This window comes from Zalophus californianus, chromosome 2 (genome assembly GCF_009762305.2).
Source record: "Zalophus californianus isolate mZalCal1 chromosome 2, mZalCal1.pri.v2, whole genome shotgun sequence".
NCBI classification, from domain to species: domain Eukaryota; kingdom Metazoa; phylum Chordata; class Mammalia; order Carnivora; family Otariidae; genus Zalophus; species Zalophus californianus.
Genome location: NC_045596.1, coordinates 183,712,785 through 183,784,873, shown reverse-complemented (window position 1 = coordinate 183,784,873; position 72,089 = coordinate 183,712,785). Strand labels below are relative to the sequence as shown.

At 35.9% G+C, this 72,089-nt stretch overlaps 1 protein-coding gene across 1 annotated transcript; it reads left to right on the top strand.

Annotated features, from left to right (window-relative positions):
- Positions 1 to 22,790: 22,790 nt before the first annotated feature.
- LOC113925380 (choline/ethanolamine kinase-like) lies at positions 22,791 to 23,988 on the top strand. The gene is given in 2 exon segments (XM_035726366.1): positions 22,791 to 22,946; positions 22,948 to 23,988. Coding segments are annotated over 2 exon segments (1,197 nt in total).
- The last annotated feature ends 48,101 nt before the right edge of the window (positions 23,989 to 72,089 follow it).

Below are 72,089 nucleotides of genomic sequence, written 5' to 3'. Positions count from 1 at the left end.
ACCAAAGAGGCAAAGGATCTGTACTCAGAAAACTATAAAATACTCAGGAAAGAAATTGAAGAAGACACAAAGAAATGGAAAAACTTTCCATGCTCATGGATTGGGAGAATCAACATTGTGAAGATGTCAATGCTACCTAGAGCAATCTACACATTCAATGCAATCCCCATCAAAATACCATCCACTTTTTTCAAAGAAATGGAACAAATAATCCTAAAATTTGTATGGAACCAGAAGAGACCCCGAATAGCCAGAGGAATACTGAAAAAGAAAAGCAAAGCTGGCGGCATCACAATTCCGGACTTCCAGCTCTATTACAAAGCTGTCATCATCAAGACAGTATGGTACTGGCACAAAAACAGACACATCGATCAATGGAACAGAATTGAGAGCCCAGAAATGGACCCTCAACTCTATGGTCAACTTATTTTTGACAAAGCAGGAAAGAATGTCCAATGGCAAAAAGACAGTCTCTTCAACAAATGGTGTTGGGAAAATTGGACAGCCACATGCAGAAGAATGAAACTGGACCATTTCCTTACACCACACACAAAAATAGACTCCAAATGGTTGAAAGACCTAAACGTGAGACAGGAGTCCATCCAAATCCTAAAGGAGAACACAGGTAGCAACCTTTTCGACCTTAGCCGCAGCAACTTCTTCCTAGAAACATCGCCAAAGGCACGGGAAGCCAGGGCAAAAATGAACTATTGGGATTTCATCAAGATAAAAAGCTTCTGCACAGCAAAAGAAACAGTCCACAAAACCAAAAGACAACCGACAGAATGGGAGAAGATATTTGCAAATGACATATCAGATAAAGGGCTAGTATCCAAAATCTATAAAGAACTTATCAAACTCAACACCCAAAGAACAAATAATCCAATCAAGAAATGGGCAGAAGACATGAACAGACATTTCTCCAAAGAAGACATCCAAATGGCCAACAGGCACATGAAAAAGTGTTCAACATCGCTTGGCATCAGGGAAATCCAAATCAAAACCTCAATGAGATACCACCTCACACCCGTCAGAATGGCTAAAATTAACAAGTCAGGGAACGACAGATGTTGGCGGGGATGTGGAGAAAGGGGAACCCTCCTACACTGTTGGTGGGAATGCAAGCTGGTGCAACCCCTCTGGAAAACAGTATGGAGGTTCCTCAAACAGTTGAAATTAGAGCTACCGTTCGATCCAGCAATTGCACTACTGGGTATTTACCACAAAGATACAAATGTAGGGACCCGAAGGGGTACGTGTACCCCAATGTTTATAGCAACAATGTCCACCATAGCCAAACTGTGGAAAGAGCCAAGATGCCCATCGACAGATGAATGGATAAAGAAGATGTGGTATATATACACAATGGAATATTATGCAGCCATCAAAAGGAATGAGATCTTGCCATTTGCAACGACGTGGATGGAACTGGAGGGTGTTATGCTGAGTGAAATAAGTCAATCAGAGAAAGACATGTATCACATGACCTCACTGATATGAGGAATTCTTAATCTCAGGAAAGAAACTGAGTGTTACTGGAGTGGTTGGGGGTGGGAGGGATGGGGTGGCTGGGTGATAGACATTGGGGAGGGTATGTGCTACGGTGAGCGCTGTGAATTGTGCAAGACTGTTGAATCACAGATCTGTACTTCTGAAACAAATAATGCAACATATTTTAAGAAAAAAGAAAAAGAAGAAGATAACAGGAGAGGAAGAAAAGGGGAGTATGTCAGAGGGGGAGACGAACCATGAGAGATGATGGACTCTGAAAAACAAACTGAGGGTTCTAGAGGGGAGGGGGGTAGGGGGATGGGTTAGCCTGGTGATGGGCATTGAGGAGGGCACGTTCTGCATGGAGCACTGGGTGTTATGAACAAACAATGAATCATGGAACACTGCACCAAAAACTAATGATGTAATATATGGTGATTAACATAACAATAAAAAAATTTAAAAAATAAAAAAAAATAAAAAAAAAAAAGACAGTTTTTCCAAACTACTTAACAATGTACTGAGTCAAACAAAGTTAATTTTTTTTTTCCTTTTGGCTGTACTCTGAGCCTTTAAAGAAGCTACATGCATTGTGACTCTCTAAGAGCATATGATAGTGCATGGCATTTTGCACGCATATGTGACTTTATGACCCTTTTCTGAGGAGCATCTTCAGAAATAGTATTCCACAGAAAATATGCCGATCTGTCCCAACTACCTAAAGAAGAACGCAAGGCCAAAAAAAGTAAGATGGCCAGAGAGAAGACTCGGCAGCCAGGATGTTTTGGGTTCAAAATCTCGTTCTACTTCCTTTTAGCTGGGTAACCCTGAACAAGGACATGAACTGGTCTTGCCTCACTGTCCTCATGTAAAATGGGGATACCACTCTTACTGATCTCTTATGATGGTTGTGAGGAATACATGGCTTAATAAAGGTGTAGCAAATACAGAGAAGTTGTTCACTTGTCATCAGTCCTAACCACATTCCAGAGGGCCTTCTTGGACTGCAAGACAACACCTTTTGGGACTTGCGTTTAAAACTGAGCCATATAGGCAAAGAGGTGGATTGCAGATCACACATTTTGGGGATGTAAATTTTGTCAGAGACAGTATAATGGTAGAACTGGCAACAAAAACAGCAGCTTCTCAATTCAGCAGGTAGTTTCCCAGAGCAGAAGGAGAAGCAGATCCTGTGGAGACACCAATCTGTGGCAAGTTTGGGAAGTTCCCCAAAACAAAGTCTAATGCCTGTATTTTCCGTCCTCCTAAGGATTCTGCAATCCACTTAATACCTATAATAAATCTCTTTCTTAAACTTTCCATAGTGCAGTGGATTCTCAAAAACAAAAACAAAAAAAACCAGCTCTGAATGAAAAAAAAGCAAAAAACACGTTCTCACAATATTATATGGAATGGAGGACACAAAGCACTCACTTTATCTCTTATGATTATTTGGTAGACTCCCATGCAGCAATATCTTCTATCTTACTAGGATGCCCTAATTTCTACCTTAGTATGCCAAAGGAATGAAGTTGCCCCTCTAAGTGGAAAATTGTTATAAGAAAGGGCAGGTATTAAAGAGAAATGGAATTATGTGCATGATCTGGATGTCCCTTTATTAAAGGAGCTGCATATTCTTTGTATTTGTTGTATGTTAACTTTGGCCAAGTATTTTCAAAGAGAGGGAGACAGAACAGATGGAGAATGACAGAGACGAAATATGGACTTAGCACTCATAGAAGGAATAGAAGTTATTTCAATAATATTTCTTTGTGAATTTCTATAACAGAACCCAAAATGTGAATCTTTCTTGTTACTTAGTCATATAAAAAATAACTTCAAAGAAGAAAATCTATTTATATCATCTGGAAGCAGTAAGGAAACATATTTATGGAAATCCAATTGCTCTTGACCAAAAGATCTTCAACTTGTACCGCATAGCAGCAGACCTAAGCTTTCATTAAAAAGTAGCTCTCGTTAAGATTCCTCTTTTCTTCAATATTGGGTTTTTAAGCTGAAAGACTATAGGATTTATTTATTTTTTACTTAAAGAGTAGACGACTGTTTCAGTGATTTATAGAAGAGTCAATAAATGCCTCTCTTCTCTTTCCTCCCTCTTCCTCCTGCTCCCCATTAAACCACAGGTTATTTTTCTAACCTTCCAAACAGAGATCATCACAAGCTTCATATGATCACGTTACATTACCAATTATTACAAGTAAATTAATAGGTAAACATGAACAAAACAAAAAAGACGTTAGATGTTATAGTTTGTAGGACAATGGACTTGAATGAAGGCCAAAAAATGACAGATACACACAGATGTCTGCTTTTTAGTCACTTTGGGTCTTCTGAAGAAAGGTTGTGAATAATGAAAGCATCGTAGATCCTGCCATGAAAACTCATCTATTGTGTCACCGTTTTAATATAACTTTAATATAATTTTATTAAAGCTGGTATTTCCAACTGACCACAGAAGGGACAACACCAGCTATCAAGTTACCCTGGACAGACTCTGGGAGCTTTTGTGTTATGTCCCACTTCTTTACCTCCTACCATTCAGTCATTCCCACTGTCTTGTAAGTTCTACCTTCCAGTTCCATAAACATATCTCCATAACTGAAACATCTCCAGTTATAACTTAATCATCTCCTGTCCAAGACTCTTTCAGACTCTTTTCCTCTCCTTTACTCAATTTTCTACCTTGCCATCAAAAAGATTGTGATTTTTAATCTTTGTAATACTGTGACAACCAGAGTAGACACGTAGGACCTTTTCATTTTTCTGTTATATTTTGTTGAATGATTATAAATAGCCAGGCATTGTGCTAAATAAATCCCCTAACACATATTATTCCATGTCATTGTCACAGTAATTCTGAGTAAGATATCCTTATTCACCACACATGTAGTAAATGCCAGACCCAGAATCCCAAAGAAATCCTGTGCTGTTTGAACTCAAGTGGATTTATAGTAAATATGTGATGAAGATCAAATGTCATTACTATAAGCTCACCGGTGCCCTAACAACTCCTAATTAATGAACTGACGAGAAGGGAAGGCATTTGCCAAGTAATAGTCAACACAGAAGTTGACTTTTCATCTAAAATATCCGTAAAGAATCACAGGAATAATTCTGTAGATGATTAAGTAGTTTAAAAAAAATGGAAAGGAAGAAAAAAAAAAAGATATACTAAACACTGGGCGAAGGCAATAATTTAAAAAGCCAGGCAAAAGGCGAAAGATTTATGTGATCTGAAGAGAAACCAGTGTAGGGCATTGCAAAAAAAAAAATCAATGTGAGAACACAAACCATAAAACATCATTGTCATTTTCCCCTACATTCTCAACAAAGTAGGCCATCATAATAGTCCCCTTGAATTTTAAATTTACCACATCATTTTGCACAAATCCATCATAGTCAGAGTCTGTTGGAATCCAAGCAAAAAAAGAAGGGGGTCATCCATGATTACACGTGCTTTGAGAGAAGCTGCTGTGTCAGGCTCACGAACTTCTTCCCATGATCCTTACACTAGTATTTGCCAGTGGTCTTACTGGGGACATCAGTTCCAGGTTATATTTGTGAGTATTTAAAGGATTAAAAAAGGATTCCGTGTTGAAGTAAGTCTAGGAAATTATCAGGACAACTTCTCATACGTTTGTACTATTATGCCATGGAATTTAGGAGAGTGAGGGGATTCGTACTACCTCAGCCCTTGGGGGGCCCAAGTAAGGCATTGTGAGGCTAGAGACAGATATGACCAGTTTCAGTTACATATCACAGAAATCTGAACAAACTATATTATTTTCCATGAGTGCCAAAAATGGAAAAGGCTGGAAGCATTGTTTTTCTTGTTGTTGTTGCATGAAGCAGACAGCATATCTTGATAAAGTGATCCAAAAAAAAAAAAAAAAACCTCATTGTTGATGATAGTACTAACCTGTATATAATGGGTGAAAACATGCTTTTTCAAAGGACATTGGAACTGTATTAAAAGGAATGATTTCCAGGTGGTCATAAGCAGCCAGATTGGCACTAATCTGAGGTAAAGGAAAATAGGACTTTGAGTTGTCAGTAGTAGTGGTTTTGTTTTGTTTTGATTTGATTAAGTTCATTTATTTTGCTTAATTTTCCAGTTTTTTTAAAGATTTTATTTATTTGACATGAGAGAGAGAGAGAGACAGTGAGAGAGGGACCACAAGCAGGGGGGAGTGGGAGAGGGAGAAGCAGGCTTCCCGCTGAGCACGGAGACCGATGGGGGGGCTCGATCCCAGGACCCGGGGATCATGACCTGAGCTGAAGGCAGACGTTTAACGACCAAGCCACCCAGGCGCCCCTATTTTCCAAAGTTTTAATCAGCATTATAGATTATAATGTGAGAAACATATATGAATTTTCTATGTGATCAGAAACAATAGGTACTTGACTACTGGGCATTTATACACAATTTAAAGAACAAGTTCTACAAAGCATGTTGTGTTAAATTTGTTTTCTAATGCAATTTGCTTAAAAGTCTTGTTTTTACACACTTCAAATGCATCTAAATAAAATAATAGATATGTAGAAACACAACAGTTTTAACAGTCTACTGTAAATTATCAGGACCGAAGTTGGTAATTATCACAACTTCACATTTGTATGAGTTCAGGTTTTTTGTTTTTTTAAGATTTATTCATTTGAGAGACTGTGTGCACACAAGCAGGGGGAGGAGCAGAGGGAGAGAGAGATTCCTTAAGCAGATTCACAGCTGAGCACAGAACCCAAAGCAGGGCTCCATCCCAGGATCCTGAGATCATGACCTGAGCCAAAAATCAAGAGTCAGCCATTTAACCAACTGAGCCACCCAGGCACCCCTGAGTTCAGTTTTTTTCTCTGGTGAGAAATGGGAGTTCAAATGGGAAGAGAGGGAAACTGTGGGTTTGCTCTAATCACAGTCACCCCTTAGCAAATGGAATAGTTTAAATTTTTGAAGTACCTGAAAGATGGCCAGAACAGATTCACCTGAATCACCCTTGGGTTTGAAACATACTAAAAACATGCTAAAACACACTAAAAAGTAAAGAACAGATGCTCCTAAGTTGAAAACTTATTTGAGGAGGTCCACTCACCAGTTCCCACTGCATCAGGTCTTCTTTTAAATAATCTCCAAACAGGAACAAAAATTAAAAAAAAAACAAGAAACAAACAAAGAAACCCACCAAACAGTCTTGGGAAAATCTTCCTGCTATAAAACTTTCAATACTATCCCAATACTTTCTTAAACTTAAAATCAGGACTTCTCTTTATGACCTATAATACCCTCTGTGATCAGCACCCTGTTGTATCTCTAGCCTCAAGCTCTTGCCCTATTCCCAGAATATATAGCAAGTTGTTTCCACCTTAGGCTTCTTCACCTGTTATTAGAATTTAGAATGCTCTTCACCTGCTGTTTGCAAATCTTGCCTCTCTTCATCAGGTCCCAACCTCAATTACTCTTCTTTTGAGGGTCTTGACCAAGAATGAGAACTACTATTCCCCTTCCTTCAGGCCCTTCATATCCTCTATTAAAGTACCTGCTTTGTTTCCTTCATAGAAGTCAGAATTTGCAGTTTGTGTAACTTGTTTTATTTGTCTCTCACAGTAGGTGATGCATTTTATAAAGGCAGACACTTTATTTGCTATATTCATGACTGTGTATTCCACACCTAGCTATTTGCCTTTCATTGAACCAGTGTCCATACTTATTTGTTAAATGAATGAATGACTTTTGGGTCTCTTCTCCCTTCTTATGTATGTTCCAAAGGAGAGAAAGTCTTTTTGAGTTCCTGGACCCAATTCTAATGTTTATGTTGGGCGTGGGGGGAGTCCTCACACACCCCCAAGCACTTCTTGGGCACCAGCATGGTGTCCAAGAATTCAACTCAATTCTGGAACTATCTACCAGAAATAGCATCAGGTTCCACAGGTTAAGGGTTCAGTCCTTCAAGTCTGTGCGTCCCCTCCAACTCTAGTCACAAGCCCAGCTTGTCAACTGTGCTTCGGACCACCTGGCTATAAATCAGAGCTTCCCACAATCCCTTCCTTTGGTTCAATTAACTTGCTAGAGTGGCTTACAGAATCAGGAAACTTTTACCTACTCAACTGCCAGATTATTATAAAAGGATATAAGTCCGGAACAGCCAGGTGGAAGAGAGGCATGGGGCATGGCATGGGGAAATGGTGTGGAGCCACCATGCTTTCTCAGGCGTGCCACTCTCCCAGCACCTCCATGTATTCACCAACCTGGAAGCTCTCTGAACCCTGTTCTTTTGGATTCTTATGGAGGCTTCATCAGATAAGCATGTCTGATTAACGCGGTAGCCATTGGCAATTAATTCAATGTCCAGCCCCCTCTACCGTCTCCAGAGGTTGAAAATTTCAACCCACTAATCACATGGTTGGTTCTCCTGACAACCAGGCCTCAACCTCAGGCGAGGTTGGGGTATTCCAAGTCACCTCATTATCATAACAGAACACCTTCATCACTCTCATCACTGAGGAAATCCCAAGAGCTCTGTGCCAGAAATGGGGACAAAGACTAAATACATATTTCTTATTATAAATAAAAATATCACAGAGGGCTTCTTATTTTACTGCCATTTCTGATATTCCCCAGAGCAATGAAAAGTCCTGATGAATGCCTGTTCTGATTGCATTTTTGACTCAAATGAAGGCTAGGTGCTAAACTCCTGAGGGAATTGGGCCATGTGTTTCTCTCCATGCTGTTAGGTAGTAATAATGGCAGAAGATGCTTTGGTGCTGTCAACCTTAAAAATAATGTAGCCAGTTATTTTACTAGTCAAATGAGTTAATTGAGGAATTGCAATTTGGGAAAACACTCAGGTGAACCACAGGCAAGTCTGCAGAGATACAGGGAAGGTCAGCTTTTATTAGGTTTTAGGAAGAAATTGAGTTGCTCTGAACAAAATTTCACTGTAGAGTGAGAATTCAAGGTTGTGGGAGTTTCTCATTGGCTGCAAGACATGGTTAGTGCGTTGTTGCTGGGACGGAGGGCTTTTTTCCCTTCTTTTTCTTAAAAGCAGGAGACAAAATTCCTTTGTGGAAAATGTCCTCCCCGGTCAAAATCTTTCTTCCTGCTAATTATGCAAACTGCAAGGAGTGGTGTGAGCACGAGAGCCCCCCCCCCCCAGGGCTTCCTGACTCCATTTTAAAGGAGGTTTCCTTTCCTCCTTTTCACAGGCGCTTTCTTGATTTCACTCTTAGAAGTCATTTCCAATGAGGAGTCCTCCAGAAAATGATCAATTTAGTTTGCATTCAGGTCATATAAAGGGCATGTTACAGCTACTTTAAAGTATCTTATAGGAAAATATATAATAAATAAGCAGTTCCTTTCTTATCTTCCCTCTTGGAGAGATGTTGACTTTTATGCATATGACAGTATGTTCTCGCTGTTTTCCAAACAGCCTAACACCATTCAATTAAGAAACCTTCCCAGCTGGCATAGCCAGTACTTGAATTTTTCTAAAAGTTTTTTCAGGATGTTTCTTTAGCCCTAGGGTCTCGAGTTTTCGCAATGTTGCAATTTAAGTGTGAGTTTCCTTTCATAGCCTCAAGGTTAGTAAAAGAAATAGAATGCACTTTTTTTTTATTACGATTTTCCAAAAAGAGTGTGTAGGAAAAAAGCAAAGACTGTGTTTTGAAATTACTCAATAATCGCTTAAAAATGCTTATATTTAAGCCTATGTTTTGGAAGGCATTTATAAAAGAAATTCAACAACTTTGGTTATAAGTATTCATTTCAATTAATGAATTGTTTTTAAAATACAGAATATCATTTCAGCTTCCATCAGAACATGTTTTGCATATATCTGATGCTGGGGAGCTCTCTTCCTATCTAGGAATAAAATATAAATGACATAAATAATGTAAGAATGTTGAAACATGGAGTAACTAGAAACTTTACTGCTCATTAATAATAAATTACTCACCTTGATTTTATGAATATTTTAACAATTTTCTAAAATATTTTATAAAACTGAAAGGTTTGGTTCGTCTGGTGATCGTAGTAACACTAGTGCAGAGGTGAAGGTTTGCTGAGAGTGCACTGTATAGCTTGCCAGGGCTATGCTAACACAGTACCACAAACTAGGTGGCTTAAACCCAGAAAGTTGTCTCACAGTTCTGGAGGCTGGAAGTCTAAGTTCAAGGTAGATACACTGTTCCCTTCTGAGGGCTGTGAGAGAGAATTTGTTTCATGCCCCTTGTGTACCTTCTAGTGGTTTGCTGGCAATCTTTGGCATTCCTTGACTTGCAGAAGCATCTCTTAGATCTTCACATGCCTTCATCTTTGCATGCCATTCTCCCTGTGTGCATGTCTTTATGCACACATTTCCCCATTTATAAGGAGAGCAGTCATATTGGACTAGAGCCCACCCTGATGACCTCGACTTAACTATTACATCTGCAGTGATGCTACTGTAAAATAAAGTCACATTTTGAGGTACTGGGGATTAGAACTTCCACTTGAGAAATTTTGTGGGGATTCAATTCGACCTATAACATTTACTATAGTTTAAGCACTTGCCTTTCATTACTTCATTTAATCCCCATGCCAGCCCCATAGAAGTGCAACTGTTTCCACTTTAGGGTAAAAAGAGGCTTCAGTAAGTTAAGTAAATTTTCCAGAATCACACAAGTGGCAAATGCTAGATCCAAGGGTTAAAACCAGACTTAACGAACTCCAAGTTCCATGTCTTTAAAATAACATTTTGAGAGCACCTGGGTGGCTCAGTCATTAAGCATCTGCCTTCGGCTCGGGTCGTGATCTCAGGGTCCTGGGATTGAGCCCCGCATCGGGGAAGCTTGCTTCTCCCTCTCCCACTCCCCTTGCTTGTGTTTCCTCTCTTGCTGTGTCTCTCTCTGTCAGATAAATAGAATCTTAAAAAAAAATAACATTTTGAAACTTCTAAACAAAATAATTCTTTCAAACAAGTTTCATTAATGACATATGTCCAAAAGTGGCAATAGTTATTCTCAAAAAGTTTTATTTAAAATGATGGTTTATGGCACTGTTTATGGTGACAGTTTCACAGGTGTATACTATCTTTGAACTCATCAAGATGTATACATCAAACATGTACAGCTTTTTGTATGTCAATCATACCTCCATAGAAACAAGTAGTGCAATAGGAAACAATAAAAAGTTGGGCAGCAAGAAAAAGAGAAAGAAATGACAGGGGTAAAGAAATGGCATGTAGCTATTTAGAAAGAAATATTGCTACTTATTCCTCAGAATTTTCTTTTTGTTTTTGTTTTTCTGATGGCTTCTGTGCTGCATAAGGATAAATAGTGAATAAAACTTTGTTTTCCTAAGTCATAACTCAAAAGACATTTAGGAAACAAAGATACAGGCTTACAACTCTATTTTGTAAAGCCTAATCTCTAATCCAGGTAGCTCTTCTGTGATTTCATATTTGAAATTTTGGACTAGATAATATATTCCTTTGAAATCAAATTTCTGATATGGAGGGGCTCCTGGGTGGTGCAGTCAGTTAAATGGCTGACTCTTGATTTCGGCTCAGCTCATGATTTCAGGGTCATGATCTCAGGGTTGTGAGATTGAGCCCCAAGTTGGGCTCTGTGCTGAGCAAGGAGCCTGCTTGAGGTCCTCTCTCCCCCTCTCCCTCGTCCCCTCCCCCCACCCTGCATGTAGGTGCTCTCTCTCTCAAAAATTTTTTTTCTGATATGGAAAAATATCTAACATATATCACTATAAAGCCTTTCAAGCCATTAACTTCTCTTATAAATATGTAGCATTCATACCTTGCAAATATGTATAATTTGATAAGATCATATTATGTATGTATACATATATAAATTTGATTTGGGGGGGATGTTGCTAGCAACATTTTGATTCCTATTACACTTACTGTCCCTATACTTTTTATCTTTTGGTTCTCAAAAATCCAAATTGGTAGCCCAATTCTAGAATGTTCCCTCAAGCTCATGCTGTGACTATTAAGCCAACATACTTCCCTGGCCTCATGTTAACATTTACTGAAAACAAACAAAATTAACTACTTACTCCAAGAACTACTTGTGCTTGAGAGATAAATTGAACTAACCAAAATAGCTTGCTTATCAAGACTAATGGCTACTCTTCAAGACTCACTTCAAGATCTTCCCCTTACTGTGCCCAGCAGTCTAAAGTTTTATATCATAATTTATGCCCAATTCCAATGAGTTTCAAATGTTCGAAGAATCACCTTAAAGGTCACATATCCCAGACCTTAAAACATTGTAAGTATCTTCTGCTGACTTTCCCTTTCTGAGACTGCTAAGACTATATCAAAGTGATGTTCTATGTTACTGCACTAAGTTGAATGAAGTTAACATTTTTGTAACAAAATTTTCTGGAACTCCTCTATAGAGTTGAAAGTCAGCAACTGAGAATAGAGCATCTGAAAATATGCATTTTTTTTTTTGAGAGAGGGCAAGTTGTGGGGGAGGGGGAAGGGGTAGAAGAGGGAGAGAATCCCAAGCAGACTCCATGCTGAGCGTGGATCCTGGCCTGGGGCTTGATCTCACAATCCTGAGATCATGACCAAAGCCAAAACCAATAGCTGGACGCCCAACTGACTGAGCCACCCAGGTGCCCTGATATGTGAACCTCTGTTGGTAATAATGATGGTAGTGGTAGTAATACTAGCCATAGCAGAAGCAGCTGCAGAAGTAGAAATCATATTGGCAACAGCAAGTACTTTGCATGCTCCCCTGTCAAATTGGGGTGACAAGACTATACAAATCAAACAATTTTTCAGAAAGAAATGAAAATTGCTGATTTGATATATGTTTTCAGATTATCAAAATGTAATGCATCCAATAATTCAAAATTCACATTAATTCTTCTGGACTCTTTGGAGACTGTTACCATTAAATTAAGTGTAAAAATGTATATGCATTCTTAAGGTACATAGAGCTTTTTAATTTTCTTTGTTCTAGAAATCTTAGAGAAAAAACTTGTGAAATAAGTAAAGTTATGCCCATTTAAAAAACACAAAACCCACAACTCAGAGGAATTAAAGTTCATTTAGGTACTATATGAATTAAATCCTTCAGATTTAAAAGCTCATGTTCATTATCTAATGCCACACTGTCCCTTCTGTTCTTAGTAAAGCAGTAAGTGACTACCTGGAATGGCACATTATTTAATACACTACATGTAGCACTTTTTATAAAATAAATAACATATTATCACCTTTGTACATTTCATTATATCTTAAAATGAGTGTAGTATTTTCAACATATTTTTATGAGCATTTGTTTCATGATTTCATTAGTACATTTGTTCCCTCAATCTCTTTGTGGCTAGAGATTATGTACCATTTTTATATCACTTTCATTGAATGATGTCTAGAAGTTAGAGACTCAATAAGGAAACATATGTATTAGTTGAATGAACGAAAAAATGAATGAATGAGCAGAAGTTCTAAAAAAATTGAGTGTTCAATTATGTAGTCCATTTATTTAAAAAAAACTCAGAATATTTTATAAATATAATAATTTCTTAATTTTTTTTTCTTACTGGGTTTTTCTTACAGTTAGGTCTTATACTTCACTGCCCATTATCATGCAGTGATCTTTTGTTATGAACCTTTTAGTTAAAAAGAAACTAGACCTGGGCGCCTGGGTGGCTCAGTTGGTTGGGCGACTGCCTTTGGCTCAAGTCATGATCCTGGAGTCCCGGGATCGAGTCCCACATCGGGCTCCCTGCTCAGCAGGGAGTCTGCTTCTCCCTCTGACCCTCTTCCCTCTTGTGCTCTCCATCTCTCATTCTCTCTCTCTCAAATAAATAAATAAAATCTTTAAAAAAAAAAAGAAATTAGACCTCAGGGCACTTGGGTGGCTCAGTCAGTTGAGCATCAGACTCTTTGATTTCTCTCAGGGTTGTGGGATTGAGTCCTTCGCCCAGCATGGAGTCTGCTTGGGATAAGAAAGAAAGAAAGAGAGAAAGAAAGAGAAAGAAAAAAAAAAGAAAGAAAGAAAAGAAAAGAAAAGAAAAGAAAAGAAAAAAAAGAAACCTAGGCCTAAGCAGAGAACCAGAAATACAAATATATTGCTCAATACAATAGAAGAGATACACCAAAATTCCCAATTTTGTTTTCTGCTGAAGCCTTCAGGGCAGAGTACAGTTACTCCAGTTAATCTATAAACTTACCATAATAAAACATTCATGATAGTTCTATAATTATTATGTCTGTGAAGCAAATATACCAATTCTTGCACATGAACAATGTAAATATTTTAGAGTAATGAATGAGAAATGTCATGTGCCTGTTGGAAAGTAGCCAGACACTAGAAGCAACATTTTGCAATTGTTTTAATAACCCAAAGTGGCTAAGTTTCTGTTCTACAATTTGCCTGCTATTGCAGGTCCCTTTGGAGTTTTTTTGAGTCTAACCCCAAGTAAATCAGTCTCATTATTGAACTACTGCAACTCCTCATTCCTTTCTGCTTTCTTCCCTGCCTGAGGGCACTGGGCTGGGCGGCCAGTTGCTTTGGAGGTCCTGTAAAACCCTTCTTTGCTTACTGGACCATGATTGTACACACTAGTGTTTCCGTACCTCTTGAGTTCAATATGAAATCAGAAACTTTCTTCACCATTTACTAATACTTATAAACTTTTGACTTGCAAACCCAGCTTATTGAATCCTTAAGCAAATGGGTGGTCTTGCTCTTGTGCGCTCTTAAAAACAGTGCCAGAATTTTTACTGAAAGCTGGCTTCTGGAACTAAATTACTTGCTTAAGAAAGTGTTTTAAGTTCTTCGGGTCATCACTGAGAATTAGTGCATTAATGGCGACAAGCGAAAGACTTAAAGCAACTGACAAAATGCTTAAGTGGCAACTTAGTATCCTAAAAGAAAGCATAAATCTCTGTCTCTTTGAATCTCTTCACTCTCAAAATATTTTATACCTCTCTTGTTGCTCACAATAACCCCATAAGACTCAGGAGGTAGATTATTATTTCATAGACAGGGATGCTGAAGCCCTTGTCCTAGTTGTAGTCTTACAGACAGTGAATCTTGGTTTATTCTCTTAAGAATATTATTATGATTATAAAATTATTGCATGGTCATTAAAAAATACTAGAAAAATAGTGAAAAAAAGCATAGAATAAAATTCTCCTTAACTAGCTCAAGAGCTACATAGCAAACCTCTTCATGCTTGTATGTGTTACACATTTAATGATAAACCTGCAGCTGTATATTTTATTCACTTAATAATGTACCTTGAGCAGTTTCTGAAATTCGAACTCATTTTTGAAAACTTGGTGTCTAGTAGATACAACATACCCTTACTTAATTCAAGTGAATGACTTTTAACAAAATAACTGGCTACAGCAGTATCTTTGGAAAGGACTCTTTGCACATTAACTATGACTATTTCTTTCTAATACAGTCTAGAAAGTAGAAATAGTGGGTTAAAAGGTGTGTACATGTAATATCAAGAGTCTTGATTTTAACTGCCAGATTACCCTTATAAAGATTGAAAAAAAAGATTACACTCCCATTACCAATGTATGAAAATGCCTGTCACTATGCATGTTGCTAACTCTGAATGTGTTTGTCATTTTAAATCTTTGCCAATTTGATAAGTAAATAACAGTAAACTGTTTAAATTTGTACATCTTTGATGGTCTTTGAGAGTGAACATTTCTTTTTAAGCATTTATTGGCCCCTTATGATTATTCTTTGTGTATTGTTTGTTCATATCCTTTGGCATTTTTCTTTAGAGTGTTTGTATATTTCTATGCGCTTATCAAAATCCTGTATTTTTTTCCAATTAAGTGTGTACTTTTAAGATATTTCAGTTGTGATTTTCTTATCTATGTTCACAAATTCATCAGTATTTATTTTTATGTTTCTTTCTTTTGGAAACCTTTTCTAATTCCAAGATCAAATACATGTTCACTTAGACATTTTTGTCAGCACTTTCATTGTTTTACTTTTACTTTTAACTTTCAAAACCATCTGGAATTATATTGGCTAAAAGAAAGATATTTGTCTAGAACTATATATTTGTTGATTCATGTAAAATGCCACATGTATACTAAATGGACTACACATGCTTGAGTCTGTCTCTAAATTTTCTTCTCTGTTCCCAGTATCTTATGTTAATTCTTACACCATGAACATACTTTTATAACTAGCATAATTTTAAGATATCATAAGGATATTTGTCTTCATTCTTAAATTTACTCAACATTTTATGTTTTTCTATTCCACTGTTGTTCCATGTGAATTTAGAATCATCTTACAATATTAAAAATAACTCACTGGAATTTCAATGGTATTAAACATATTCATTGTTTGGGGGGAATTAACAGCTATTATGTTTTGAATTTTTAAATCTAGGATGGCAAATTAATCTCTCATTATTCAAATCTTATTTTTTTAGTCCCATAGAATTTTTTTTATGTATTGTAATTCTTTCATATTCCTTATTAGCATGATGGTTAAATATAAGTTAAGTTCATTGAATCTCTGGGTTTTAAATATTTATATTTAAATTAAAATTATATATTTAAAATTTTTGAATTTATATCTCAAGACTCAATTTTTCTGCTCAATTGTTGATTCGTATTCATTAGTTTATCAGATGTTATTACTCAAATATCAAATATTAATTTAAATTTAAACCAAGACAAAAACCTGATTTTTTTTCTGCACAAGTAATGTCAACTCTTTGGGAGGTCTTCTTTACCTAGATAAATACTTTTCCAAGCCTACATGACTCACTTCTATAAATTGTTAGTCTATTATTCTGCTTTTTCTTGTGAGTAATATTAATTACCTAAAATTAGATTGTATATCTATACATGTATTAATGATCTCCTTTAAACACACTGCAGAGTATATATTACTTGAGAGTCAGAACTTTGTCCTACATACCTATAGTTCTAGTAACAGTGTTTCAAAAAGTTACTACTATATAACTATTTTTAAAAGAGAAAGAAAAAGGAAATATACTGTACATTTATTTGTCCTTTTTTTTAAAGATTTTATTTATTTATTTGAGAGAGAGAATGAGAGATAGAGAGCACGAGAGGGAAGAGGGTCAGAGGGAGAAGCACACCCCCCTGAGCAGGGAGCTCGATGTGGGACTCGATCCCAGGACTCCAGGATCATGACCTGAGCCAAAGGCAGTCGCCTAACCAACTGAGCCACCCAGGTGCCCATCTGCATGGTATCTCTTCTCATTACATTTAACAAATATCTGCTTGTATCAAGAAAAATTATTCCTTTCTATTTATTTTTTTAATATTAACCTTTTTTCACTTTCTTCTGAGCTATAAATAGTTTTCTAATAGTCTTTTTGTTTTTCCAACTATGCCACAATAACATGGGCCAATACTTACAATTTCAAATTTTAACCTTTTTTTTTTAATCTGGGTAGAATATCAGAATTGTCTTAAATTATAATGATAATAGTGGAAATCCTGATCTTGTTCCAGACTTTAGAAAAGATGCATTTTAGTCCACTACTAGATTTTATGTTTGATTTTTTTGATATAGTTTTCCTCATTTTAAGAAAATGCTTTTGCTAACTCATTTACGAAGACTTTTAATCAGAATAAATACTGTTTTTCTCCTTAAACAACATCTTTTTTAGCACCTATCTACAGAATTGTAGTTTCTCTCATTTGACCTACTCTTGAGATTATTATATTAATAGATACCTTAATTTGGAAGCATCCAGAAAGATATGAAATGAATCCTGCTTCATCATACAAATCATGGATGCTTTCTTGTCAGTGCTTCATGATGAGAATTGCACAAGTTTTATACAACAAATTAAGAATCTTTCCTTCTTTTTCAAGTTTAAAATAATTAATAAAATAGGAATTTTGTTTTTCAATCATATAAAGTTCATTATCTCTAAATGAATTCTCAGCTTAGAAAATTTTCAATTAATACATTGATGTATCTTTTAGCTCATTTCCTTGCCATTGATTTATTCAGGTGTTCTAAATATTCTTCAATTATTTTTAATAATTTATTTTGCCCATGAATTTATTTCCATTCTATTAAATTTTTCAAATGCTTTTGTTTTGTGTAGTTTTCTTTCAAAATTTAAAGTAGTAGTGCTTTATGTTTATCTTTTTATTTTTTTTTTCAATGTTGGATGGTTGTGCTTTTCTTTATTTCCTGGATTAGGTGGGTTTTATTTTATTATGACTTTTTCCGTAAGCAATCGGCTCTCTAACGTACCAATGCCTCTATTTTTTTCTTTATGTATGTATGTATGCATGCATGCATGCACACACGTGTTTTTGGATATGGTATACAGCAAGGCTGTAAGGAACACTGGAGTGAGGCTGTTTGAAATGTAGCATCGTCACTTGTTAACTTTGTGATCTTATGAAGTTGTCTAATCTTTCTATACCACAATTCCCTCATATGCAACATAAGATAATTACATTGCTTATTTTATAAGCCTATTATGAGAAGTACATGAGATAAGACATGCAAAGCAATTGGAATATATCTGCCACACAATAAATGGTCAACAGATTCACAATCTTATTTACCTTCCTTCTGTTTTTTCAGAAGTTATTTTTCTGACTTTTAAATTTGATCACTTATTTCAATTTATCTCTATTTCTTAATTTAGATCACTTTATTATTACTTCTTTAAGGTCATCACCTCTGATCCTCAGCCCCTTACTCTCAGATAGAATTAAACACACATTTCCTTGAATCCCCCAGGAATAGGGTATAAACTATACCCTCGTCATACTTATGTTGCGCAAGTATGTGCAAGAGTGTATTCTCTTATTATTTGTTTATTTAGTTAGTCAGTTATTTAGTTATTTATTTTAAAGTGGCCTCCACACTGGGGCTTGAACTCCTGACCCTGAGATCAAGACCTGATCTGAGATCAAGAGTCAGACACTTAACCAACTGGTATATTCTCTTAAAAAAAAAAAAAATTCTCTTCAACCTTTTAATAACTAGTAATAAACTACTTTTAAGTGATTGCTCTCTTATTTAATTTTACAAACTTAGAAGGAAACTAAATCACTCATATGTAGAGGTAAGGACCTTGAATACGACATTGGTTAAAGGACCAGTGATTTGCCTTACTTACTGGGGTAAGAAAATAATACATCAGAGTGATATAAATATGGGCAAAGAAACAAATTTACTGTTTAATTAAACCAAATTAAGGTTATCATAAGTTGAAATATGGTGTAGTCCCCTAGTAAGTAAATAGATGTCTTTTGTTCTTTTAGAAGTTTTAATTTCAAAATATATTTAAAAAAATACTGTTATATTCTCGCATGTCTTTTACCCATGTCAGAACAAATGGCTATAAATTAGAGAACTATTTTATAATAGCCCCTCAATGTCTCTCAAATATTCCCAGCCCAGACTGATCCTTTATATTTGGCCAAAAATTTACACTGTATTAAATCTTGTCATTTTTTCCTCTAAATAGTAAATTGAGCTCTCAATATTTGCTAATGTCTGTTTGGACAGCTGGCTGTTTATAATTTTTTTTATTAATAGGAACATTATCCTGAAGGTCAATAACTACATTTTGATTTAGTTAAGGCTATAATACAGAAGCTAAATAATAGATCAACCTTTTATTTATATGATTTTTGGCCCAAGTGCCCCTGAAATGTAAGTTGATGAAAACAGCTGTACCACAGTAAATAAATACTGTGGTTACAGATTAAACTATTTATGGATCATTGTTGCTAACTCGAGAGTTATGATGAAGTATTGGCTCCTTACTATGGCAGCAGATATTAACTGAAATATGTATTGTCCAGCTCCTAAAAATACTTGTAATTTATCTATTTTTAAGAATAGATAAATTATAAAATTATAAAACCCATCTAGCTAAAGATATTTTTTTCTATAGAAATACAGAACTACTCATTTGCATCCTAAAACATTAAGTTTAACTAATAAAATTCTCACATATCTCATGGAGCTTTTGGAAAGCTTTTACATAACAAAATAACCTACATTATAAGATGCTTATTAGAACAGAAACATGGATGATTTATGTTTGTAACAGATTACATGAAATATTCCATATCACGTAACAATAAAATTATGAATCAGGAGATGTCTGGAAAGTTAATTTGGTTCATCTTGTCTTAATTAGATTTATCTATTTTCTAATAAAGGGCAAAATTGGTTCATGGGTATCTTCCTAGAACAGTAAGTGAACTCTCTCTGATAAGGTTCAGAATCCAAATATCTACCAAATATCCTATTCTTATGTGCAGGACAATAGATAATATGCTATTTCTGGTATATCTTTTTCCATATATCAGAACAATACGAATCTCAAGTACCTGGAATATATCTTGGATCTTTTAATTCTCAAGGCAGACTACTCACCAAGATTCTCTTTTGGGAAACTTCCTTTCTAAGCGCCTTTTGCAATCTCATGCTCAACTTTCTTTGTGTCCCACTAAATGTTCAAGTAACATATTATAGATTTTTTTGAATATGTAAAAATTTAAAGTAAAAAACAAAATGAACTATATTCCCATCACCAAGATAATTTTCTGTACTGGACAAGGTTGCAAACCACAGAATTCGCTTTTATTATTTCAAGCCTAACGGTAATTTATTAAAGATTTTTAGATAGCTCCCAGAGTCAGTGAGAGGACTTGAGAAATAGATTGAAGGCACTGTGGGGCTCCTAGCTCGGTTGGTTAAGCAACCCATTCTTCACTTTGGCTCAGGTCATGATCTCAGGGTTGTGAGATCGAGCCCCCTGTCAGCTCTGTGCTGGGCATGGAGTCTGCTTACGATTCTCTCTCTCCCTCTCCTTCTGCCCCTCCACACCCTGCATGCATGCTCTCTCCCTCTTTCTCTCTAAAAAAACAAAACAAACAACCTTAATTGAAGGCACTGCTTCCAGCAAAAGTATTTAGAACTAGTCTGCAGAACTATCCTTATGTAGAAACCATAGTGCAAACATCACAGGACAGTAAGAACAGAAATGCTTCCTGCCAACAACCACCAGCACAGCATCAACACGATCTCTGTGGCAGGGACTTTGTCTGGTAACCACAGTTTCTCATTTCCCTGACCTTCCAGAGCCACGTAGCTCTGAGGTCACTTATAAAAGCAAAGTGGAAGCTCTATGCGGAGCCTGGCTCATTATTCTGCTCTTTCTAATTAGGACACAGAAACCCAGCTCATTCTTTCTAAAGATTGAATCTGTCAAATGAATGTATCATAATTTAATTGGACCTCCTTACTGCTCCTAACTTTGAATTTTCTTTTTGGTATTGAAAACTCTTGAAATAAACATTGCTGAACATACATTTTAGCATTTAGATCTGTTTAGTGTGACTTCCCAGCAGTGTAATTGGTAATCAGCGGGAATGTGTATATTAAATTTTGAGAGATGTTCCTAAATGCTTTCCAGTTGTACCAATTAACCTACAGACAAAGTTTATGATTATGGATGTTTCTTCATACTTGCAAACACTGGTGCTAATATGGTATACAAAAACACTATTTAGTGGGGTTCCTGGGTGGCTCAGTTGGTTAAGCATCCAATTTTTAGTTTTGGCTCAGGTCATGATCTCAGGGTTGTGAGATCAAGCCCTGCATCAGGCTTTTCACTCCGCAGGGAGATTCTCTTCCTTTTCCCTCTCCTGCTGGCACTTTGTCTCTAAAATAAACAAATCTTTAAAAAAATACTATTTACTTTATCTCAGAACTGCTTATCTCTGATTTTTCTATCTAATTTTTACAATTTTGATATATATTGCTTCAAATAAAGGAAATTAACCATAAATTTGTCACATATTTTTCAGTTGTTTCAGTTAAAGGAATTATCTGTAAGTTACTTAGCGTAAAAAATGAGGTAGAATTCCAGTTACATTTTTTTCTCCCAAATGAATAGTCAGTTATTCTAGTCTCATTTGCTAGTCACCGAATAATTTATGATCCCTAATCAATCTAAAATGACACATTTAAAATGCATTTTTCTGAATGCTATTTTAACTATCTGTATATTTATTATTTTCTAGTATCAAACTTTTAATTGTTTTATAATAAACTTTATTTGGTCATCACTATCCATTTTCTGTTATTGATCTTGGTCCTATTCCTCTATACTAACTGTGATTATCTCAAACCATTCCTCTATTTTCCTTTCTAAACATGGATTTTCTTCTTTCTTACGTATTTACTATTTATGCAACGATGCTATTTTTATTCCTCAATTCCTAGCACTAGGAATTTCATACCCTCCCCCCCGTTTTTTGTTTTCATGTTGTTGTATCTTTTTATTCTCAACTTATGTCCTCCTGTATTTCATCAAAACAAACAAACAAAAAAAACACTTGAGGGAAGATTTTTTTCCTCCTCCTCTCTTGGTTTTGTATTTTTCCAGAGTGAATTTTGCACCTTGATTTGCCCATAGTCTTCCCTTACTATTTTTCATTCATTGTATTATCTTTGGCTACCTGAAAATTCAAATTATTTGTTTCTCTTTTCCATGTTTAATGGGGAGAGCTCTTTTGTTTTGAATGAACATACTACAAGTTTCTTTTTTTTATATCCATCTTTTCTCTTTCATTTGAGAGTTGCATTTTTTCCTTACGTTAAGATATATGTATATTTTGTTTTCTCTTCTCTTGTGATCTTTTTTCTTCTCTTTCCTTTTCTTTCTTGCTTGCTTGCTAGATGATTTCAGTGTCCTAGTTGAAGAGCTCAGCTGGGATTGTGGAAGGCTGAGTTGACCACTTCTCGTTCTGTTCATTGTGTGACTGATGGGCACGGAGGGCATGGTGAACAGTCTATGGGAGTTAGGAAACACACAGTCTATTCTGGGCAAATTAAGTTCTTGGAAACTTTTGCCTTTTTCTTTCTTTTTTCATGCCTTTAAACATTTTTCATGGGGTCGAACTCTTTATTTTCTGGACTGTTGGCTTTTTTTCTTATTAATAAAACCCCTAATTTGGCACAATTTAATTACATCTTAGGGAAGGAGATATTTTGATTTAACTTTACTTTAGATTTTCAACCAATACATCATCTTTGTTACCTTTATTTTTGAAAAATAGCACAAAAGAGGATTAACAACATGCAAAAATAGTTTAGCATTCACAACTAATTGGTCTGATGAGAGGGGGATAGTGAGGCTGTGCTACATGACACAGAGAAACTTCACCACCACATTCTGCTTTAAAATACATGCTCTTGGGAAGGAGCCGAGTCCGCCCGAAGGGGCCTGAGCGCGGCTGGACGTGGGGCTTGGCCCAGCCAGCGCCATGGCTGCCGAGGGGACAGCTGTGGCCGGAGGCGGGGCTCTTGGCGACCGGCTGGCCAAGGAAGGCTTGCAGCAGTCTCAGGGCCCGGACGCGGCCCCGAGCCGGCGTCGCGGCTTGTCGCGGTCGCGTGAGGCTGAGCGCCGAGCCTACCAGTGCCGCCCGGGAGTACTTGCGCGGGGCCTGGCACCGAGTGCGGCCCGAGGAGCTGAGGGTTGACCCTGCGAGCAGAGGCCTCAGTGACCTGCTGTTCCGCTGCTCGCTGCCGGACCACCTGCCCAACGTTGGCAAGGAGCCCCGGGAGGTGCTGCTGCGGCTGTACGGGGCCATTCTGCAGGGCGTGGATTCCTTGGTCCTCGAAAGTGTGATGTTCGCCATCCTGGCAGAGCGGTCGCTGGGGCCCCAGCTCTATGGAGTCTTTCCAGAGGGCCGGCTGGAACAGTACATCCCAAGCCGGCCACTGAAAACCTGTGAGCTTCGAGAGCCGGTGCTGTCAGCAGAAATTGCCACGAAGATGGCCTGGTTCCATGGCATGGAGATGCCATTCACTAAGGAGCCCCACTGGCTGTTTGGGACCATAGAACGGTACCTAAAGCAGATCCAGGACCTGCCCCCCACTGGCCTCCCCCAGATGAACCTGCTGGAAACGTACAGCCTGAAGGATGAGATGGGCAACCTCAGGAAATTGCTAGACTCTACCCCATCACCAGTGGTCTTCTGTCACGACGACGTCCAGGAAGGGACCATCTTGTTGCTCTCAGAGCCAGAAGTCACCGACAGACTCATGCTGGTCGACTTCGAGGACAGTAGTTACAACTACAGGGGCTTTGACATTGGGAACCATTTCTGTGAGTGGGTTTATGATTATCCTCAGGAGGAGTGGCCTTTCTACAAAGCGCAGGCTGCAGACTACCCCACCCGGGGGCAGCAGCTCCATTTTATTCGACATTACCTGGCAGAGGTCAGGAAAGGTGAGACCATCTCCCAAGAGGAGCAGAGGAAACTGGAAGATTTGCTGGTAGAGGCTAATCGATATGCTCTGGCATCCCATTTCTTTTGGGGTCTCTGGTCTATCCTCCAGGCGTCTATGTCCACCATAGAATTTGGTTACTTGGAGTATGCCCAGTCGCGGTTCCAGTTTTACTTCCCGCAGAAAGGACAGCTGAGCAGCTTCCTTCCACCTCTCATCTTGACTCTCTAGTCCCCAACTCCTCAGATTGCTCCCGGAGCCTCCAGGGCAGGACCTTGGAGGGAGGGGCAAAGAGCAGGAGGCTCTGGGGACTGGGCTGAGCCCTGGAATGAACCTGGGGTTGAGGATGCTGACCTCGCCCCACAGCAGGGAGATGGTAGGAGAGAGCCCCTGGGCTGTGTACCTGAAGACAGTAAACAAGCTTTCTTCTTTACACCCTGAAAAAACAAACAAACAACAACAACAACAAAAAAAAACATGCTCTTTCAGCAGCTTCTTCAGACCATGACAAATACGTTCTTGAAGTAGTATTGTTTTTACAATGGCACAAAAAATGATTATTGCTTCTTTTTAATTAAACAGTTAAATAACAGCAATTGAGGATATATTGGCAACAAGTATGTAAGTCAAAGGATTAGAATTTTTCATTTATGATGAGTACATTCCAGTGGATAAGATAAGTACCAAAAGGTCTGGGCAGATAATTTGGGGAAGAAAGAAAAAGCAAGAGCCTACAAATAATGAAGAGTGATGTTGGGTAGGTTCAAATGTATTAATAATAAAGAAGAAAGGTATGATATCCACTTATTAAGCTAGCAAGATACCAAACTTGTAATAAAAATGAAAAAATATGGGGCGCCTGGGTGGCTTAGTCGGTTAAGCGTCTGCCTTCGGCTCAGGTCCTGATCCCGGGGTCCTGGGATCGAGCCCGGCGTGGTGCTCCTTGCTCAGCGGGGAGCCTGCTTCATCCTTTTCTTCTGTCCCTACCCCCAGTTATGTTCTCTCTCTCTCAAATAAATAAAAAAAAATCCCTTAAAAATGAAAAAAAAATGAAATGAAATAAACAAACTGTAAACCTAACAAGTTAAAGCAGAAATAGACATTTCCTGCCACTGCCAATGAGAATGGGGAATTGTACAATTAGGGAGGAATCTAATGGTAAAATCAGTCACTTCCACCTGCTGGACACTAAAGATGGAGGAGTAAAGAACACAAACACTGTCCCTGATGTCATGGAGGCTTCTACTGGGAAGATAACAAGGTAATTCTTAAAACAGAGGAAATATAGTGCATGATAGAGGGATATAATCCAGTCTTTAAAAATGTTCATATATTTTTCACATTCAAATTAAACTTTAGGAATTTGTCTCAATATAAACCTGAAAACAAAACATAATGTTTTATGCACTAAGGACTTCCACTGAACAATTAACAAAGTGAAAAATTATGAACCAAAACATTCAATATTTGGAATAACTGCAAACTAAATTTTAGCATAAATATACAAAAGGATAAGATATAACCACTAAAAATAATGTATATGAAAAAGCAGTAAAATCAGGGTAACCTGCATGTTGTAATACTAATTTTTAAAAAAAGTGAAAATTTCAAATAAAATGTTATCTTTATCATTTAAAATACACATAAACTGAACAAAATAACTGAGTAAATATAAAGAATGGCCAAAGAGCAAGATAATATATCTTCATTTTTATGTATTTGCCAGGTACAACACTCTTTTTTATAATAAAATTAGAATAAAATTCTCTGAGAAACAGACTGAGGGTTCTAGAGGGGAGGGGGTGGGGGGATGGGTTAGCCTGGTGATGGGTATTAAAGAGGGCACGTTCTGCATGGAGCACTGGGTGTTATACGCAAACAATGAACCATGGAACACTACATCAAAAACAAACGATGTAATGCATGGTGATTAACATAATAAAAAAATTCAAGACATAAACACAGGCAACTTATAGGCAATTTATTTTTATTGCATCTATATCATTTGGTTTTTTTTTTTTAAAAAAAAGGTACGTATAAAAGGATGCATAATTTAAAAGATACAAATTGATTTATAGTAGAAATAATACTCCCTGGTCCATAGTCTTCCAGCCACTTAGTTTCCCTTTGCATTGGGAGGGAACACTCTACCTCCTCATCAGCTACTTATGTGTCTTAAAATGTATGTGTATAATATGTACTCCTTGGTTAAGTCTTTGAACCTGTAGATTTCAGAAATAATAGGATACAGCGCAGTGAGTAGACATGGAATCAAGCACTCAGTTGTGTTAGTTCTGCCACCAGAGCCTTCATCAGATTTTTAAGATTCCTTCTGGTTCCAGGTTTCTTCAGTATAAATGAGGAAAACAGGCTCTTACCTGCTGGTCTCAGAATATAGATAGATCTAATGAAATATGGACAGTGGTTCAGAGCAGGCTCTCTGGAACCACATACTTGGATTTGCTACATCCCACACATTTCCAAATACTGTGTAGTTATTTAGGGTTATGTTGTTTAATTTCCACACGTTTAGCAATTTTATTTTAGATGTCATTCTGAAAAAATTCTAGGTTGATCTCTTTCCTTAAACATGTTGTTCCATCATCGTCTGGCTTGCATGATGTATGACAAGGCAGTTACTGCTGTTTTTATCTTTCTTCCTCTGAACCAAATGTCTCGTTTTATTCCTGGTTGATCTTGAGATTTTTGCCTGGAGACCTGAATTTTCAGCAACTTTTGTGATAGTCTGATGCTATTTTGCTTGTGTTTGTTTTGTTAGGCTTCCGTGTAGCTTCTTGGATCTGTGGGTTTCTTTCTTTTATCAAATCTGTAAATGTTTGTATATTCTTCAAATATTATTATTTTTTTTCTGGTTTGTACATTTTTTTCTATATTATTTCTCAAGTAGTTTATTTTTCTAACTCCATTTCTCTTTTTTCTTCTGGAATTCAATTATCATATATTAGTAATATTTTCCCACACATCACTTGGTTCTGGTTATTTTTTTCATTTTTTTTCTCTCTCTGCCTCATTCTGCACAGTCTCTATATGTTCGTGTTCACTATTTTTTTCCTTCTGTAGTATCTGATTTGGTATTAATTTAATAAACATTTAATTTCCCATATTTTATTTTTATATATATGGGTCTCGTGATATTTTTTACATCTCTTTATCTTTTATCTCTTTATCCTTGTGATCATGTTTTCTCTTATATCCTGAAACATGGCTATTTTAAAACTCTTGTTTGATAATTCCTCATTTTATTACCTCAGGATTTGTTTCTATTGACTACTTTGAAAAAAAATAGTCATATTTTCCTGTTTCTTTGGATAACTAAAAACTATTGCCTGGATGCTGGACATTGTAAAATTTAATTGTTGAGTGGTAACTTTTATTGTGTTTCTTTAAAAAAGTTTTGAATAGGGGCGCCTGGGTGGCTCAGTCGGTAAGCGTCTGCCTTCAGCTCAGGTCATGATCCCGGAGTCCGGGGATCGAGCCCCGCATCGGGCTCCCTGCTCGGCGGGAAGCCTGCTTCTCCCTCTCCCACTCCCTCTGCTTGTGCTCCCTCTCTCGCTATCTCTGTCAAATAAATAAATAAAATCTTTAAAAAAAGTTTTGAAAACATTATGAAAAAAAGCTACTTGCAGATATTTCATAGGGGCGTGTGTATGCACATGTTGGTTTTTGTTTGTTTGTTTGAGTGTGAGTCTAGAGTGATCTCTCGGGCGAGTTTAGTCCCACTACCAAGACATAATGCCTCTGGGGTCCTCATTTAATGCTTCAGGTACTCAGCAAGGTGTATTTAATCTAGCAGACAAAAAAAATCAAATGATTCTCAGCCTTATGTGAATTTTTGCAGTGGTTCCATTTTAGATTTTAGCCAATTGTACTTTCTCTCATAGCAGCTCTTTTTCAACCTTCATTGAGTTTTATCCCATGCTTGTACAGACTGGTATTCAGATAATCAACCAAAAACTTGAGAAGACTTTCATACAGAGACCTGGAGCTCTTTCTCCCTTTCGCTTCTCTCTCTTTCTCTTTTTTTTTTCTCCCTGATATGAGGACCTATACTTTTAAGCCATCTTGGACTCCTAAACATTTGACCACTGCCTCTTTAATTTAGCAGAACTGTTGGACTCTTTTTGGATTGACCCTCTATGCACTCCTGTCTGGAAATAGCTTCCAGGCCAAAACAAAACAAAACAAAAACTGGTTTATGGTTGGAATCACTTTCCTTGATTTCTTTTTATTAGGGATCATAGTCTCACAGTGCTCATTGTCCTATGTCTAAAAACTGGTATTGTATAAGTTCTATCAAGTTCTCTGTTATTTTGTTTTGTTTTAGTGTGTGTTTGTTTTGTTTTTTGGGTTTTCTTCCCCCCTAATAGCAGAGTAAGTTCTGCAGTTCTTACATTTGCATGGGCAACTCTCACTGCCTGAACTTAAATCCTGACTTTGCTGCTTAGCAGATACATGACCTGGGACAAATTCTTTAACTTCTTGCCTCTGTTTTTTCATCTGTAAAAGGGAAAAGATAATCATACTTTACAGGATTATTGTGATGATTAAGTGAGTTAATGTTTGTAAATTGCTTAGAGAATATCTGGCCCATAGCAAGCTCTGTGGAAAATAATACTTGAAGCTTCAATGACGAGGAAACGCAGTCACTGTCGCTACCCACATGGAACATAGCAGCCAGTGTGGAAAATGCTAGAGTAGAGAAGTACAGTGTGCTTCTAGCCATCACCGTAGGAAAGGCTTCCCTGAAGAATTGATATTTGAGGTGAAATCTCTGACAAACTGATATTTGAAGTGAAATTTGATATAACAAATTACCTTGATTCCCCCATTCTTTAAAACAGGGTATTACAAACCACCTTGTATTTTTTTTTTTTTTAAGTTCTGTATTGGATTTCAGTGGGTTATTCCCTGCAGTTTGAGAATTTGATGTAGTTTGCTAAATTATAAGATATAAAGTATTCCTGAAATGTTATATATTTCCTCAACACATTTAGATTACATGAAGAACAAAATATCTATGTCAAATGGTATTCAGTGCTTTTCTTTTTTCTCTAAAAATATAAACCTGGCTGATAAATCTTGTACTTTCAATTCTATGGACATTTGACTTACTATAGGGGCCTTTAAAAATCTCTAGTAAGGACAATTTCATATTTTTATTCCCAGTTGAAGGATGCTTTTACATTTTGGTGGCTCACAATATAATTCTTTTGATCTTTATAAGTCTATATACACTTCCTTGAACTTTGCAACATGGTAGTAATTATTGGTGCTTGTTCCTGACAATGTAAAAATTGAGTTGGTGATGATTCATGGCAAATTTATTCATTGTCTCCATTTCCTAGAAGTCTGAACAAATAGGTAAACGATTGGTTTAAAAACTGAATTAAGAAAATATGGTGGGCACCTGGATGACTCAGTTGGTTAAGCGTCTGCCTTCAGCTCAGGTCATGATCCCATGGTCCTGGGATCAAGCCCTGCATCAGGCTCCCTGCTCAGTGGGGAGTCTACTTCTCCCTCTCCCCGTGCTCATGCTCTCTCTCTCTCACTTGCTCACTCTCTCAAATAAATAAAATCTTAAAAAAAAAGAAAAAGAAAAAGAAAATATGGGAAGGCAGGACACCTGGGTGGCTCAGTTAGTTAAGTCTGACTGGCTCAGGTCATGATCTCAAGGTCCTGGGATGAAGCCCTGTGATGACAAGCTCCATGCTCGGTGGGGAGCCTGCTTCTCCCTTCTCCCTTTGATCCGCCCCCCTCTTGTGTTCACACTCCATCTCTCCTATCTCTCTCAAATAAATAAATAAAACTTTTAAAAAAAGAAAAAAGTATGGGATGGCATATTATTGTTCATTTTGGAGGCAGAAAATGATAATAAATGATAATAGATAAAAATCCTGTGGACTTACCAGAAGAGTGACTATATAGAATGCATGAGTATCTAGATCTATATATATATCGGTATCTGAATATAATTTATTCATTTCTTCAAAAAAGTTCTATGTAACTTTTACCATGACTTTTATTTTGCTATTATGTTCTAAGTAAATGTCTCTGAATTCTCCAATAAGTGGAACCCAGGTAAGTTTTGAAATGCCTATGGCATCATGAAGAGAATAAAATCTTTACTCTGCCTTCTTGAAGAAGACACATTTTTTTTTCTCTGTAGAATGACATATTTTTCTCTCCACCAAAATCTTCACAGCCCATCAGACGTTGAAACCAGCCTCATTGGTGGCAGAAGGCTTAATTCATTTTACATTGAAGTAGATATGATTTTATTCTTTCTCTAAATGAGTAAGAATACATATATTTTAATTCTATATAATTTTATATGATTGCTATAGAACAAAAGGGAGTGGTATGACTGTTTCTTCTTCCTCACAAGTAACCACTAATTTGAGGTTTTTTATTCATCTTCCCCATGAATATTCTTATATTTTAATTTTTGTGTTTCTATCCATAAACATAGTAGAAAATTTTCCACCTGGCTAACTTTTATATAAATACCAACTGTACTATATGTGACAATATTTAACTTTGCTTTTTTGTTGTTCAACTTTGTTTTTAAAATTTATCCACATTCTATCTATAATTTACCATTTTCCTCTTACATATATTAAGATTACTGTTAATTTTCAGCAATATGAACAATGTTACCATAAATATTCTTCTTGAAAGACTTAGAGTTCCTCATAAATATGGAAATGTAATTGTCGGATAGCTATTGGGTTGTAGATTATAAACAACTTCACTTTAGTAGAAAGGACCAAATTGTCTCCAAAAGTTTGATATCAATTTATGTTGTCATGAACAGTTTGTTTCTATTTCTCAATATTGTTGATATTGCTTGATAATACAAATATTTGCCAACCTTTTGGGTAGGAAGTAAAATGTCATTACAGATTTATGCTTTTATAGATTTTTAATCTGGATACTATCGCTTGCTGTTTGTAGAAGTTGCAAATATCTATTTTCTTGTGAGGAATAACCTTGTTCTAACTTTAGCATGGTATCTTCTTTCCTTTTTTATAATAAAAATATTCACTTTTAAATTTTACTCATGATTTTTAGTTTCAGTATCTTTTTAAAAACATCCATTTTTTTACCCAAGATCACAGATATTGTCCCACATTTTCTTCTAAAATTTTTGTCATGTCACATATCACATTTGGATCTTTGATCTACTTGGAATTGGTTTCACTTTTAGGGTACTTATAAGAATCTGGTTTTACTTCATTTTTCTCAGTGTAACTGAATATGGAAAGTAATTGTTTCTTTAACTTTCAATGCCATCTCTATTTTGTCGTGTTTCCATAAATGTTCTTTCTGTTCTGGTGCTCATTTGCTTATCCTTATGCTGATACCACCCTGAAATAATTACCACTGCATTTTAATGTCTTTTTTTTTTTTATTTTTAAGAGAGGGCAGTTGGGGAGGGGCAGAGGGAGAGGGAGAAGAGAATCTTAAGCATGCTCCATGCTCAGCACGGAGCCCAACATGGGCTGGATCCCATGACCCTGAGATCATGACCTGAGCCAAAACCAAGAGTTGGACGCTTAACTGACTGAGCCACCCAGGCGCCCCTACTCTCAATATCATTTTAAGGTCAACTTGATGTAATTTTATATTACGTTGGTGAGACTGATATATATATATATATTTACCATCTTAGTCCTTATGCTCTTTAATGTAGTATATCTGTACCCTTATTCAGGTCTTATTCATTGCCTTCAATAGGGTTTGGAATATTTACATAAAGATATTGCCAATTTGTGTTAGATTTATTCCTAGGCATATTATAATATTGGCTTTTATGATGAATAGGGTGCTTTTCCAATATATTTTCTTTTTTTTTTTAGATTCTAGTGGTATATAGAAATGTTACTAATTCCTATATATATTGATCTTCTACCTATCAGTACATTCTATAATTTCTAATAGTTTGTCTATTTGATTAAGTATTTTATTATTTTTGTAGAGAATTATTTGATTATTTGACTTTTCCATATAGACCATTTCATTCAATTGTGTGTATAATCGTATCACCTGAAAAAAAATTTGTTCTTTCCCTTTCCAATAATTATGATATTTTTTGCCCTCATTTTATTACATAGGCTAGTAGCTCCTGTACAATGTTGGATAGAGGAAATAGTTTTTTTTGAATTAAGTAAGTAAACTTCTAAAGAAATTTCCTTTGTTTCCAAGTTAGCTAAGTGTATTTTGCATCTTTTGAAAGAGTGGATGCTTTTTTCCCTCATTTACATTTTTTTAATGTGGAGTATTTCTTTTTAAATATTTTTTCTAATGTTGAACCATGCTTATGTTCCTGAGATATAATCTACTTGACCACTGTATATTTTTAATGTACTGCTGAATTATATTTTCTAGTACTTTATGTGTGATTTTCATTAATTTAGCTCTAAAATGAGGCTTACCTATGAGTTTATCTTAAATTGTTTTTTCCCGGTTTTAACAGAAAGGTTGTTTCAGCCTCATAATATAAGTTCTGTATCTTCAATGTTTCTCTATCCCTTATTCTTCAGATATAGGGATTATGGTTTCTTTAAGTTGAGGCAAAGTTCGATGATACAGTTTTTGATGGGATAGGATTTTAATCGTTAACTAATCTTAAAAGTATTTTTACCCCCTTTTTTAGGCTTTCTATTCTTTTAAATCAATTAGAGAAGTTAACGTTTTCTAGAAAGTTTCTTGCTAACAGAAGCTTTCAAGTTTATCGGCACTTGCATTCCTATCTTCTTATAGTTGAAAAATATCTATTGTTTATAGTAGTATATTCTTATATAAATTGTTTTCTTCCCTGTTTTCTTGCTCAGTCTTTCTAGAAGTTTGCTATTTTATCAGCAATTCTAAAGATCCAAAGTTTACTTCTTTTTCCTTTTTAAATTTTGTCTTATTTTTACAATATCCTTCTTTTGGTATTCTTGGATTTACTCTACAGGGCTTTTCCTAATATCCTGAGTTGAATATTTAACCCCCTTAATTAAAAAAAATTAAATTTACCTCCTAAGTGAAGCTTTGACTGCACCTACACACTTTGTTATATAGGATTTTACACTGTACTTCAGTCACTATTTCTTACAGTTTCAATTTTGACATTTTCCTTATGTCATCAATTTGAGTATTTTAGTTTCTAAAAATAGTATAGTTATTTTGTTAATTGTTTTTTCTTAATATCCTTTCTGACTTCTAATGCCATAATTGCACTTAGATCAGAGAATGGGATCTGTGTTATAGCAATTCTACTAAATGTGTTGACCCTTCTGTAGTGACTTGGATTGTCATTTTTTGTAACTGTTTCATGTTTTCAGGGAGAGAAAACACATTCTCATCTTTTGGTATAAGAATTGATAGCTACCAAGTAGATCATGTTTGTAAATTTTAATTTCAATTTTTCTGTGCTACACTAATATTTTTGTTTGATTTATTTATAGATATAGATAGATATCACAAGGAGAGTTTGACATGCTATTATAATGGCAAGTTGTATTAGCTTTTGCTTTATGTAATTTAAGACTTTATTAAGTGTAAAAACTCATTTGTAATTAACATCATTCAGTGATGATGTACACTGTACACCAAGGGAATTTAACAGTGGAGGAGATAATAAGATGTCTATTTACTTACATTTTATGCCCTCCTTCATAATTAAAAGAAATAATATTTATGTTTATGTATTAGTGAGATTGATTTTTTGCACGTCCTTATAAATTAAGTCTAAAAGCATTTCTAAAAGATGAATTATAGGAATGTTTTGGATAATAGTGGCATTACTGTTATGCTTTCTTATAATCATAATTGTGAAGGGAAACATCTCATTATTTTATCACTATGTAGCCTGTGTATACTCAGATATAATGCAATGCCCATTAGAGGAGATTGATCTACTTATCATCTATCTCTCTATCATCTTCCTTAGAGACTGAAGAACTATCATTTAAAAGCAAACCATTAATTTTTATTCTCTGGATGTGGGTTGGCAATTAACATTTTACAGTGCCCCTGAGTTTTTGGGGAAGACTCTGCCTCCAATTGTTCATTTAAATATTGAACACTACATCAAAAACTAATGATGTACTGTATGTTGACTAATTGAATAAAAAATGCTAAAAAAAAACAAAATACATGAAAAAAATAAATATAGTTTGAACACCCATCCAATTTTCCCAAGGAAGAGAGTAAGAGTATATGTGGAAAGAGTGAAACAAAGGGGGAGAGAAAGAGAGAGAGAGAGAGAGAGAGCACAAGAGCCTTATTAGTGAGAGGTGTCTGTGAATGGAGGTAGTTATCTACATGATTGTCAAATTTTCATAGGAATGTGCAGTCAAAATTGTTTTAAAAGTATATTGGAAGGACTCAGAAAGGCTTTGGTCGGAAAGAGTCACAATGACTAAGACACAGGTACTGAAGGTGGGAGGAGGGGATTTGGAAGTGATTTTAATGAGTTGGATAAACTACTCCTTAAAAGGTTTTATTCGGATAACTGATGAGAACTTTGTAATTGAGCACAGTAGCTTGGAAGGCCCATCGCCTGAAGTTTCTGGCATTCATTTCTTTGGAATGGATAAGTGCTTCTGGGACTTCTTTTAACATAGGGGAGAAGGCAGAGAGATAGAGTCTCAAAGACTCTCCTTCCTACTAATATGGCAATTTGAAATGAGGGAGTCTTCATAATCTAATTTTATGAGTAGAGTCAGATGGTGGATGTTATTGGGGCCAGGTAAACTCTTTACTCACATCTGCCATGACTGCTGGCTGATAATTTACGTCTGTCCTCTTCTCTAGACAACTGCCATTATCCCAAAGAGATCCATCTCACCTGCTAACGCTTCACCCCCACACTAGCGCCTGGAGACAACCTTGGCCAATAACTGATTGCCATGGGGGATGAAAGGCCAGCCCTCTTGGTTTAGTTTCTTAGGGGGTTTCAAGCTGGAGTCAGGTGTAAGCTGACACTGCATCCTTGGTTAGCTTCTATCCTTTGACTTACACTTACCGTATGTCTCTCATACCCCTTCTCAGGGATCTCCGCTCACTTGTATAAGAATATTATAATATAGGTTTTGTGGGGGTTTTGTCTGTTTTTTAATGCTGTCTTCACACAGTTTTGAGGCCCTGAATAGAGGCCAATCAGTTCCCCTTCTTGAGTGACTGATTAAACCCACACACCAACCACCTCTTCCATCAAGATCTCATATTCCCGGCCACAGTATGCTACCACCCTAATGTCCCCAGGGCCAGGTACCAAACAACTGGGGATTGCTGCCCCTATGTCCTAGATCCAGGTGAAATTACACAGTTATACAAATAAGCCAACCTGAAGTCTTTTTGCCCTGCCTTGCCCTTCCCTTCCTAAAGAAACTACAATAAACAATCTTGCCCAGATCCCCTTCTCTCCCTCTGCCTCAGGACCAACCCTGGTGCTCCTCCCTGAGCAGCCAGCCAGCAGCTGTGTTCTCCCCAGGGAATTGTAAGTAAAACAAAAATGTGAAATTCTTCCCAGTTTTTCTCTCCTGATCTGCATCTAGCCTCATCATGCCCCACACAAGGTTAATATGCTTAAAACAAACCCCATCTCAGGTTCTTCTAGGAAATCTGCCTAAGTTAGGTGGTGAAGTCTGGGAATATCAAGATTTCACATACATTTTAGAGAAAACCGAGGGCCTCGGGAATCATGGAATTCAGTGTTTTTCAATGTGGGCCATACATATGAATTATATATTAGTGTAACAGTTATCTGTTTTAAAATGTACATGTCCATTCCTGACTCCCAGAGACTCAGGTTCGGTGAACCTGTGATGAACGACAAGCATCTGTATTTTTTAAAAAATCTCTACAATGTCATGATGGAGCCATGATTAAAGACCACTGACTGAATCCCTCTTCTCTCATTTTATAGTTGATATATCCATTTATATATTCACTATATGGATACAGAGGCAAGCAAACTATGAGCCTATTGTTATTTTTATTACCCTTAAAATTCCTTTTCATCTTTTTCATTATTTTTCTCCTTTATCTTGATGAAATTTCAGTTCTTTCACACAATCACTTGTCTACTCAAAAGTTTCTCCTTTATTAACAAGGTACATTATTGCTATGTAATTTGCAAGATAGTACAGAATATAGAGAAAAAGTATGAAAAGGACAAATATCTAGACAGCAATTATTACAGAGCAACAAGCACACAACTTCCTTCCTTCCTTCCCTCCTTCTTTCCAATTATCCTTTAGCCTCTTAGGACCAATTGAAGATATTTGGCCATGAGGTTTATGCAGCTAACTTGCCTTGATGTGTCTGTGTGTATAATTTATACTCAAGTATCTATAATCTTGATGGAACCTCCCTACTTTAGAAACACCTGTCCTTGGATTATAATGAAACAACATAAAGGCTAAATAATAAAGCCCTGGGGGAACCAAGACATGTAAAGCCCAGAATTTTAAATAAGTAAGGTTTACTGAACATTAAACACAAATATATTGAACTGTCCATGGAGAATACTTTATCCTTGGTTGCACTAAAGGTAAATATTAACACAATGTTAACAACACAAATAAGAAGCAAATATACATTCTTAGTATGCAAAACATCAATCTTATTTGGCTTATAGCTTTGATATTGTAATGCTAGTGTTCACTGACATTTAATTTTTGGTACAATATTGTCCCTGCTGCTGCCTGCCTTTACACTATATAACACAAACTATTGTCAAAAGTGACTTTGAAGCGCTGTGAATTGTGCAAGACTGTTGAATCACAGATCTGTACTTCTGAAACAAATAATGCAACATATTTTGAGAAAAAAGAAAAAGAAGAAGATAACAGGAGAGGAAGAAAAGGGGAGTATGTCAGAGGGGGAGACGAACCATGAGAGATGATGGACTCTGAAAAACAAACTGAGGGTTCTAGAGGGGAGGGGGGTAGGGGGATGGGTTAGCCTGGTGATGGGCATTGAGGAGGGCACGTTCTGCATGGAGCACTGGGTGTTATGAACAAACAATGAATCATGGAACACTGCACCAAAAACTAATGATGTAATATATGGTGATTAACATAACAATAAAAAATTTAAAAAAAAAAAAAGTGACTTTGAGAAGCCTTTAGGGGCACTCATTAAATTTATAGCATTTATAGAAAATGCAGCCTGGTGACTACAGAATAAATATAACTTACTTTAAGTTTTTTTAGACAGAACAACATTGTGAGACCGTGAAACTTTCTTATTCTCCACTCCCATGTATATTCCCCCAAAATGTTTTTTTTTTGTCCTCCTTCCCATTTCCCACCAAAGTTCTCTCTAAGGGAACTCCCTACCAATTATTCTTTTTAAAGCCATATTTACTAAAATATAGCTTACTAATTCCAAAACAAATTCCAAATAAATTATTTTTAATAATATTTAATGATATATAAAAGAATGATATATACATAAGAATATATATACTTTTGGGGCGCCTGGGTGGCTCAGTCAGTTAAGCGTCTGCCTTCGGCTCAGGTCATGATCCCAGGGTCCTGGGATCGAGTCCCACATCGGGCTCCCTGCTCAGTGGGGAGCCTGCTTCTCCCTCTGCCTGCCACTCTCCATGCTTGTGCTGTCCCTCTCTCTGACAAATAAATACATAAAATATTAAAAAAAGAATATATATACTATTATCTATATCTAATATATACAATATATCACATATATGTATACGTATATATAACTCCTATTATGTGTCTATGTGTGTGCGTATGATATCCCATAGGAAACTTGTAATATCGTATTGGTTCTGTTTCCCTAAAAACCTGAAGTAATACAGTAGCCCGTGCTGTTTTTCTAACAGTATATTCACCCATTTCTTTCTGAACAAATTTATTTACTTAATAAAATGTTAAACCCTTGGGGCGCCTGGGTGGCTCAGTCGGTTAAGCGGCTGCCTTCGGCTCAGGTCATGATCCCAGGGTCCTGGGATCGAGCCCCATGTCCGGCTCCCTGCTCAGCAGAGAGCCTGCTTCTCCCTCTCCCTCTGCCTGCCACTCTGCCTACTTGTGCTCTCTATCTCTCTGTCAAATAAATAAATAAAATCTTTAAAAAAATAAAATAAAATAAAATAAAATGTTAAACCCTTTACACGTCTCATGATGCAATTATTTTTCTTATACTGTGTGGTTTGATTTTTGTTTTCCAATACTTGAAGTTTTTACATTTTTATTAAGCACTTTATTTCTTGTGGGTTTGTTCCTATAAAGCTCTTCCCTGCACAATATCAGATATATTTCCCCATATATATTCTTCTAACTATAGTTTTATTTGTTATATTTAATTTGCTAATCCATGTGGAATTTATTTTGGTACATGGAGTAAGATTAAGAGTTACAGGTTTCTTACATAGTTTATCAACCATTTCAGCACCATTATAAAAAACAAACAAACAAACAAACAACTGATCTGAAATGTCTGCTTTAGCTAGGGTTGCCAGATTTGGCAAACAGGAATATAGGATGCCCTATTAAATTTGAATTTCATATACAAATATTTTTGGAATAAGGATGCCCTGTGTAATAACTGAGTCATATTTAATACAAAAATTGTTATTTATTTGAAATTTATATTTAGCTGGATATCTTGTATTTTATCTAACAACCTTAACTTTAGCTGTTATTAAATTTTTTCTGTGCTTTCTATGCCTTCGAATAAGTCTCAAATCACAAGAAGGAAGACTGCTGATAATGGAGCTAATACAGTGAAAGTCATTAGAGATAAGAGAGCCCAAATCTTAGACATATCATTTCAGCTTCACCTGGACTATTGAGTCACATGGGCTGTGAATTCTTATTACTATTTTCAAAAAGTCTAAGATGGTTTTTCAGTATTTGGAACTGTAAATACTTTATTTATTTATTTATTTTTTTAAAGATTTTATTTATTTGATGAGAGAAAGAGACAGCGAGAGAGGGAACACAAGCAGGGGGAGTGGGAGAGGGAGAAGCAGGCTTCACGTGGAGCAGGGAGCCCGAGGCGGGGCTCTCTGAGCCGAAGGCAGACGCTTAATGACTGAGCCACCCAAGCGCCCCGGAACTGTAAATAAACATTTTAACTGACACAGAATGGATTGTGTTCTTATAACTAAAATTAATGTACATTTTTGCTTACTTGGGAAGATATAGTTGAATTATTTTATAAAATAATCACTTTAATACCTCTGACATAAAGCTAATTTTGAATATTTTTTGGATTTACATTAAGCACAGAACTGCCAGTATAAATTAAGAATGGGATTGCCAGAATCAGAGAAAGCAACAGAAAAGTGGAAACTTTAATATGACATTAAACTTTTGATACTTTGGTTACTCACCTCCATAGAATAAGGTAGGATAATATGCACAAAGTCTGATGTAGAGAACCACCATTTTTCAGCATAACTATACTTCATTATAGTCTTAACCATTTTACTGTGACTCTTCTCCCCTATGGGAGTAGTTAATATTTTAAAACATAGCAATGAAGATATTGCTGGCATAGATAGGGCTCATCTTGAGGGGAAAAAAGGTAGTTCAGGGAGGGTAACATTAACCATTATATATGTGTCAACTGCTCCTTTGACCACCTTCCCTAAAAGTGGATTCACCAACGCTGCAGGATAAACTGAACTGACTTTAACAATATTAGAGATTAGAAAGGTCTGGGTAGGAAAATGAGAGTTTCTAAAGGTGATAAAAAGAGTGTTCCTTGAGAAGAAGTTGTAATTTCAATGCAAGGAGAATTTTCTCAACATTATTAGGAAGAGGAATTTTAGCATGTAATGGTAACATATAATAACATAATTTTGAATGGAATTCCAAGTAGTTTTGGTCTTTCATGTTATCAGAATGCAGTGGAAACTGATATGTAATGCATGCATGAGGGTTGAATGCTTCAAAGAAATCTCCATTATTGGTAATTACGATAATTACAACTGATAACTTTTTAACAAGAGTGGTCCTATTTTGTCAAGCTACCATTTCTTAGCAAGTGGTATTCATATTCAGTCTCAATATATTACAACTGGTTTGTAATTAGCATGATGCATAATTTAGAATTGTGTCAGATTATATTTTCAAATGACTGCTATAAGAATATCTGCCATCCAACCTGTTCTTTTACCTTGCCACTAACTCACCAAAAGATGAAGTCTATTTCTTTACTCCCTTGAATCCGTTTAGACCCTACAACTACGTTGATCCAAAGGATAATGTGTGACTTCTGAAGATAGGTCATAAGAGGTCAAATCCTTTTATCTTCTCTCTGGGCCTCTTGGAATGTTCACTGTTAGGAAATTCCCTCTTGGAACATATTCTCCATGCTGTGAGAAGAAGCCTAAGCCATACAGAGAGGCCATCTGTGGGCACTCTCACGGACAACGCCATGTGAGTTCTGAGATGATAGCCAGCTCCTCTACTAGTAATGTGACTGAGCCTTCTTGGATATTGTCCAGGCTTGCGATGACTGTAGCCCTGACTACCAACTGTCTGCATATGTATAAAAGAAACTCAAATGAGAGCTACACAGAACTACCCAGTCAACCCAGAAAACTATGAGAGATGATAATAATAAATTGGTTTAAGTTAATAAACTTTGGGATGGCTTATTAGTCACAATAGATAGCTAAAATAGATGGTCAGAATAATTTGAAAAGTAGTCCAGGCAGAATCTGTAACTGACTCACCCTTTCAGATGCTACCTTCCTCCACTCCCCAAACATGGCATTGTCATTAAAGAATTGTGGTAAACATTTTCATATGATTTCTGGTTTATTATTATTATTTTTAAAGATTTTATTTATTTGAGAGAGAGAGAGCACGAATGGGGTGAGAGGAAGAGGGAGAAGCAGACTCCCCGCTGAGCAGGGAGCCTGATGTGGGGCTCTATCCCAGGACTCCAGGATCGTGACTTGAACCAAAGGCAGATGCTTAACCAACTGAGCCACCCAGATGCGCCCCCCCCATTATGTTTTAATCACCTCTTTCAATATCACTGGAATTAATGACTTAATATCGGATTTTCAAATGCAAGGAACCAACTCTATGAAGTACTGTACCCTTTCCTAGTTGTTTATTTTCTACTGTTGCAGTGATACCCAAGGGTAAGGAAATCTTGGTCTTCCCAGCAATGTGACAGTGCTGCTTTATTTTGTTGTACTCCTAGCTTAGATTAGGAAAAACAAAACTCCCATGAGGCACTTGGGGAGAGGCGTGTAGTGGACAATCTAGGGAACACTTCTCAGAGGTTAGTCTGGCTTCTCTCTCCCTGTCCTGAAACTAGGAGACACAGAAATTAACTTTTTTCCTCTGTAGACTTCCCAAAGCACATTTGGTAGCCATTTTGCAGTGGGAAGTTTAAATATGCAAAATCTTTTAACAGCACAAAAAGTTTAGAGTTCATTGTAAAGCAGCTATGTGAATAGCCTACCCCACTCTAATAGAAGTCCTTTTAATGTGGCATGATTGTAAATGAGAAAAATGAAATGAAATAATGCAAGTAACTCTTTGATCACAACGTGAGAATGCTTCACTTGTCATGTCTCTGAACTGAGAAAAAATGTTTAACTGAATTATTTGTTAAAATCAAAAGCTTTTTTTTATACTTGTATTTTTTAATGGATGGTCAATAGCAATTAATGTGCAATATTCACTAATAACATGGTCAAGGTCCATCAAGTTATAAAAACTATTTAGAATTCAAGATTATTTTGTGATATCCAAGGAATCAATTAATGGAGAATGTGCAGAGAAATGGTATTCCAACAAGGTAGGTCTTGCATTGACACCTACATTCTTTCTACTAAATTATAGAACTCTGGGTGATTGTTTTATTTTAAAATAATGACCTAGTTAAATAAAGGTTCTTTGCAGATAGCTTAAAATGTCCTTAAAATTCATGGAATTTTAAGGTTGGATAACTATATGACTGGTTGGATTTTTTTTTTCTTGTCATGAAGACGGTAAAAAGTCTCAACTAGCTAAAGACTACAAGTAATTGGCATTTTTGAAATAGTAGGATTAAATTAAAATATGTGTAATACATGTTTCCTAATTTCATCTTAAAAAAAACTACTGACTATGTATTAATTTATACTCACTTTTGGTTCTAGAAAGTGTTTTTCAAACTTTCATCTGTGGCAGCTCTGAAGATCCTATTTATACTTTTGTGAAGCTATCTGTCTTTGTAATTATTGCTGTCAAATGCTGTATTGCTTCTTTCACCTGAGGAAAGCACCTTAAGGTACCACTAAAACTATTTCCTGAAATCTAGAAAGCGGAGTGAACCACCAGTACAACATGCAAACAGCAATAATAAGGACAATAGGCTAAGTATTGTTACTGTTGGTGAAAAAAAAAAAAAAAGCCAACCTCCTTAGAAGGGAAGAATGGTATTTATTAATGTGAAAGGATTCTAACTTTTTTCCTTCTGCTTCAGGTGTTCAAATTATTTTATTTTGTTCATATGGTTTGCTATATAAAATGATTCATGGACTTAGTGGTTATTTGATTGACATATGTAAAAGATCATTCCATTATGCAAGCTAATTCTTCTTAGTAGAATATGTTTTTAAAAATCCATTCTATACTGCATTGTAAATGGCAATAAAACTGACAATAAAATTATGTGCATGTCAGATCTGGTCCCTTGTTGCTTGACAGGAACACACTGGCTGACAGAAGTATCAAAAGTCTTACTCAAAATCCCATTTTTCATTTTTAATTACTCATGAGGACAAAATTACGAGGATATGTCTTATATGAATTTAATCTTTCCCTTTTTCTAAGGATTTTATAATAAAGTATAAAATTAAGGTGCGTTGACTTATATCTGTCTTCAGAAGATATTTGGCATTAATGGAAATAATTACTCTATTCCTTTCCAGAATGTCTGGATAAACTGTGAAATGAGTATAATTTGTCACAATGTTATTTTTTTTCAGAAATGAGACAAAGAAGCACTATAATGCATTTGCTTTCCATTATGCTATTTCCTTCAGACATTTGCCACATTATGAGCTCCTACAGGGAAATCATTATCTCTCTTGTAAGAAAAAAAAATGAGGTAAGTCACTATTTCATTACCTATATTTCAAAAAGTTAAATGATTTAAAATGTCTGCCCTGGGAGATCACTGTATTTGCTTGCCTGTGCTTCCACAAGCACTATTATCCTTAGCTATAAATCATTTTTGAAATGCCAAAATCAGGCAGAGTAATATTTACCAGATTTAACCTTGTTCATTTTAATGGTTAAAATGAATCCATTGACTATGTGCAAAGGAGATGAAAATGCCCGTTCAGAAAAATAAAATAAGTAGGTCTCATCTAGAGATTCATGTGTACAATCAATTTTATTTATGCATATGAATTCTAATGGCTAAAATGTTATGTTTATGTAGGATAAGCACTGAATAAATATACAAACAACAGAAATATATGTGCAATGATGGCACGTTAAACAAGGTCTGCTTGAACATGAGAGCTAATTCGCCACGATCTAGTGGACTTTGGAGCAAAGCAAAACCACAGTTCCAACCTTGTGTCTGGCACTGTGACCATGAGCAACTTTTATTTTTATCCTCAGTGTCATGAATTCTATGCTCTGCTACTCAGATCTCTATTTTGGGACTGAAGTATTTTTGCCCAGCAGCTCAAAGGTTGTCCTGAAACTGACCTTTGCAAGTCCTTTCCTGGATTTATTCTCATCTGAAGAGAGCTGCCTTGCCCAAGTCCACACCCTTCTCCAGAGACAGACCACCAAAGAGGAAGGAGACAAAATGTCTGGTAGGTCCCTTTGGATTCTGAAACTCAGATATTTCATACCAGGTAGTAATAATATGACCCACACACTGGGTGATTAAATGCTGTCAAGATTGGATAGAGTCCAGAGCATAGAAAGTCCAGGCTAAGGTACAAGTATATCCTGGGTCAGAAGTCTGAATTATTAGATCTATCAAAAGTGGGAAAGGATGCTGTGTGGCATTTCTGGGAAGACCCAATGGGAAAAATCAAAATACATTCCCAAGATTTTGGAGCAAGGCCATGCCATCTTCAGGAGAATATTACACACCGGCTAACAGAAGAAGCCGAAACTTGGTTCACAGATGTGTTGGCTCAAGATAGTCCTGGTTGTGGATGGTCTTGAAAGACAGTGGAGAGGAGAAATCCTCTTAGCAGAGTTTTGGGTGGTGTATCAGTTATTTGTCTTGTGTAGAAGTGTCCTTTGTTTAAAATATATAGCAACTCATGTGCAGTGGTGAGAAGCTAAAACATTTGATCGGGAACAAGATGGAATACTTGGTTGGGAAAAGTGGGTCGATGGATCTATGTGGACAAAAGTTTGAATATTATTGTTATTGTGTGGTAATGCCCACCAGAGAACATCCAGTAAGGAAGCATTACTAAATTATGTAGACAGAATTACCTGGACAGATGATATGTGCCAGCCTGCCTTTGGCTACCCCAGTGTTGACATAGGAGCACATGATTGGAAAGCCCAGGTGGCAGCAATGGAGGGTACACATGGACCTGATAGAAGGGGCTCCTGCTCATCAAGCCTAACTTATTTACTGCTGCTGATGAATGTCCAGTATGCCAGCAAGAGGTTAACTACTAGGCTTCCAATAGAGAGCCAGCCCTCAAGATACTTGGCACTGACTACAGTGCACCTCTTCCACTCTGAGACAGCAATTTATACTCACAGGAATTGTCATATTCTGAACATGGGTTCACTTTCCCTGCCAGCAGGACTTTAGTTGGCATGATTATGCAAGGGCTTGAAGAATTCTTGATTCCAATAATCAAGAATCCATATAAGACCAAAGGACTGACTTTGTAACAGGAAAGTCAAGGGATGGATGTATGGTTCCTAACACATAGTGCACTATTCAGAAGCAGGTGACCTAATAGAGTGATAGAACAGCCTAATGAAGATGTGGCTAATGCACAAGAGGCATCCCCCTTCAGGCTAAGGATACTCATTAAATTAGTGACCATAGTATGGTGCCCTGTCCTCCCAGGTCAAATACTTAAGTCTTGGAATCTAGACATAGAAGTAGCTTCATATACCAACACTCCCAGTAACCCATTTAGTGATCTTATGCTTTTTTCTCTGTAACTCTGAGCTTTGTGGGTTTTAGAAGTTCTGATTCCCAAATAAGGAATGCTGCCACAGAGAAGGTCACAGCAATGATACCAAACTGCAGCCGGAAATCAGGATGTTTAGACTCTGCTTGCTAAAAGAACAAATAAGAAGAATCATCTTCCTGGGGTGAGGTTAGGGAGGACAATTGGCCCCGATCATCATAAGGAGGTATGGCTACTATTGTATACTGTGGGTACCTTTAGCATCCATGTGATCCACTTGGGCATCCTTAGGACTCATTTGTCCAATTTTGGATGGTAAATGGACAAATGAAGAAGCTGTAGCCTGAGAAAGCCATAAGAACCCAAAATTTAGACTTCTCAGGGATGAAGATCTGGGTAACCTCACCCAGGTAAGATGCTTAGACCAACCAAGGTTGTAGCCAAGGGTGAGAAGAATCTGGAAAGAACAGTGGAGGAGGGAGATAATGGGTATCAACCACAGCCTTGTAAACAGCTATAGCAACACAGGATTTTTTTTTTTTTTTTTTTTTGGTTCCATTAACCTTCCTCTCATCAGTTTCTCCCAGGAAAAGGAATCCAGCAGAATCCTGATGGTATAAATTATAGACTCTATAGGAAGCAAGTGAATCCTAGCAATGCATGGGATGCTATTCTGTAACAACTGGATTCATTTTAAAGCTTAAGTATTAAATTCCCTAACTCCTGAGAAGTTTGCCAACTGAGAGATCTCAGCTGTCAGCTCTCTCCAAGAATAACCCTTAGCTGTAAAGAGCCCCTTTACCTGCTCTAGGTCATATCACTTCTTGCAAGGGTGGCCAACATCCAATGACTGGTCGATGCAATGACATAAGAACCCAAAGCCTTTATGTCAACTCAGGACACCTCTGAATGGCTCTTCCAGCTATGGGAGTCTCCTGCTGTCAACCAAGGCTATGCTACTGTCTAACTCCTCTGCCTGCCCATCTACTTTTGTCCCTTCAATACAATTATTGACCCTAAGAGCATTCCTTAATACAATTCCTGTGTGCTAATCCATGTTACTGCCAACCAGTGACACTCAATTTACTAATCCATATATGTGGATGATCATGTCAATATTTAGGTTACGAAGACTGGATAAATTTATGGTTATAAAGGAACACAACCAACTCTTAATAAAAATTATTTCCCCTCTCTGTTGTTTTGCTACTGAATACAACTAAACAAACATAGAAGTCATGTGAACAATTTCCTATGCTAACCATACCTTTTCCAAAAGTAGAAGAGTAGAAACATCATGGCACTGTGGAATCACAGCTGTGGGCTCTGCTGGGGCCTCAGTCATGAAGTTACTTTTTAACAGATTTACTTGAGTTTGCTCAGCCAATTCAAACTATTTACTCCAATTCTTTTGTGATTTACCTTCTTTTTTTTTGTCCTGTTCTTTCTAAGACTTTATTATTTTTATTTATATTTGTAGTCTGAATTACATGTTATACTTCTCCATATATGTAAAGTAACATATTTAAAAAAAATAAATGACTTTTTTTTTCCCACAAAGCCACTCATGGGGTAAGAATATGAACACAAATAATAATATGAACTGGGTTTTGACTTGATTAAAATTGAGGTGTTGATATCTGAAACTATAAAAGTTAGGCTGGTTCACTTTGGTTTATTATCAGATTATTTTTATAGAATAAATAAATGCTTCTGAAGATATTTAATGGCAAACTTATTATTTAAAAAATTAGAAATATAAAAATAAGTGTTACTTTATTTTGAATTCACCACGCACAGTTTTGATTGTACCCTCTCTGTGAAAGTAATCTGGTTCATTTGGAAATAAATTTTCTAAGAAATTTCCTGTGTACTTAAGAAAGTCAGTTCAAGCTGAAGGTCAGGATTTGGGATTTTCAGTCCAAATGTTCCTAACCTCACTTCCTCTAATATGCTAAAACCAAGGTTGAGGTCAACAAGCAGTTTTTAAAAATAGCAAGTGATATTCAATTTTCTACTTGGTAGATTAAATTGAAAAATACATCAAGTTGAAGAAATAAGTCTTTTTATGAAGAGGCCAGATTAATCAAATAAATCAAGAAGTTGTTGTCAGATTTAAAACAAAAAAATCCAAGACCACGAAAAAGGACAGAAGACCACATGATAATGTAGAAAAGAATATAGGATATTAAACATGGAAGTCTTGGCTTTAAGCACTTGTCTGCTCTGTGCTATGTTAACTTTGTTCTTGATAAATCTTTTATGTCTTAAAGGCACCCCCATTAAAACCAAAATTATGCTAATATGTCCACAAACTAACTCTGCTCATGAGCCAATCACCAAAAATTTCCTTACCTGTAAAATAAAAAATAAATTGAATGAATATTCTTTTAGTCCAATGTTTTAGAAATCTAATATTTATCTTTCTTAACATACAGGTTTGATTTAAAGATTAGATAAATAATGAATGTAAAGTGATTTATAAATGGTAAATACTATGCAAAGTTAAGTTATTGATAAACATGTAAACTGTTTTTTTCCTACAATTAAATATAATAGTAAAAGCACAGTAATCCAATTCTATAGATAACTGCTATATAAAATATCAATTGTAGGGGCTCCTGGGTGGCTCAGTCATTAAGCGTCTGCCTTCGGCTCGGGTTGTGTTCCCAGGGTCCTGGGATCGAGCTCCGCATCAGGCTCCCTGCTCCGCGGGAAGCCTGCTTCTCCCTCTCCCACTCCCCCTGCTTGTGTTCCCTCTCTCACTATGTCTCTCTCTGTCAAAGAAATAAAATCTTTTAAAAAAATCAATTGTAGTGTTCTTAAAAACCAACAATCCATGGTAATATAAAATGTTAAGTGCCATATAAGAAACAAAAATTTAAAAAGTTAAATAGATCATACCTATCTGTGTCTTTGCTGTAAGAATAAAGGGAGCACTTGTTCACATGATGTTGATTCCAGGCTGGAGGCTGATAGTACAAATAAGAGAAAAAACAATGCAAAACGGAACAAAACAAAACAAAATCCTGTACTTGGAGGGAAGTTCACTTCAACGAACTAAGCATCAGAGACTCTCCCTGGTAATTTCAGTACTGAGAATGGACTCACTTAAAATTCTGAAGCTTACTAGGTTCTAGCTTCTAGAAACTCACTAGGTTCTCTATTTGTTTTGTTCATTGCTTTCTAAATAAATGAATCATTTTTTAAAAAAACTCACTTGAATGCTATTTTATAAGGTCAACTTTACCTCACAGAGACTGTCCTTAAAGATGGAGGATTTTCCCCCTTTCTTCGACTCATATATATTCCTCAGAATATATATACCCCTTGCACAATGTGAAATTTTTAATAAGAATACCAAATTCCTCGGGAATCATTTTAAAACTGGTATATTTGTTTTCATTTATTTTCTAAATAGTTATTATGAATCTTAGATTTGAGAAGCCTCAACACAACTGATTCACACTAACAATTTTTTCTCAAAAAAAGACTCTAAATGAAGAAAGTAGGAATTCATATCAGCAATCGTATGATTACCTAAGACTTTCAGCTTCCCATAATTTTTTTTTCAGTATTGTTAGTTACCATTCTCTTTTGATGGACTTTGCTTGCCTCCTGTTGTGTTTTCCTCTATAAAGGAGACAAAGGGAGAGGTGCCTGGGTGGCTCAGTCAGTTAGGCATACCACTCTTGATTTCGGCTCAGGTCATGATCTCAGGGTTGTGGGACCAAGCCCAGCACTGGGCTCTGTACTCAGTACAGAGTCTGCTTGTCCCTCTCCCTCTGCTCCTCCCCCCACTCTCTCTCTTTCTCTCAAATAAATAAATAAATAAAATCGTTAAAGAAAAAAAGAGACAAAGAGAATCTGTAAATTCACATGTAGATGTTGTTAGTGTCCTCCTCTTAGGAGTTAAGTATCTAAAAATAGAATAAGATAAGGGCAAAGTTTAATGTCAAAATAATGTCTGATGATGACATGGTGGAGTCTCTCACTCTGCTCGTATTCTGCATTCCCATCAGCAAGGCAGGCAATTGCTTAAGGCTGACCAGGTTTTCAAAAGAAGAAATGAACAGGATTCAAATTAAAAGGACATAATTCTACTGTAACCAACCCAGATAGAATGCCTTGCTAAGTGTCAAATTTATTGATGGCCCAAACTTAATAAAGTTCTCTTATTCTTCTCAATTCATAAGAAGTTTAGCTTTAGAAGGAAGGCAATATATGTTCATGAAAAATGAATTATAATAAAGTGAACACATATTTTCAAATGCTAAATATTAAGCCTAATAAATTAAAAATGTCTTCTGTCTTATATTAGTTGATGAATTTTTAGCAGTCTAAGATGGCAAAGTTTATATCTGTTAATTTCCTGCAACTTGTCATCTTTTTTATAATATACAAAATTCTATACCCTAGAAATGCCAGAAATCAATCATGTACATAATTTCTCCTGATTCTGAAATATTATCCCTGCAGAAGCTGTGAGGGCTCCCAAGGTGCTACACTCTGAATAATATATAAGAGAGAGGAATCATCTTTTTTCTCTGTAAATCATTCCAGCATCTCTTGTAATATAGAAAAAAAATACAGATTTTTATCTCTATCTGTATTATCCATATAGTTGATCCTTTAAAGTTTCAAGTCCAGCAGGAGACAAAGGCTGAGGCTTACAAAACGCACCAAATGCAAAACTCCCATATCAAGTTAGGAGTTACCAAAAGCAACTCTTCATTAGAATGACTTAGATGGAGGTAGAGAGACTGACCTCTTAAAGAAAGGTGGTAAAGAAATAAAGGCACTCCCTGGGGCACAGGGGAAAATAAAGACTCACTTATAATTTATAAGAAATTCTGTCTCTCAAGTGGGTTTGGGCTAGGATTCATAATTCACCTCCACCAAAAGAACAATGTGAGTTGAGAATTAAATTTAAATCTGTTCGGGGTTGGTAATGCAAAACACAGTGCCTGTAACACAAAAAAACAAATACTCTAAACTAGAGAAATCCATTTCAAACTATGCTTCATAAACATGACTTTGAAAAAAAAATATGAAGTGTATATAGAAACAAATCAAGATAAGTGAGAAAAGGAAGAAAAAAACATACTACAAGACTGGACATTGGAATGAAATGAGTAAAGATATAAAATATTTTTAGAATGCTTAAGGAAAGATAAGTGGGTAATCAAAGTACAATAATGAGATAAGAAGCTATAAAACTGCCTGTGTATATTAGAAACTAACAGGAAATAACTTTAAAAACTTCTAAAATAGGGCGCCTGGGTGGCTCAGTTGGCTAAGCGACTGCCTTCGGCTCAGGTCATGATCCTGGAGTCCCAGGATCGAGTCCCGCATCGGGCTCCCTGCTCAGCGGGGAGTCTGCTTCTCCCTCTGACCCTCTTCCCTCTCGTGCTCTCTATCTCTCAAATAAATAAATAAAATCTTTAAAAAAATAAAAAAATAAAAACTTCTAAAATAGAATAATATAAATTACTGACAAAAGGAATTCTAGCAACTAATTTAAGCGTAGCTAAAGATAAATGAGTGAGGTAGAAGATACACTTCTGAAGGAGATAACAGGATGCAGCATAGAAAAATTAAAAATATGGATGAAGCACAAAAAGCCATGGCAAAAAGGGAAAAAAATCTAATATAAATTAGAGGAGGCATTTTGAAGAGATATTGGCTTAGAATGTTACAAAGCTGGGGAAGAAAAAAAAAAAACACTAATTGTTGGGTCCAGGAAGACTAGAAGCCAAATGAGATAAATAGAAAGAAATCAGTGCTCAGATGCATTATAGTGTGGCTGTCAAACACAAAACACCAGGGAAATTCCCTATAATAAATCAAAGGAAAACAGTTTACTAATAGAGAATGACATTTAGGCAGACAGCTTGTTTCTCAACAATACAAGTGAAACTATTAAAATAGCAGCATAATATCTTCAGTTGCTTAAATAAGAAATAACAGGTTAATATTATACACCTTATTTGAACTATCTTTCAATACCAAGGGGAAATTAAAACACATTAATACAAGGCCAAAACATTTAGAAGAGGAACTCATAAATGATTGATTTTGGGAAGAAGAAAAAATGAGCTAGTATTAAATGTGGCAAAAAAAGTAGCTAGTCAAGAAAGTGATCAACATGTGGGTAAATCTAAACGAACATTGATTGTACCAAATAATGATGATAAAGGAATAGCTGTATTTATACCATATAATAGACTTTCAGAATTATTAGAAATAGGAGGGTCATGAATTATAAGTAAAAATTCAAAGCATCAGGAATATATAGCAATTCTGAAATTGCATGCACCTAATGGCATAACTTCAAAATGAAAAAAAAATTTAAATTTTAAATTTAGATTTAGATTTTAAATCTCCCCATTTGGTGGTGATTTTAATACATAGCTTACAGTAGTGCTCGTTTTGGCAGCATATACAATAATACATAGCTTACAGTAATTGCAGACCAACTACAGAAAAAAAATTGTCAATAGAGAAATGGATTTTTTCAGGAACATCTGTGGGAATATATGAAGCACTGCATCCCCAAATTGGAGAACACACATGCCTTTCATGTACATATTAAAAAGCAAGAACAAGAAGGAGGTCATATAATTCACGCATTGGTAATATCAAATAATTCATTTCATACAGGAAATACTTTCTGACAAAAATGAAATTAAGTAAAAATATAATTTAATTAAGTACCAAAAATATAATAAAAACCACAAGAATATTACCAAAAATGGAAATTTAATCTCATTGGTGAAAGAAAAACAATTCTGGAAATTAAAAATACCAAATTAATTATTCTTTGCACTGAATAATATTATAATGCTACTATAAAAATCAATCGGCTAAATGTCTAAATTTTAAAAAGTAAGCAAGAACAGGGAAAAAAAAAAACCTCATATGAAAGTAGAGGAAATAATGAAACAAGACAAAACCAGAGGGGGAAACAAACCATATGAGACTCTTAATCTTAGGAAACAAACTGAGGGTTGCTGGAGGGGAGGGGGTTAGGGGATGGAGTGGCTGGGTGATGGACACTGGGGAGGGTATGTGTTGTGGTGAGCACTGAGTGTTCTATAAGACTGATGAATCACTGACCTGTACTACTGAAACAAATAATACATGCTAATTACAAAAAAAAACTCAAAAAATCAAATAAAAATCAATGATATTAAAACCTATCTAGACAATGAATGAAACCCAAAATTAGCTTGTTCAGGAGCATAATCAAACCAATAAAATTATTTGGCAAGACTGATCCCAGCTGAGAGAGAGAGAAATGAAACAAATAATATCAAAAATGAAGAGGGAGCTAGAACAATACATAAAGTGGGGATGGATTAAAAAGTAACTCCGTAATTGGACAAATATCATGGCAATAAATGTTGACAATTCTGTGAAATGTATAACTTAGAGAAAAAACTTAAAAGCAGCTAAAAATTTCAAACATAATTTAAGAAAAGGATAATTTGAATAGTCCTCCATCAATTAAAATATATGGTCACTTGTTAGATATTTTCCCACAAAAGAAAGCATCAGGCCAAGGCAGATACTCTACCCAGCATTTATGAACCAGGTGATGTTATCTTCCACAAACTTTTCCAGACAGTAAGAAAGGGGAAAGTATTTTATGCCTCATATACCATGATAACAAGCCCAGGAAATTACAAGAAAGAAAATGACAGGCTTATACCCTCCTCAACATAAAGGCAAAAATCCAAAACAAACATTAAAAAAAATCAAATCCAGCTATGAGACTCCTGGGTGGCCCTGACTCTGGATTTTGGCTCAGGTCACGATCTCGGGGTCCTGAGATGGAGACCCACGTCAGACTCTGCTGGGTGTTGAGCCTGCGTCAGATTCTCTCTTTCCCTCTGCCCCTCCACCCCCCAAAAAATCAAATCCAGCTAAATAACAAGCTGTGTTTTAATCTAGAAATGAAAAGGTAGTTCAATTTCAGAAAAAAAACTACTTATATGATTTTTCATGTTACATGGCAGTGCAAGATGTGGGCATGATACGAGGTGTGAGGAGTTGTGCCAGTCCTCAGCATCCAGTTGTGTTCCTCTACTTAAGGCCACAGATACTTCTATGTCAGGTAGCTCTCTCCCCCTAGTGACTGTCCCTTAGGCTTCTGTAACAGTTCACTGCCCTTGTCCCTTCCCTTTAGGCCTATGCTGAGGAGTAACTCCCTGAAGGTTCTGAGACCCTGGGTGCTTTGCCCTCTTCTTTTCTCTGCCTATGACTTTAAAATTATTTGTTATTAAGTTAATAATGTTAAGTTACTATTTATGATGTTACTTTCAATTACCCTTATGTAGTTGTAACGTCTGTTTCCCACTACTACTTTGACATAACCCTTCAGAAACTATTTGGCGTTATTCAAAAAAATTAAGATGATTATCCCCATAGATGTTAGAATCCATTCCTGTGTATCATTCCAGCATATTAATACCATGAATAGGTTATGTGTGTGCCTGATGACTTCTCCACTTTAGCCCTCAAGGGGAAAGGGAAGGAGGGAAGGGCTAGCAGAATGCAGCTAGAACCCACGGGCTAGCCACCTTCTCCTGTGAGCAGATCCAACCTTTTACTCCAGTAGGACAGATGGATATGCATGTATTATTCCATGGAGAATTTGAAGAATTTCTTCCCTAGAGAAACTTTTCACATGTGGCAAGAGGAGACTGATGGAGCAATGTTCACAGCAGCATTGTTTGTAATGGCTACAAATTTCAAATAACCTGAATGTCTATCAACAGATTAAAAAAATAATCTCCTATAATCTGATACTATACAACAGTGATAATGAATGATATAGAGAATGAACCCATAGAGCATGTTACATAAACCGACATGGGTAAATCTTAAGTCATTTTGAGCAAAAAAAAAAAAAAAAAAAAAGGTTTAAAAATATATACAGTGACTCTATAGTTACACACAACTCAAACACAAGTAATACTAACCAATATTTTGTTAAAATACACATAAAAATGGACAAATTATAAAGAGAAGCAAAGGAATAATGGGTACACAGTTCAGGAAGAGGATAGTGATTACTTCTAGGTCAATACAGAGAAATGAAATCTGGCAAAGTTGACTTCAGGTTATTGTAATGTTCTGTTCTTCAAGCTGAGTGGTGGATGCATGAATGTCCATTTCTTTCCTTTGCTCAACATTTACTTTGAAGATTCTCTTATTTTTCATATGTTCCTCTTATTATAAAGCATATGCATGTTCTGAATATAAAAGATTCTATTAAGAGCTGAATGGATGCTGCTTTTGAGGAATTCAATATATGTAGCTTAGAAATAAAAATAATAATAAAGATAATTTTTATAGATACTTTGTTTTGAGCAGAAATAACCCTAAAGGGATATAAAATTCTGGACAAAGTCAAGTACTAAAATCATATACTGATTCATATTTTACCCTTTGCACCTTTTAGTACCATTCAAAATATAATCGGCATAATTAATGAACAGTCCGATAGGAGAAACAGTTCCAGCAGTAAAAGGAAATTGTTTTGTGCACTCCTCTACAGGTTCTGAAAGCTCTAGAAAAGTACTGCTTGCACAGAGAAGAGGAGAGGATGAATGACCCTTGGCTTTACCTAATGTTTGCACTTGATTGCTTTATAAAAATTATGCCCTTGAATAAAGCTTAAGGTAGTCATAAAATTGTAACCAAGGCCAAGGAATTCTAAAATTAAAACATAATCCATTCCAGAAGCATAATTACATTAGTGACAAACCATACATATATAAATCAGTACCGGAAGTGGCTTCCAAAGACTGATCAAAAGAAATCCTGCTTATAAGGATGTTCTCCTACTTCAACATAGTACTGGCAGAGGTTTCTCATCTCTGCCATTGAAGATAACAATCTGCTTCACCTTCAGGTAAGGAAGTGCTCATCTAGCCAATACCTGCCCCTTGGAGATGGGGGACTTGGGGAAGACAAAACAGAAAGCAAATGGAGGGAACTGTAACTGCCATATCTTGAGGAAGGAAATTACTCACTCATCTTGGCTATTAAACTTCAATTGATACACATTTTCCGAGGTAAAATGGAATCATTGTCCCCTGCCCACTCTAATGGAACTTCAATGTTTAAGAATCCATTATTATCAATGAATATCATTCTTATCAATGCTTCTTTCTTTTGAGAAATAATGACTCCCATTACTGCCATTTTTAATCTCATGTCTTTTTGTTGTGGGATTTTAACAACTTATTTAACCTCTCTTTTACAAGAATTTTACGGTGGCAAAGAACTGGAAATCATTCCATCTCTCTCAAATAAAACTTGTGGACAGATTGAAAGGATTGAAAAGGGAGATGTTATTATAAAGATATACATCTCATGTGATTCAATGAGTATTTAAAAGTACTCAGACAACCTAAGTGTCTGTAGACAGATGGATAGATAAAGAAAATGTGGTATATGCAGTTGACCTTTGAACAATGTGAGGGTTAGGGGCACCAACCCCCCACCACAATGAAAAATCTGCGTATCTTTTGACTCCTCAAAAACCTAACTAATAGCCTAGCCTACTAGAGACCAGAACTCTTACCAATAACATAGCCAATTAACACATTTTGTATGTATATGTATTATATACTGTATTCTTACAATAAATAGGTTAGAGAAATAAAGTTAAGAAAACCATAAAAAGGAGAAAATACATTTACACTACTGTACTATAAGATACCTGACTGTAAGGACTTGCACAGTTCAAACTCATTTTGTTCAAGAGTCAGCTATATATACAAAGGAATATTATTCAGACTTAAAAAATAAGGAAATCTTGTCATTTGCAAATATGGATGGACTTTGAGGGCATTATGCTAAGTGAAATAAACCAGACAGAGAAGGACACCATATGGTACCACTTATATGTGAAGTCTTAAAAAAAAAAAAAAAAAGAAAGAAAGAAAGAAAATCAAACTCACAGAAAGAGAATAGGAAAATGATTGTTAGGGGCTGGGTAAAATAAGAAGCTGGTAAAAGGATACAAACTTTCAGTTTTAAGGTTTGAGGATCTTATAACATGGTGACTATGATTATACTGTATTGTATAATTAAAATTTTCCAAGGGAGTAGAACTTAAATATTCTCACCAATCAATCAATCTGTAGGTGATAGATATGTTCATTAACTCCAGGAGGGCAATCTTGTCACAGCATATACATATATCAAATCATCACATTGTACACTTTTAATATCTTACAATTTTGTCAATCATACATCAATTATTTGAAGAAATAACAACAACAAAAAATAAAAGTTCTCAGGGTGGTCAGAAACCAGGTGTGTCCTGGGACATCTACATTAATAGTTAATGGATCTTATTTCTAAGTACTCTACTTTGTGTGCAACTCAATTTATTTCCATGTTTGTTAACTAATTTTAATGACCAATGGCATCCCTCTGCAACCCAATACCAAATTTTTAGGAGAAAATTCTGATTGGTTCAGCTTGATCACAGAAACAAGGAGCATGGGGTCATTCACACCTACTTGACCTCCGGGTATTTAAATCTAAAGGAAATTTATCAAGATGGCAGGGAATAACTCATGGACTTGGAAACCCCAAGTGGGATTTTGGGTTGGTATTAAACAATTACCTTTTTTTAAAAAAATATTTTATTTATTTGAAAGAGAGAGAAAAGGAGAGAGCACCCATAAGCGAGGGAGGAGCAGAGGGAGAGGGACAAGCAGACTCCACCCTGAATGTGGAGCCTGATGTGGGAATCAATCCCACAACCTGGAGATCATGACCTGAGATGAAATCAAGAGTCAGACGCCTAAGCAACCGAGCCACTCAGGCGCCCCATTACTAAACAATTACCTTAGAGCATACAGCACTGCTCAGAAAATGTATGTTTCTCTCACTCACATATTAGAATTCATTTAGTGAATCGCTCAGTTTACTCAATACACATTTATTGCTTCCCACATTCAGCAGAAGCAATTGGAGTAAGAAGTGTTCACTGATGTTCTAAATCATACTTTGCCATTTACCTGATATCTTGATATTGGGTTCCATCTATGGAAGGGTGATACTGTTTCAGTGCATGAGACTTCCTTATGTATTTTATGATATAAGACGCATATTTAAAATGTAAAGCAATATTCAAGGTTAGGAATTACTATCATTCATAACAGATGCTATGGAAAAAATAGAATATATTCTATAAAATGTAGAAATCAAAATATCTGACCTTTAGGAGGTCATTAAATTGGACTAGAAACCAGGTGTTCAGACCCTCATCCTGTGTTTTCCTACTAAACCATGCTTCATGATAATTTAAGTTGATAAAATAATTAAATGAGACGATATGTATGTTGTGAAAGAAGCGTGACTTTTTAAAAAAATTCTTAAATCACCTTCTAATTAAACTATGTATTTGTTCGACACTGATAACTGCCTTAAAAATGAGACTTTTGAAACTAACACAAAAGATTAAGCAGTTGAGTGATATATACTTAAGAGTTGTGAATTATTATTGTGTTCAAGTAATATTTTCAAGTTTTATTAAGTTTCTAAATAATCATAGGCCATTTTGTGTATGATATGAATATATTAAGGATATCTAATGATTTAGTGACAATAGTTTTCATGATTGGAGAGTTGTAATTTATGGTGAACAGAAATAAAAATTGATATAAATCATTTAGGTTTTCTAAAACTAATACATATGGACACAATTGTGAAGCATGTGCTTCCCATATTAGCAGAAAATTGAACATGAAAAATTGTATCCAGAAAACTGGTTTTTCAATGACTCAAAAATTAAATACAAAGTATTTTCTTATTACTTAGTAAGTCAAATGACAATTCAATTCTTAAGAACAAAATAAATCAAAAGAAGATAGGAACACAGTAAATCAGTAAAATCGGCTAAGTAAATCAGCAGCATGTTTTCAGTTAAGCAGCTTTTTAAAAAATAAAAGTTTAAGCAAAAATAAATTGGAAAAGTAGCTGGCTATTTACTGTTTGTTTTTTATTTAATTGTGCCCACCTCTGCATTCATTAGGTGTTGTACTTGATGCTGGGGATGCAAAAATGAGTAAGACAAACTTTGTGCATTCTTCCATTAGATAGCTGGGGAAAAGGGAGGAATGAGAATTGGTGCTAGTTTGTAATCTTTCACTAAGACGTTGAAACATTCCATATGTTACCTTATTGTACTTTCTAGGACCTTCATTACCTTCCTACATAGAAGTGGTAAGAGGAGACATCCTTTTATCCTTCCTTCTTTTAGGAAGAAAGCATTCAGTCTTGAACCACTAACTACATTATCTTTTAGCCATTCCCTTTTATTCCTATGGGTTTTATAGTGAATGGATGTTAAATTTTATTCAATACCTTAGTAAAACAATCCCGTGATTTCATGTTGAAAGGTGTGTTGATATGGTGAGTCACACTGATTGATTTTTGCTAAACCAACTTGCATTCTTGGGATAAACCCTATTGGATCATGATGTATTTACCCTTCTTTTATATTCCTGGATTCAATTTGCTAACATTAAGGATTTTTCTGCCTATGTTTATAAGGGATATTGATCTAATTTTTTTTTGGAAACTCTTCTTCTGATTTTGTAGGAGAGTAATACTGGCCTTTTAGAGTGGCCTGCAAAGTGTCCCTATAGCTTCTATTTTGTGAAAGACATTGTGCAAAATCAGTATTCATTTGAAAACTTTCTGGAAAATTCTAGGCCCAGATTTTTCTGTATGGGGAGGTTTTGAACTAGGAATGTAATTATTTCCTTTTTTTTTTTTAATTTTTAATTTAATTTTATTTATTTATTTTTAAGATTTTATTTATTTTTCAACAGAGAGACAGAGACAGCGAGAGAGGGAACACAAGCAGGGGGAGTGGGAGAGGGAGAAGCAGGCTTCCCGCTGAGCAGGGAGCCCGATGCGGGACTCGATCCCAGGACCCTGGGACCATGACCTGAGCCGAAGGCAGACGCTTAACGAATGAGCCACCCAGGCGCCCGGAATGTAATTATTTCAATAGATTTAGAATAATTCAGGTTATCTATTACTTCTTAAGTAAGCTTTGGTAGTTTGCATTATCTTGCAAAGAATCAAAGATACTTTCATCTGAGTTACCAAATTTAGTAGCATAAGTTTGTTTTCCTAATTTCTCCTTATTGTCTTTTAATGTCTACTTGATCTGTAGTAGTGTGTTCTATTCCTAAGATAAGTAGTATGCGTCTTCTTCCTTTTATTCGATTATTCTTATTGGATGTTTATACTTTTATTGATTTTTCCAAAGAAACAGGTTTGATTTTGTTGATATTCCCTATGTTTTCTACTTTTCTTTGTTTAAAATCTTATTGATTTCTGTATTTATTGTTATTATCGTTTTCCTTGCTGCGTGAGGTTTAATTTGTTCTTCCCTTTTCAATTTCTTAACATGAAAGATTAATTCATTGATTTGAGCCCTTTCCTCTTTTCTAACATACGTTCATGCTTTAAATTTCTCACTAAGTGCTTTAACGGAGGCCCACAAATTTTGATGTTATAATTAAGTCTAATTTCAAATATTTTTCTAATTTCCTTTCTGATTTTGTTTTGACCAACAGGTTATTTACAAGAGGGCTAATTCCAAATATTGGTTATATTTCAGAAATTTTTCTGTTACTAATTTCTAGACCAAATTCCATTTGGTCTCATACTTTGTATGGCATTTAATTATTTTAATTTTATTAAAATCTAGTCTATGGACCAGTATGTGGTCTATTTGAGGAAACAGTCCACGTGTGCTTAAAACGAATATGATTTCTGTTCTTGGTTGAGGTGGCTGATGGTGTTGTTTCCCTCTCTTTATTGATTTATTTTCTCTATTTGTTCTGTCAGTAACCAAGAGAGAACTGTTGAAGTCTCCAGCTATACTTATGGATTTGCCTCTTTCTCCTTTCAATTATTTCAGGTTTTTTAAAAACTGCATTTTTGAAGATCTGTTATTTTGTGTGTAAATACTTAAGATTATAAAATCTTCTTGATAAATTGACCCCTTTCTACTTATTTCTTGCCCAGTTTTCTTCCTGAAAAGTATATTTGTTCTAGGGGCATGTGGGTGGCTCAGTCGTTAAGCGTCTGCCTTCGGCTCAGGTCATGGTCCCAGCGTCCTGGGATCGAGCCCCGCATCGGGCTCCTTGCTCAGCGGGAAGCCTGCTTCTCCCTCTCTCACTCCCCCTGCTTCTGTTCCTGCTCTCGCTCTCTCTAATAAATAAATACAAAATCTTTAAAAAAATTATAAAATCAATTTCTTATTAATAAAATATACTTTGGTCTTATCTTTTTATCCAATCTGACAATTACTAATGCTCAAGTGTTGTGTTAAACTATTTATATATATTTTTAAAGATTTATTTATTTATTTGAGTGAGAGAGAGAGCATGTGCATGCATGAGTTGGGGAAAGGGTAGAAGGAAAGAATCTTCAACCAGACTCTCTTCTAAGTGCAGAGCCTGAAGTGAGGCTTGATTTCACAAGCCATGAGATCAGGACCTGAGCCAAAACCAAGAGTCAGATGCTTAACCTACTGAGCCACCCAGACGCCCCTAAGCTATTTATGTTTAATGCAATTGTTGACATTGTTGGATTTGTTAAGTCTCCTATCTCACTGGTTTCTACCTACTGCATGTGTTCTTCGTTCCTACTTTCCACTTCTCTGCTCCTTTGGGGATTGAGCATTTTTTACTATTCATTTTTTTCTCTCTCATAATTTGCTTTTAGTTTTACTTATTCTTAAAAAATAATTTTAGTTATTGCTCTGGTATTTATAATATGCATCTTTGACTTATCACAGTCTATCTTCACATAATATTATACCACTTCACAGGTGGTATAAGAATCTATAGCAGTATATTTCAATTTCTACAAACCCATTCTTTGTGCTCTTTTTGTCATATATTTTATTTCTACATATGTTCCAAAATCTTGTTGTTATTTCTACTACAAGAAGTCAATTATCTTTATATATTTACTCTGAATTTTTCTGTTTTTTGTGATTCTTATTTTTTTTTGTGTTGATCCAAATTTTCGTCAAATATCATACTCCTCTGTCTGAAGAATTTCCTTTAATAGTCGTAGTCCAGGTCAGCTGGAAATGAATTATCTTAGCTTTTGTTTGTCTGAAAAAATGTTATTTCACTTCCATTTTGGAAAACATTTTCATTGCATAAAGAATTCTAATTTATACTTATTTTTATCTCAGTACTTTACAGATGTCACTGCACTCTGCTAGCATGCAGAGTTTCTGACAAGAAATCTTTGTTCTCTTCAAGTATGTATTCCGCCCCATTCTTTAAGAGTTTATGGGAATTTAAGCTTCTTTCTTCTTATCTGCTTTAATGGTGGCTGCCTCTTCCTTCCATGGTTTGCCAAATGCGACACAGTTTATGGTTTATAACTCCTCTAGAATAAGCTTGTCATTCTTTGGAATTCAATTTAGTTGGTTATCTTGTGAAACTTGCTATGTGATGTGCTCAATAGTAAGTTCTAATTTTATAGATTATCCCACTTTCTCTCACTGTTAGGGTGAGAGAGATGTCTCTTGCAGCTTTTGACATCTTAACTATAAGCAGAACAAGAAGTTCATGTTTGATGGCTTTTAAAAAATCTATATAATTATAAGGCAAGGATATCTACTAAGAGTAAATGGTCTGGTGGTGGTATGGAAAATTTTAAGGGGATTAAAAAAAAGCTGGATATAGCTATTGTAGATAAAGGAAGAAAAAACAAATTAGAGAAACATGAAAATTTGGCAAATTAGAGTGAAGATATGTATGATGCTGAGTAATATAATTTGCCATATTCACTAATCTGTATCATTGTGAAATTTTCTCTGGCACCACTCTGCAGTAGAGCCCAGGTGGGGAGAATGAGATCAATATGAATAGTGGACTTACCCAGTTATGAAGTTGTTTTACTCCCATTTATAGGATAATAAATTGGAGGATACTAGTTGAAATAATTTAACATGTATAAACTTGTTAAGGAAAGAACTGAAGACAGGAAATAGCTGACTATTTGGAAGAAAATACAGCACTCAAATCAATGGCAGAAATAAAATGTGTTTCAGGATTATTATAGCTTAGGAGGCAGGAGAACTGGGAGCCTAACCTTCAGTGAGTTATCCACGTAGCTGATGTCCACCAGCTTGATGGCAAAACATGAAACACAGAGGAAGAATATGATGCAAGGGAGAAATTCTTTAACGAATGACAGCAAGCAGTGGAAAAGTGGTCTGGAAGCACCTTGGTGAGCATGAAAGACACACACATATCCTAATAATGAGTTATGGAAGGAGTGGCGGAATTAATCACACACATTTTGCCCTCAGTGAAGAGAGGTGGAGGAAACATTCAGAAAAGAGAATGAGGATTCCAGAGTGACTGGTAGAAAGTTTTGGAATGGAAGACAATAACTGACACTTGAGTCAAAGAAGATAAACACACGAAATAGGATAAGAATGACTGAAAGAGGTTACATGTTTGTTACGACGAACGACCACACTGACATACGGTCTGAGGGGTTTAGCAGGTTGTCAGCAGTTTTGCCAAAGTTTGTCACTGCATCCCTTGTCCGTGAGAGGCACATCCAACTTATGTGTGGGTCCCAACTGTTCTGAATGGGGGTGTTTGCTATGAATGGAGTCATTATCCACATAAAGTAGTGACATCAACTAGTCGATTATCAGGTATAGTCACATATTAAAAGCAATACCAATGCGAGGTTAGGGGGAAATTTCCCTTCTTAAAGGACGTAATTGTAGTTTTTCATACAATCTTCAGGATACAAAGAAAAATAAATTTTCCTGGTCTAGGAACCATTCTCTATCCTTAAGATGATTTTGCATATTTTAGCATTAATTTAGAATTTTTTGAGAACTAATGTTAACTATTAGAAGGATATATTACTTCCCTTTTTATTTTAAGTTTTAAGATCACATATATGTCTTTATTCCAACCCTCACTCCAGTTAATTTTCAAAGATAACCTTTTTTATACTATTTGAAAAACATCTCCAATTTATATAGTTTATCATATCTCCAATATTTACTTCCATCAGGTCTTAACCCTCTTACATATGCCAAATTCTAGTCTATATATATATGTGATTAATTGGATTTGAGACACTGGATAATATGTATAGACACGTGGGCCTACAGGCTCACATCACTTCCACCAACACCAATGATAGGGTTAATGATATTAAGTGTAAATCAAGAACATGGAAGGTTTCATTTATCTGTAAATACCCAACATTAAGGCCACAAATTAGTGGTATATTTTTCTAAGGGGTGTGCTAATCTTATATGTAATAATGATGTAGCACAGCAATTAATGAGTTGCTCAGAAATAATATCACTGACATCAAGAATCCTGGAAACTAAAGGTCAATTATCCCAGACACATTTTATGGATTTGGTAAAACTTAATTAAAATTCAAAAGATTTCCTATGGTAATAAAACAAGATAATTCTAAAGTTCTTAGGAAATCAAGACTAGCCAAGGCAACTTTGAAGAAAAAAGAGAAAGGACTTACCCTACCAGTGAGATTTGTTACAAAGCAGTGAGATTTGTTGAAAACTACCGCAAAAAAATAGTTTGGAGAGACAAGCAGACTAGTGGATTAGAATAAAAAATTTAGAAATAAACCAATATATAAAGAGACATCCAATACATGATAAAAGTGAAATTGCAAAGCAGTGGAAATAGAAAGAAAATTTCAGTATATGATTCTACATCAATTGGATAACCTTCATGAAAACACAAAGAGGAAATAACTCCTATTTTATAACACATAGAAAGATCAAATTCAGATTGACCGTAGATTTAAATCATATAGGACAAAAAATTCATGGATTGGAAGAATTAATAGTGTTCAAATGTCCTTTCTACCCAAAGCAATCTATATAGAGTCAATGCAATCTCTATCAAAATTCCAATGCCATTTTTCACAAAAATAGAAAAAGATTAATTAAAAAATAATAGAGAAAAATATCTTCATGACTCTGAATAGAAAAAAAATTTCTTAGTCAAAATACATAAGTATTACCCATACAGAAATTTGAACTTCATTATACTTAAGAACCTCTGAATATCAAAAGCACCCAGTCTGTTGAAAATACCCAAAAGAAAACCAACTAATGACATGATCATTTAAAAAAAAGCACTGTTACTTACAAGCCTGAGTGCATGGAGAACTTAGAACAGCCACAGACTTAACAAAGATATTTCAACACATATAACAAAAGTCTTGTATTCAGAAATACAAATAACTCCTACAATTCAGTAAGAGAATGAACACCCAGAGAAGTATGTGAATAGGTTTGAATACGTGGTTTCCAATGAGAATATCCAAAAGGGCAATATACATATGAAAAATGTTCAAGGCCATTAGTAATCACAGAAATGCAAATTAAAACCAAGATGAGTACTTCAGCACACCCACCAGAATGATCAAAATTACAAAGTGGTCAAACTAAGTGTTGGTAAAAATATGAAGAAAAGATGGAAGTATAAATTTTTAAATCTACTTTAGAAGATTACTTGGTTACTACTAATAATGTTCAAAATATGCATATCCTATTGTTCTAGAATTCCATCCCCACATATATATCCAACATAAAAATGTACATATGAGCCCAAAAGATATGTATAGCATTGTTTTTAGTTAGCAGCATTATATAAAATTGCCCAAATTGGAAATGATGCTATTTCTTAAACAGAATAGATATATTATAGCATATTCATATAACATGATACTATACAGCAATGAAAATGAATAAGCCTTGCAACATGCAGTAACATGATTAAATCTCACAAATGTGCTATAGGATGAAAGAAGTCACCTACAAAAAAAAAAAGAAAAAGAAAAAAAGGAAAATAGGAAAGAAGAGAGGGAGTGGGGAGGGGGAAGGAAGGAGAAAACATATACTGCATGATTTCACAGATGTAAAATTCAAAATAGGCAAAACTGGTCTATGCTAGTGAATACTTTTAGGGAGAAAGGAAGTGAGAGAAATAAAGGAGATTCTGGGGTTGCTGGTCATGTTTTATTTTTTGTCTTGGGTGGGGATTACACAAATGTGTTCATTAAAGGTTAATCTCCCCATCTATACACTTAGGATTTGCAAACTTACCCTGATGTTATCTTTTCAATAAAAGTTTAACTTAAAATATGCACTTCCGAATCATAAACTAAATTAAAATATGTGAATCAGGGCTTAATTTTTGGAGAGCTACCTATTACCTAATCCCTAAATACCCACTTTCTTTAAACATAACTTAGATGGTTTGTTGCTTAGCTTTCATCAAAGTTTTAATCTTGTTCTTTTCTCTCCTGATTGAGTGTAGACTCAACTGGCTTCAGTCCAACAAGCGACTCATTAAGGCTAAAGATTCTCTGTTCTCAACATACCTGCTAATTTACAGCTCTGCTCAATCTTATGAAGTTTGTGACACCTTTGCTTTTTCCCATCAACGATATTTTTATTAATGTCTTCATAATTATAAAAGTGCAGTATAGTATTTTAATATTTCTGCAAACCCAGCTATAGATAATGCCACTGGCAAATTTTACTGGTCACTGACAGGCTTCACCAACATAGGAGAATACAAAATATCCATGTCTTAGCTGATACATAAAACTTTGCCTGTAAAAGTTATTATAATGATGTAAGTGTGTAACTTACTATAGTGTCAGTTGTTGAAAAGCAGAATACATCAAAATTAAGTCTGTCTAGTGTAGTTTAAGCTATTTTCTAATAATCTGAATTTCAAGTATCTACCTGTACTGTTTTCCTTAAGCAACGCCTAGTCTATAGACATACTTTTGTATATTTGGGCTCAGTCAGTAAAGCATGTGATTCTTGATCTCAGGGTTTGTAAGTTCGAGTCCCATGTTGGGGTAGAGATTACTTAAAAAAAAAAAACAGTTTACTTTGGCCATAATGAGTAAGTGTTATTCTTGAGGCATAAAGAAAATGGAGCTGTTTTTAGTTCTTTTCCTCTTCCCTCAAATTACTATACTTTAATACCTATGTTTTCATAACTTTAGAGTATCATGCCTATTAAACAAAACTAGACATGTTGCTATGTTTCTCAATATTTTATTTTATTTATTTTTTAAAGTTGTTATGTATTTGAGAGAGAGAGAATGAGCAGTGGGGAGGGAGAGAGAGAGAAGTAGACTCCCCACTGAGCAGGGAGCCCACACAGGGCTCCATCCCTGGACCTGAGATCATGACCAGAGCTGAAGGCAGACGTTTAACTGACTGAGCCACCCAATATTTTCTCAATATTTTAATATTTCTCAATTTTTTATCTTCTCAATATTTCTCAATATTTTAATCTTCAAACAGGAGGAGCAGGCTTATAAACTGTTCTGAACAATGTGTGACCCATAGCATTCCTGTTTGTTAAATAAAACATGATATAAGTAAGATAAAATAAAATCTTCCTTAATATCATAGCATTGTAAGTTGGTTTTAGGCTCCCTGGGTGTAACAAATGTTAAGGGTCTCTCTCATGGGTTTCTTGGGCTCTTCATTTTGTTAATGCTGTTTTTACTATTAGAACATTTTCTAAGGTTATTTTCATCTCTTCCAATTTGATTTCTTCTTTTAGTTTTTTATTTTAAAAATCTGATATACTTCCCTTCCCCCTCCGCATATATATCCATTTAGAGTAAATACTTATTATTTTGTAATTTTAGATTTGATTTTTTTTTCCTGCCTACATTTTTGTTGGAGCCAGTCATGTTTTTCTGTTACTTAACAAATTGTTCCGGCAATATTTTTTGCGTATCTTCCTTCTACCCTTGTTTTGAAATGCCACACTTACATAAAATACAGATGTCTCTTTCTGTTTCTAAGATTTTTGGATCCTTTTCCACTGATCTGTTTATTTGTGAGCAAGAACTATGCTAACTTTATTTTTGTTTTCAATTATATCTTTTTTTTTTTTTGAAAGCAAGAGAGAGCCCGGTGAGTGGGGAGGAAGGGCAGGAGGAGAGGAAGGGAGAGAATCTTTTAGAGAATCTTCATCAGGCTCCATGCCCAATGCTGAGTCCATGTGGGCTTGATCTCATAACCCTGATATCATGACCTGAGCTGAAATCAAGAGTCAGATACTTAACTGACTGAGCCACCCAGGAGTTCCTACTTTGAATCATATCTTGCTGTTTACTCTTTTGCAAGTTTATTCAAAACCTTCTAAACTATTTTCCACCTATCTTTTGATGATTTTTAGTATCATCTGAGTCTTATAGGATGAGTAGGAATGACCAGTTGAAGATGGCAATGTCCATGTCAGGCACAGGAAGCCTCAGATGAAAAGGCATAATACAATAGACCATGGAACTCTCTATGAATTGCAAATGGTACAGTACGCTTGGACTTAGTAATTTAACAAGGTGAGTGGCACAAGGTGGTATTGTACACATAGTCAGGAGCAGGTCATGTAAAAATGTATAAGGATTTTATTCTAAAGACAATAAAGGGTTTTAACCCAGGAGGAAACATGAACAGATGAGTGTTTTTTTTTAATTTTTATTTATTTTTTTAAATATTTATTTGAGAGAGAGAGCACACATGCATGAGCAGGGGGAGGAGGAGCAGAGGGAGAGAGAGAAACAGACTCCATGCTGAGCAGGGAGCCCAATACGGGGCTCGATCCTGGGACCGGGATCATGACCTGAACCAATGGCAGATGCTTAAATGACTGAGCCACCAAGACTCCCCCAAAGGAATGTTTTTAAAAAGATCACCTTGATAATATCAGAAAATGAATCAAAAGGAGTGAGGAGTGAGACTGAGATGCTTTTGTGATCAACATAAGAAATGTTCAAAGCCTAAATTAAGGCTGTGGGGCTGGGGAGAAGAATATAGAAGATTCAAGAAAGTGCAAGATGACTCAGGAGGTGTAAAAAACATGATTTTAGTGACAGTTGTAGTCAGAGGTGGAAAGGGAAGGGAGCAGAAGATTCAAGGATCACTTCCAAGTTTTTACTTTGAGATAACCGTGAGAGGTATATTCATTAGAGACTGTCTAATAAGGTACACATATAAGATACATAATGGTACATATTTGAAAAGAAATTTGAACTGAAGATCTTCAATGGAATATGACCAATAGACAGTGGCAAATGTATGTCAGGTGCTCAGAACCAAGGAGAACAGTGATTTATATTGAGAGATTAGCCCAGGTAAATTGAGATCATGGGATTAGATAAGATTACTCTGAGAAAGTAGGAAAAAGTGACTATAGGGCTGATGATGAAAACACAAAACCACCCACATTTAAAGAGTAATTAGCAGAAGAATCACTAAAAAAAGGCAATGAGGAGAATGAGAATGAGCAGTCTAAGAAGTCAGAAGAAAAGAAAAAAGAAAAGAAAAGAAAAAGTAGTTCCCTGAAAGACAGGGATAACATTTCAAGGAAAAACAGTCACATTTTCAAATGTTGCCTGGAAGGGATGAGATAAGGAATACATGCATTTGATACCACATCTAGAACTTCACTGACAACTTTTGTGGGAGAGAAGTGCAGGAAGGAGACAAAAATCACTGTTTTGGAGAGAATTGATAGGAATTTCCATTAACTATTTATTTATTCACTCACTGTATTTTTCCAGTGCTACTATGTACCAGGCACTGCCCTGGACATGGGCCTCTGGCTTAATAGGGACTACCTTCTCCTCTGGGAAGGGATAAATCATGAAGAAACAATAAAGAGATAAAACATAAATGAAAACATAGAAGGTCTCCCTGCAGAGTTTAAGGATAGGGCTGAAAGCAGGGAAGAGAGAAGCACTATGAAGAAGAGCATCATGGGAACAGGCCATGGTCCATGGCTCCCAGGCAGGTGCATGCGTGGTGGGAATGAGGCATGATGTGGAGCCTGGGGTGAAGAAAGGGAACGGTGTGTGAGATGAGGGAAGAGAGGTGGGAAAGTGCTCGGTCATGTAGGGCCTTGAGAATTCGGTAGGGAATTCTGAATTTATTCTAAGTATGTTGGGGTGACTTAGGAAGGTTTTAAGCCATGACTGCACTGATTTGCCAAATTTTATTTTACTTATTTTCAAAGATTTTATTTATTTATTTGTCAGAGAGGGAGAGAGCACGCCCACAAGCAGAGAGAGTCACAGGCAAAGGGGGAAGCAGACTCCCCGCTGAGCAAGAAGTCCAAGGCGGGACTCGATCCCAGGACCCTGGGATCATGACTGAGCTGAAGGCAGACGCTTAACCCACTGAGCCACCCAGGTGTCCCAGATTTGCCAAATTTTAAAAGAATCGTTCTATTGCTCTTTGGAGAACAAATTGTGGAAGCAGTGTACGGAGCAACGGTAAAACTCCATGCGAGTAACTGCAGAAGGAAGAGGCCAGATTAGGGCGATGGCAAGATTTCAGTGAAGGGGAGAGGGGGCTTAAACCTGAGACACTAAAGTCTGTCCTATGCTCTAGAGGAAGGGGAACCTGTGGAGAGACAGGTGATGACACCACCATGTGTGACTGATGCTGGGTAGGTTAAAGGTGAAAGAAAACTTACATTTGGGAGGAAGGAGAACTCTTCCACTGACTTAGAAAAAAAGGAAAAGAAGGGAAGCCTTTAGCTAATTTTATAATGGACTCTCAAGAAGTTGAAATTGTCTTTGTCTATGGGTCTCTATTTTCTCCATAAAGTAGGTGGGGAGGTTCAGAAAGGAAGAGGAAAAAGGCAGGGATCAATTTTGGAAAATGGAAAAATAGAGATTAGAAACACACTGAATGATTGCCAAGCATTATTAAAGCCCAACTGAAAACTGAGGTGATGTATTTTACGACACAAGCATAAGCTTCTCATCTGGCATAAACACTTATTGCCATGTGTTTTTATCCTTATGCTGGGCCTTAAAATATTTTCCCAACATTAGACATGTTTGATAGGCATGCCCAAAAAACACCGTATATTGGTTTTATTATTGTTTCATTTTGTATTTTTCTAAAACGTGACTTATTTAACAGATTGTCTTGATGGGACAAGGCTAATAATTATGATTAGATTAATGTTTCACATCCATCACAGGAAAAGTGTTTCTTACAGAGAAGTAAAGATAAATGCTCTAAATTTAGTTATCATATCAAATCTCATGATAGAAAATATTTCATAAAACGTCTCATTGTATACAACCTATTGCTAATAAACTGTGAATGTCTGAATTTTATCTCTGTTACATTAGGTGCTTAAGGACTAAATATAAATGTTCACTGAGGGTAAGGGAATTAAAATTACACGTTGAATGAGTGACTGATTTAGACAGAAATAATCCCAAGATATTTATACTTCAAGAGTCATGGTTTAAATAATAAACATACTGGGCAGAAGTCTCATTTTAGAAAAAAAAAAATCTCCACATTTATTCTATTACATTATAATTTTCTCGGAAACAGGTATTGTATTGTAAAATTTAATGGCATAATGGAGAAAGACCTGACTTCTGACTGAAATATATTTTATTATAATATTTTATACTTCTGGTATATTTTTATTTCTAAGAGCTTAGAAGGCAAGTATATAAGAACATATCTAACCTAACTATTCCTAAATGTGTACTTTTACTTTTTGCAATATTATCTGAATTAGCTTAGTGTAGAAATTATTGTTGATTTGGGTATATAGCTATCTATCACTCAACCTTAGCAATATTTTTTTCCCCAAATTTCTCAACTAAACAAATGCAATTAGCATGAAGATTTTAAGACCTTTCTTACTCCCAGGTAATTTGATGTGCTCCGTTGGCATTCCCTTAAGCTTCTGTGGAAAGCAAGGGTAGTGATCTCTTCCTGGGAAGAATAAAATGATCCATGATAAAGAAATAAGGCAAGAACTGGATTTCATTTAACAAAAAGATCAATGCAGAAAGGCCCTTAGGTTTATACATATCATATTCCAGAAGACACTCTGTATATTAAAATGTGGATTGTGTACTTTGTTCCACATATTCCCCTATTGCCCTCAGTCTTACTCTTTCTACAAGTCTTGTCAGCATGTGAAAAGGTGTGGTCACCCACATACCAGTTAGCACCATCCCGGGGGAGAATGTGTCTTTTATATATTCAAGACTGGAATTGAACACTAATGTAATGAATAAAAATGGTTGCCTCACCCAGCCTGGGAAAGCCAGATTACCTCTCTCGGAATCTAGGGAAGGACATGAAAGGGAAACCCAGTCCTGCATAGGAGCTGGAAGTATTTTCTCAAAATATTAGGATCACACTGATTATTTTCAATGGTCTACCTGGCAGGATGATGATGTACATCCCACCTGGGAGCATCTGCAAACACTGTTATCTTACCCAAATATCTAACACTCCACGTAAAGACAAACCTAGAGGACTCTAGTTTCTATGCACACATGGTGATCTGCAGGGGTGACCGTCGGGGCAATTAGCCTGTGTGTGGCTACTGAGCTCTTCAGACTGTCTCCTGCAACATTCTCTTTGTGCCACTTCAGAAGGTGTGCCCAGGTCTTGGCACACCAACCTTGGAAGCCTAATTTATCCTTTCTCCCCTACAAATTGAACATTTGAAGAATACCTCTCATTATAGATAGGTTTTACAATTTTTACAAATTGAATGTTATGGGAATCTAAAGAAAATCTGTAGCTTTATTCTAATTAACATTGAGTCCTCTGCCCAGAGGAAAGAGATAACCACAGGATACTAGGTCATATATCCCTACACTTAACTCCCAAACTTGACCAACACAGCAATTGAAAACCTCAGTGGAGCGGTGCCTGGGTGGCTTAGTCATTAATCGTCCGCCTTCGGCTCAGGTCATGATCCCGGGATCCTGGGATCGAGCCCCGCATCGGGCTCCCTGCTCAGCGGGAAGCCTGCTTCTCCCTCTCCCACTACCCCCTGCTTGTGTTGCCTCTCTCGCTATGTCTCTCTCTGTCAAATAAATAAATAAAATCTTAAAAAAAAAAAAGGACACCTCAGTAGAGCATCGTCCTGTGTTATTTTACAGGAATCTGTAAGCATCTGCTTTCAAACATTACCATTTAACTATAAATATTCAAGTGGTGTATAGGACATATTAACCATAACCTTTATTTTTTAATTTTATTCCTAACATCTTTCCATTTATTATATTTTCTTGTAATGTTGTACTC